Below are 72,089 nucleotides of genomic sequence, written 5' to 3' on the forward strand. Positions count from 1 at the left end.
TGTCAGAAAATTTCCAACCAGCTCTAGTCAGAACCTTTAGATCCACTACACAGCCCTCTGCCATAGTAGGCTGTCATCCTCTGTGTGAACCTGCACTAGCAAGGGATGAGATAGACAATTTGACAGTATGTTTCACACACATACGTTGACAGCAGAGGAATGGTAAGACTCAGAATCATTGGGTTCCATTCCAGGCACTGGTGGAGAGTACTTTAGTGGGAACAAACTCATTGCCTTTTGCTCCATCACCTCCAAACTGTCCTTGTCACTGTATTGTCTCTTCCCACTCCTGGTTCCTTATCTCAGTCCTATTCTCCCTCCCTTCCCAGTCCCAATCTTCATTCCTGAGGCTTCTCTTCCCAATGTTGGTCTCCTTGCCCAGCCAGTCCTAGTCTCCCCTTCCCTGCTTTCTGTTCAAGTCCCAATTTCTCCCACCACATTACCTGTCTCTCCTCATCCACACACACCCAGTCCCAATCTCCCTGCCTGGCCAATTCCAGTTCTCCCCAACAACTCAAGTCCTTCTCAGATCTGTCTCCCCTCTCCCTCAATGTTGTTTATTCCCACACTAGTTTCTAGTTCCAGTCTCTCATCCAATTTCAATGTCTCTCCCCCACGCCTGGTTCCTATTCTCCCACCCCACATTTCACTCACCAGAGCACAATTCCAGTCTCCCTTTGGTTCCAGTCCTAGTCTTCTTGCCCAATCAGTTACAGCTTCCCTTCCCCGCTCTAGCTCACAATGCAAGCTTCCCTGCCCACCAGTCCCCAGCTCCCATCCTCCATACCACAAGGTTTGGCCAGTTTGATAGGACAGAGGTGTGGGATTCTTCCGAGGAAAGCACTGAATCAGAAGGGGTATCAGTGACTGAATATGTGCAAAGGTTCAGACAGGAGTTGAAAGACATGACAGAAGTAACCTCATTGACAGCCAGGCCACTCACAAGGCATATATGATATGATAAAAAGGCTTGTGAATGCTCTTTTGCGGTGGGGGATTTGGTGCTAATGCGGAAAAAGAAGAGTGCAAAATGAGTAGGAGGGACCGTAAGAGGTTGTGGAGAGAGAAAATGAAATCATGGGCAGTGTAAAAAGATCCAACAGTAAAATTGCACCCCACACAGGTGCATATGAATAGACTTAACGCCTATCACAACAGAGAAGCTACTGTGAATATGATGTGTTGTGATGAAGGGGAGTCTGAGACTTCACACCTCATTGATCTGGGGCTGAATGCCAGAATTACTCATCACCTGAAAGCACTGAGATATGCAGAGAGCTACTGCAGACAGAGATGGTCGCTGTGCTGCAAAGCTACAAGCGATACAAGAGGAAGAAATATAGCATATGCTTGTTACAGGAATAACTAAAGAGTCTGACAGTTCTTGGGCCCCACCTGCAGTGCAGGTTCCTAAGGTTAAGACTATAAAATTTTATGTTGATTTTAGAAAACTTAATGCTATCACAGCTCCTGATGCTCATCCCATGCCAGAATTGATGACATGTTAGACACTTTGGTCAATGCAAAATATCTTAAGACAATCAGCCGGGTGAAAGGTTACTGACAGATTCTTTTGGACAATGATGCACAGAAGAAATCTGCTTTTATTACTGATATGAGACTTCATGAGTTCAAACTGTTACCTTTTGGTTTAATTAGTGCAGGAGCCACTTTTCAGAGGCTTGCCAATCAAGTATTAAGCAATTACAAGACTACACACAAGATGGTATAATGATATTCAGCAGCTTTTGGTCAGATCACAAGAGACAAGCCCAGCAGTAGCACTTAGCTGTGGGTATAAGCATTGAGCAGCCACTGGCCACAATCACTCCTGTGCCTGCTTGTTGCCTGCCTTGCTCCCCTGGTCAGTTTCTGATTCCTGGTTCCTGACTTTGGCTGTGATCCTTGACTCCGACCTCTATTCCTCACTCTTAGTTCTAACCATGAGATATGACTGACCTGGCCCTGATCCATGACACGGGAGGATTGGGGTGCACTGACAGAGCTGGGGGTGCAGGGGAGTTATGGTTCACCGGGAGAGTTGTGAGTGCAGCGGGTTTGGGATGCACCGGCAGAACTGGAATTGCATGGTGACTAGGTTGCAGGAAGGTTCAGGTGCACAGGCAGAGCTGGGGCTTGAGGATGCTTGAGGTGCAGGGGTTTGTGAAGGGGCCAAGCTCTGGCATGCAAAGTGGTTGACTGCACTGGCAAAGCCAAAGCTGTGGGATCACTGAAGTGTAGGAGCATTGGGGTGCACTGGCAGCTGGGAGTTAGAGTTGCAGGGGGGTTGGAGCACACTGGCAGATCTCGAGGTGCCATGACTTCCTCTCTGGAGCCCTTAACCTCTCTCACCTCTCCTACCATCCATCACATTTATCTGCCTTCCCATAACCCTCTCCCATCACTATAACCCTAAACCAATCTCCTCCTATTCTCCGACTCTTCCACTCCCCAACAACCCTTCCTTCCCAAGAAGCATTCACATCTAATTTTTTTCCCCAAAAGAATTCCTCTCAAAATGAAAGTGCCATCCATGACTCACAAATGGCAGCCATCTCCAGCCACTCCAACAGTCAAAAATCCTTTTTTCTTAGGTTGGGGGTTAGAGTTGCCAGACATGCAGTTTTCAATCAGAACACCTGGTCAAAAAGGGATCTTGAAGGCTCTAGTCAGCACTGCTCATCAGGCCATTAAAAGTCTGGTCGGCAGCACAGCAGGGCTGGCAAACGCCCTGCCCTAGCTCCATGCAACTCCTGGAAGTAGCCAAGTCTGTGATTCATCCAGTCATTAGTACTTCTCAGTTTAATAGGACAAGGCAGAAGAAGGAAACTGAATTTTTGAAAGAGTCCTGTAACTTGAGAAGCCCTTGGTCAAATGACCCCCACTTTGGATCACTAATGCTGCCCCACACTCTTACGAGCCATACCACATTTCAAAGCAATCCAATTAACCACTCTCATTTTACAGCACTTCCAAGAGTCATGCTTAAAGCATCTAAAGTGGCAGGAATGGGAACGCTCTGGCTGTTTTTCTGTAGTGGTGCATGTGCAGTGTAAAAATGTACATTTTCTTAAATACTGTTCTCAATTTGGGTCCCCCAAAGATTGAGTGGGTGCCATGCACTACTTTGGATAAACCAACAGAGACTATTCTGACCCACAACACATCCAGAGTTTGATTTAGCTCACGGGGAGGGGAGGGAACCACCTAAAAACTGTTTTAAAAAATGGCTATTTTTTCCAGGGTTTTATCTCCAGAACACCTCTCTCTCAACAAACTCTAAATTTGTATTACTAGCACTACCCTGCATCGTCCTGAGACACACCAAATTTCAACAGCAATCCAACTGTGTGTGTCAACTTTAGAGGACTTAGAAAGGCCTTTAAACAGATGTCTTGACACAACCTTAACTATAATGGCCACGGTGCACCCTTCTAATACCAAATATCATTACAAACTTTAGTTCACATTATTTCCTTCAGAAAATCTGGTTTGAGATGTGTTCTTTGAGGCTTTAATTGTCTAAATGGAGTAGAGGAGAATGTATTGACTTTCTCTGGTATAGCTTTCTCTAATCATTAGTTCCTAGAGTAGCACTAACATCAACTTCAGAAAGAAGTGGGGTGATAGATCCTAACCTCGGAGGAGACTCTATTGACAAGATTGCACTGGACACCGGCAGGTCCTGGTTCTACTGCCACTTTAAGATAATATTACACTAATTGGATAGATTCTTAAGGAGCAGCAGTGTCTCTTTAGAAGGACTTCAAGAAATAATCAGACTGTGTAAACTTTATTTGCTCTGAATTTTTTGCACTAATCTAATATAGCCTGCCTCCCTACATGAAGAGCACCACAAGAAACTATACATGTCTGTACTAGTGCATTGTTACATCAATGTAGAATTCTTCAGAGAAATTGTAGCAAGCAGAATGTAGATACTCCATTGGAAGTTAGAAAAGACACTGAGGATAATCATCTTACTCTTGCAAAAAGTATTTTTCATGATTATTACTGATCAGGCCTTTGGATGCCTCCAGAAACAGTGTGTCCACAAAAATCAGGTAGTGGTTCAGTATGGAAAAAGAAGGAAGAATAACTACTGAATCACCACCATTGAAGTTCCCTTGGAAGTGTCCTATCCAAATTCTGAGCAGCCTTAACCCTATTTAGCTTTCTTCTTTAGGTTGTTATGCCATGGTGACCACCAAAGTGTCTGAACATCTTCCAGAAGTGCATTAAGTGACATGACTAACAGCCATGACATGTTGTTTATTCTCTCATCCTCTCCACAGGTGAGAAGCGAGTATAGTGTGTCTTATTTTGGTAGGGTTTATATTTACAAACGCACAAAGTGCTATGTATTTGTGTTAGAGAAGGCAAGGTCAAAGAAAATGCACCTTGGACTTGGAAGGTGGCGAGGTTTATTATGATCCGTAGATCTTAAAGGAATTCTTTCCCCAGTCTTGGACCAGCCCCAGAGAAATTTTTACCCAGAAGTTTACCCATAAGGTAGAAAACTCTGACACGCGACAAACTGAGAGCCAACGTGGTGTGACTACTAAGTGCCACTTAAATTTTGTCCAACATGTACAAAGATTCCTTGACTTTTTAATATAAACAGAAATACTTCAGTTATCAGACTCACTGATGTGGATCTTTCATTAACAGTTGAGCATGTTCCATAAAACAGTAAAATTCTTTGCTAAAACAGAGTAAGGGGATTTTTCTGTTCTGTGGAACATGCTCAACTGTTCATGAAGCATCCATTTCAGTCTGTTTGTATATCTATTGCATCAGAAATCAGTTGCTGAAAAACATCCTGGGTATCCCGGGGACACAATTCTCCAAGTAAAAGGGATATAAACTTCATAAGAATATAAATCAAGGTAATGCTGTTCAATCTGTTTTTTCAAGCAAGTGGACAAACCATTTAATATGTCAAAACACTGAAAAAGAAAACCTAGACTGACCATTTACTGATCGGAGTTGACAGATATCAGAAGGACCTGCTAGGGAATTAAATATTCTCTCATCCCTTGATCATTACTAAGAGCATAGTGAAAACAGCGAACACCTTTGAGATGTACTGAATCAAGAATGAAATAGCATATCAGCACAGATAAGATAACCAGACTATCAATATAAATTTATATAAGTAAGCAGACACTTTCAGTTTCACCAACATCTTTGACAGGTTTGAAACATTTGCAGAAAAGGGAGTTTAGCCCAAGCTTTATCCACATATTAGGTATTTTAAACATATCTACTCATTGCCAGGTCTCCAATAGTTGTTGACTCATACAACCCAAGTATTATGGCAGACTCCTTTACAAAAATGTTTAGCTGTCACTTGACATCAATGTCAAAAGTTGGCCATTTTTTTAAAAATTCACATCGAAGTTATCTAAAGAGTTTCAGTATTTGCCTGTCTCAGATACCATTTTTGGATTTCCTCGGTCTTGTGGGGTGCCCTGATACTGCTCAAGTGTATCTGACTGACAATTAAATGATGTTATCTAGTTGACGGCTGGTCTGTGTTTATAGATTGCACAGTCAATGCTTTCAGGGTGACATCTGATGTAGGGCCATTTTTAATTTGGCTGGTGTGTTTGTTCCAAACTCCCTGCTAGCAGATTCCTGTAATTCAATTGCCTCTCTCAATTATCAAGCTTTCAAAAGCAGTCCGTGGTCCTGTAAGCTTGTGAATTGATTAAAAATCTGAGTTAGGCTATGGTAGTAAATTCATGCCTCTCGTGTAGCCATTACAAATCCTTATTTTGACAGGTAACGCAAAAAGTCCTCTATTTAGCATCACAAACTTTGGAAGACAGAGCTCGGATTAAAAGGCTGATAGTTAATTTGGGGTATGATTTCATAGTAGGTCATATAGCATCCTTTAATATATGGGATCCCTGCATATATAGGTTTCTGTATAAATACACACTATGTAGTGCACACGTGTATATAATTGGGAAAAAAAATACCTATCAAACTAACGCTAAGTGTTGGACATAAAATCCCAAATGCCAGACAAAGTTAAGTATCAGAGGGGCAGCCGTGTTAATCTGGATCTGTAAAAGCAGCAAAGAGTCCTGTGGTACCTTATAGACTGACAGACATATTGGAGCATGAGCTTTCATGGGTGAATACCCACTTCATCAGATGTAAGGTTAAGGCCACCTCATTAATGTTAGTGTATATCACAGCTCAGATTTTTATTCTAATTTCTATAGTGCTGTAGATATACACACATTGCTTTACAGTAAATGAAACACACACATCTCCTTTCTCTCTGTCCACACTGCTAAAACTCTCATCCAGGCCTTCATCATCTTCCATCTTGATTATGGTAACTGCTTCCTCGCTGGCCTTCTTGGCACCCCCATCACTCTTTTTTCTGTCCTACCTTCGCTCCACACATATGCAGCTGGTAAGATCCTCTTCCTTCCCTGTCATTCTAATCACCTCACTTCACTCTTCAAAACTCTCTCCTGACTCCCCCTTCTCCTCAGCATTAAGTTCCATGTCCTGCATACCTCTGCCACTTTCTACTTATCCACTTCTTGTTGTGGACCCTCTGCTCTGCCAAGCATGCTGACATTGATGCCCCATTTGTCACACAACCCTCTTTGCCCATTTTTTGTACCATGCCCATTTGGGGCAGATCTATGGCCCCTTTGCCCTGCCAGAGGGGCATTACTGAGGTATGGTATTTGGCACATCATTTCTAAGGTGCATATTCTGTGGTTCTTATTTGAGCAAGCCTCCCATTAACTTTGATGGGAGTCTTCAGCAACCTTCACTTAGTCCTAACATTCTACACCCATACTAATCTGTAGTTTTAGTGTGCTGCAAGACAAAAAATAACCCAGTGCACATGGCCATTTATGTAACTGTAAAACAAACCAGGCAGATACAATATTGCTGGCTTTCCCTTTTGAATGGAGAAATGTAGGTTAATTCTGAACCCATTCCCACTGGTGTAACTGCAAGGACTTCAGTGAAGTTACTCCTGATTGATATGGTGTAACTGAGATCAGAATCAAGCCCACCAAATGCTTTTGGTTCTTTGTTAGACCCTTATATTTTACTTTATTCAAACTTAATTAATTAATTAGTTTCAAATGTTAATTGAATAGATTCTTCAGCAGTAGCATCTGTTGAATTCAACCTGATGTCGGCAGATTTTTTAATTATAACAATTTTTGTTTCTATCTTGAATCCAAGCTTTATTTTAACACTCTGATGGGAGGTCTGTTTTATTTAAAGCTAGAGACTGCCACCTTGTGGATGAAGAAAAATGATGCCAAATATTCTATACTGCATTCCTAAAATCAGAGAAAAAGGTTACTAAGACTGAACTTATTAGAAGAATGTATTCACTGGTAAATCAGGAATAACTTCATTGAAAAGAACAAAGTTTACAACGGTACAAAACAAACAGTTAAGGGGTGACTTGATCACAGTTTGTAAGTACCTACATAGGGAACACAAATTTAATAGTGGCCTCTTTAGTGAAGCAGACAAATGTAAAACGGAATCCAATGGCTGGAAGTAGAAACTAGACAGTTTCAGACTGAATAGAAGGCACCATTTTTTTTAAAAGGGGCCTTCGTGAATTCTCTGTCACTGACAATTTTTAACTCACAATTGAATATCTTTCTAAAACATATGCTATAGTTAAAACAGAAATTAATTCAAGGAAGTGCTCTGGCCTGTGCTATACAGGAGGTCAGACTAGATGATCGTAATGATCTCTTCTGGCCTTAGATTCTATGAATATTTGTGTAAAGAAAGAAAAGCTTAGGCCGGATATCTGTAACGTCTGCATCATTCTACATGTACCAGTAAAAAAAGGAAGGGACGGACATTCCATAACTAGTCATTAGCTCACCCCGGGCTTTGACAGCTGATGCACCTACAGTAAGCAGGGGAAAAAACAAAGCAGTTGATCAATTAAACTTTCTGCTATTATGCATGAAGGAAAATAATTTCCCATCCACAGTTAGAAATTAGCTCATTCTCTGAAGCACAAGGACTGTTCAGATGTCATTTCTAACATACAGCTTCTTTACATAAGTATTTGATAATGAACAGAAAATGTAAAAGGGGGGCTGCGCATTCCGGTGGATCAAAGCAAGTTTGATATAACGCGGTTTCACCTATAAGTTTTTCTGGCTCCTGAGGACAGCATTATATCGAGGTAAAGGTGTACTACTGATGTGATCGTTTACTAAAGCAATACCCGATACAGCTATAACCCTATCTGAACACGACTCACCACCCCAGAGCAGCCCCTTTGCAGCGAGTTACAGCCTTAGGCACTTCTACCTCATTGGTTTCCCCCAAACTGGTTCTGCCTACGCCTCCCATAGAGATGATTTGATATTCAATCCATTCCAGAGAAACAGAGTGCCTTGGTGTATGTCCAAAACCAACATTAAAACAAAAGAGTCTTCAGCCCCGCTGGGCTCAACCTTCAGACCCCTTCCTTACCAGCAGTGGCAACAGCCTGTTTCACTGTCTAACACTGTTTAACCATCAACTCCAAGCTCCAATCATCCTTCTGGGTCAGAGCTACCCTCCTACAAGGACTCTGGCAGGTGATAACCCTCAGCTAGTTCCTAGCTTGAGTCCAGCTTCTTGCCTCACATCAAAGCAGCCTGTTATCCCCAGCATGCCTGCAACCACTAAATGTTCTGCCTTTAAAGTCCTACCTCCTGCACAGGTGTAGCAGGGTGGGGCTAACTGAACTGGGTTGACAGGCCCTTACCGGGGCAGGACACTGTGCTACACTAGACTTTAAATGATAAATCCCAAATGACAAGCTCTGGCGTGTTTATTAGAGAGGGTTCTCAAAAATGTGCTCAGCTGTATCTCTGCCATGGAGCCCAAAGAGATCTCAGGTTGTATTTAGGCTGGGAAATACATCCACAGAAAGCTCTGTGATCTGCTTTGAGCTTCAGCAGCAGTTGCAGATGCAATAGGTGAAGAGATGCCTAATATTCCTTCTATCTGTGTCCTTTTAAAATAAAATAGTGGCTCCTGCCCTTCTACACAATTTGTGCTGAGTTTTAGGACCACCAGATCTTCATAGTCTTAGATCCTATGGCTCCTCCTATTGCTCACCCTCAAAAACTCCTGGTAGAGACCTCTCCTTGGCTTTCCGGGCAAAGAAGTTCTCACATGGGTTATAAGGCAAGACATCTAGATTCATAGATGTGCTGAAATCCATGCTGCTCTGCCCATTTGCTTCATTGAAATAGAAGAAAGACTCCTTAGTTTAGCTACCTACAATTGGCCATTTATGTGACAGTAGCTGGCTCTACAATACACTATGAAAACTTTTTAAAGAGGAAATCTATAGATTTGAGGCCCATTTACTCATGTCAAGGTATCACACTGACTCCAGCGAGGCACCTCATGAGAGTTGCAAGACTGACCACTTAATCTTAGGAAGCTATATTCTGTGCCATAAAACAGATGACTCAAATGAAATAATTTTAATTGCAGTCACGTTCCAAGATCCCTCAACTAACACTGCTGTCACCTTGTTAAAAGCAATAAAACACGCTGTCCTTATCCTTCAGACCACACCACACACACACCCTAAATTCTGACATTCACATTGAGGTGTCCTAGGAAATATTCACTGTTGCCATTCTTGACCAAGATGATTTGATCTCAAGCAGGGTGAGAAGTAGCTTTGATGCCTAAATGCCATTCACTCATCTCTACCCTAAGCATGAATCTTTCTTTGAAATCAGATGCCTAGGACTCATTTTTAACCTGCCACTGCACAAAAACACAGCACGCCTGTGCCATCAGAGCTGTTACAGAACTCAGCTGCTGCCTTTCAAAAAACCTGCTGAGGACTGATCACATTTCTTGTGCTTTTCAACTGGCTTCAGGGAAATGCATAAGATATCCAGAGTGTGCTGTGCACCACCTAAGCACACTCACTTCAGAAGGATGAATTAATGTAGGGGACAGAAATGCTATGTGAGTAGGAGTCTGCAGTGCCTGGGCAGCAGAGGAAGCAGTGATACAAACATGAAGATGGGTCTTTACAGGAAAATTGAATTTCAGATGAAGAAGTATATTTTCTCTTCCTGGAATAGGAGCATGATGATAGACTCTCTTACTTCCAATTGCTATAATTATATTTATTCTGAATGACAACTTGGAACAGAAAACTGACTTGTGCTATGGATGTGAGAAATTGACATGAGGCGAAGTAATGAGCAGAGAAGCAATCTTCCTGATTCTGGAGAGTTCATAATTAGACACTTTTGCTGAAGTTCTTCAAGTTTGCAGGTTGTGATACCCAGCTGTGAAGTGGGGTGCGTTAATTCCCAGATTGTTGCCTCACTAGGTTAATAGTTTGAATCTGGAAATTTATTATAAAACTAGGAGAAATTACCTTTCTAATGACCTATGGCAAGACCTTCAACTTCTCATAACCTAGGAAGATATCAAGGCTGACTGCTCAGTTCAGATATTCACAGTTCCCAGACTATATTAAAGGATGTAGCCGCATCATATCTTCTGAGCAGCAGATTTTCCATGTTCCTAGAAACATAAATGAAGAGTGAATCAAACCCATCTTATCTGGGGTGAAATTTTCAAAAGCACACAAGTGGCTTAGGAATCTAAATTCCATTTTCAAATGATACTTAGGAGCCCAAGTCTCACTGAAAGTCAGTGGGATTTAGGCGCTCTAGTGATTAAGGGCCAGATTTTTAAAGATATTAAGTGCATAAAGATGCAGATAGGTGCCTAATAAGATTTCCAAAGCACCTAGGCTCTATTTTAATAGTGTTGATCTCATTAAATACAAAAGGGGTCATGATTATCTAGTGAATGTTATCACTCTACAATGGTTTATTATCACACTTCATTGCATACTTATATTTATCACATTCTAAGACCTGTATGAGTTTTCAAAAATAGGAACTTAAACAATTAATACAGAAAATTTCTTCTAATACAAAAAAGTTTATGGGTGAGTGTTTTAGTTAGTTCATTCCTAGGCTGAATTCTGCCCTCACATGTACATCTCCAATTCCACTGAAGACAATGTGGTTGCACATGTGTCAACAAAAGTGAAATCTGGCCTACTGTTGTCAAGACAGGGACATTAACCCGTGTCTCTGACATTCCATATACATTATGTACAATATAGTATATCAAGAAACATTCTATGTTGTCTGACAAAACCAAAATGATATTTCTCTAGCTTCCTGGTAGGTCTTCACATGACATTTTTCACAGGTACCCATGTTGCGTTCTTATAATACTGATCAGGTGCCAGGTTTATTCTCCGAACGTTAAGCTCTGTTGCAAAAGTTCTTGCCCTTTGATAGAAGAAAAGAGACATCTCCCGATCCATAAGAAAATTGTGGTAGATTATTGCGAGTCTTGTGTAAATCTTCAACTGAGCCTTTTTGTTGCCCAAGTCCATGGCAGCTGCAAGTGCCAGGTGATAATATCCTGCTGCATCAAAAGGATCCTGAAATAAAAAGGCATATATATTATATTAAGTAGTACACAAACTAGGCTTCCGAGCCATAGTTTATTAGATATCAAAGCAAGAGATAATTTGGGTCCCAATCCTAAATGCTGTACTCAGGCAAAATTCAGGATGCAGATAGATGTTTTAAAAATCTCACTAGACACCTAAGCATGTTAGGCCCTGAACTCCCACTCTATCCCTTAGTAGCTATCAACCAGTCTCTTCTCTCCATATCTTTATCGAGATATTGCTGTATGGTCCATCCTTCTTTCTAATGCTTTCTCAGATATTTTACCTACCCTATCTATAGGTTATTCTACACAATAGCATTCACTTTTTTCTCTGTCTAATGTATGTAGAATTTTTTTTTTAATCTGTTTTGTGAATGTGAATGTAGTGTTTGTGAAAAGTGCTGGATTGACAGCTGTGAAAACTGCAAACTTTGTTTATCCACAGAACAGACAGCGGAACCACCTTCCCCACACTGCACCATGACTATACTTCAGTTCAGAACAAGGGGGACCACCTCTGGGGAGGAGGATGGCAGTTCAGGTTCCATGTTTATTTGGTCCCTGGTCTCTCTACCAAGAGCACCAATACGTATGAGAGTTCATAAACAGTATTCTAGAAATCTGTCCTTGATGAACTTGTACCAGGTACTAGAAAGCTCTCTAGTCCATTAAAAATGCACTGAGCTATCTAATCCCCACAGCTCTGAGCTATTCCACTCAAAATATATGGCTAGCAGGATTATCCAGGTGAAATGTCTGGGCTGACACACAAGATGATACAAACATATTTTCCACAGTCGTTATTTGAGTACCTCATTCCATTCCTTATTCCATGCTGACCCTCACACTTGGGAGATGCTCCCTGTAAACATCCACAAAACTAATTCAATAACTTCCTTCAGACCTTCCTCAAAACTCTCTTTTTCCATGATGCCTACAAAAAACTTGAAAATAGATCTGATGCTGGCACGCTGAGACCACAGTCTATTGTGCTGACCAATATTATCTCATTGTGTCCTTGTATTTTCCCATCTATCTGTCTGTATTCATTTGTTGCCTTTTCTCTCAAACTCCGATTGTAAGCTCTTTGGGGTAGGGACTTTGTTTTTGTTCTGTGTTTGTATAGGTCCCAACATAATAGGATCCTTGTCCACAACTACAGCTCCTATGTGCTACAGCAAAATCAATCAATAAAAATATTTCTCACCTTTAGGTCATAGAATATAATGTCTCCTAGGATTAGATACACTTTCACATAATACATTGTTTCCTCATCAAATTCCAGAGGCGAGGAGCAAAGGGACAACGCTTTTAAGTAAAAGTGTTCAGCAAGTTCACACTGACCCAGGCGATGATGGATAGTAGCCAGTCTGTGATATGCTATTCGTTCATTTAGCTGATTTCCTAATGAAATAACATGTGAATCAGGATACAATCTAAGAGACAATGAGGAGAAGATACATTCTCTCACACTGGGATATACGAGATGTCTTGCTTTAAATATTATTTCTGTTCTACTTTTCATTTTATTTAGTTCTGGTAATTAAACTTTATTCAATATAAAATCACTTTGTCCGACTAAACCCAAGGCCAAATACAGCAGTTCTGATTTCTAAGTAAGAATTGCTGAATCTAAGTAGTTAGAGGCACCACCACCCACTCACCCTGCCCCCCCCACACATACAAACACTGCAGTATGACTGCCTTTAAAATATTTGAAAATAAAAATGATAGCAATTGCTCTCTTTCTTCTTTTCCAGCCTATGGAAGATACATATTCATTCCTTTTTAGGTTTATGATTAAATATTTGGGTGAGAGAGTGGGTATGTCACATGTCTTTGTGAGGATTCTAGCATCGAACAATGGTTTTCTTAGCACTGGTTGGATTATCTAATATTTTATGGTTGGTGGTACCATGCCCAATATCAAAAGGAGATAATCTCTGTTAGTAAGAATGTAGTCAAGATCTGAGATCCTATCACTAGATGTGACTGAAATAGAAATTGTTATTGAAATTAAGGCTATCAACAATTTTCACCAATCCCCCACCCCACCAAAAAAAAATTCTGATCAAAGATTTTGTCAAAAATTTCTGTTCTTTCAACTGGTTCTAGAGTTGAACAGTGATGTTTAGCAATAGAAAAATGTTACGTTTCAGTAAGTTAGACATTACCAACATTTGGGGGGGAAGTAACAAATTTTGACAAATAAAAAAAATCAATAAAGAATTTGTGTGTATCAGCTCTATTCACCACTGAAGAAAGGAAGGTGTCACAGATAGCGTCCTAGACAGCACTTTATGGCTACTTGTCATTAATTAGTATTAATCACTCCTTATGTGAAAGGAGGAGAGGAAGGATGATCCTGTGGTTGGGGCATTAGCCTGTGACTTGGCAGACCTGGATTCTACCTCTGCTCTACTTCCATTTTTTTGTGCTACCTTAGGCAAGTCATTTAGTCTTTGTGCCTCAGTCCCTCACCTGTAAAATGGGGTAATAGCACTTCCCTACCTCATAGATGTCTTTTGAGTATTGTGATACAGCATGGCCAGAGGGCAGCAGGAGAGGGTTAGAAGGGAGCCCTATTCTCTGTAAGGGGGAAGAAAGTTTGCTATAGATTAACTAGAGCACCTGACGCCAATTAGAGCAGCTGATGCCAGTCACATGATAAAAACCTTTGCTTCAATCAGACAGAGTGGAGTTGGAGCAGAAAGAATTGGTGTTGAAGCAGAGGACAGTTTGGAGAAGTGCTGCGGTGGGCTAAGAAGTCCTAGATGCTAAGTAAGGGGTACCTGGCTTGTGCAGAGGGAGGGCAGGAAGCCCCGCTCAAGCTGAAGGGCAGGAGAGGGAAGTAGCCCAGGGGAAGAAACCGTCAGTTCAAGTGGTTCACCATTATCCTCAGGGCCCCTGGGCTGGGACCTGGAGTAGAGGGTGGGCCCAGGTCCCTCCCTCTCCACTCCCCTCCTCTAGGACACTAGTGGGGTAATTAATATTCCAATTTAGGGGCAAGAAATGGAGCCCTGAAACCTGCCCCCCCCCCAACGAAGAGAAAGCACGAGACCCATCATAATAGTACTGGCAATTTGCCACAGTATAAATACATTAAAGGCTGTGAGGCACTCAGATAATGGGGAACAAGGGACTTGTTAATTTTGCCTTGTGAATTTTCCATAAACACAGGAATCTAGCAGATTCAGGTATACAATAAGGCCTGGTCTACACTACGCGTTTATACCGAATTTAGCAGAGTTAAACCGATTTAACCCTGCACCCGTCCACACAACTAAGCCCTTTATATCGACATAAAGGGCTCTTAAAACCGATTTCTGTACTCCTCCCCGACGAAGGGAGTAGCGCTGAAATCAGTATTGCCATGTCAGATTAGGGTTAGTGTGGCCGCAACTCGATGGTATTGGCCTCCAGGCGGTATCCCACAGTGCACCATTGTGACTGCTCTGGAAAGCCATCTGAACTCAGATGCACTAGCCAGGTAGACAGGAAAAGCCCTGCAAACTTTTGAATTTCATTTCCCGTTTGGCCAGCGTGGAGAGCTCACCAGCACAGGTGACCATGCAGAGCTCATCAGCACAGGTAACAATGCAGTCTCCTGAGAACTGAAAAAGAGCTCCAGCATGGAGCGCACGGGAGGTACTGGATCTGATCGCTGTATGAGGAGAGGATTCCGTGCTAACAGAACTCCATTCCAAAAGATGAAATGAAAAAACATTTGAAAAAATTTCCAAGGCCATGATGCAGAGAGGCCACACCAGGGACTCAGTACAGTGCCGTGTGAAAGTTAAGGAGCTCAGACAAGCCTATTAGAAAACCAAAGAAGCAAACGGAAGGTCCGGGGCAGGGCCGAGAACATGCCGCTTCTACATGCAATTCTCGGGGGGGGGGGCGCTACCACTACCGCACCCCTGTCAGTGGATTCCGAGGTGGGGGTGGTAATCTCAGCCATGGCTGAGGATTCTGCGGACGGGGAAGATGAGGACGAGCTTGCAGAGAGCACACAGCACTCCGTTCTCCTCAACGGCCAGGAGCTTTTTCTCACCCTGACGGAATTACCCTCCCAAGTCACTATCCCAGACAATGAAGCCATGGAAGGGACCTCTGGTGAGTGTACCTTTGTAAATATAAAACATGGTTTAAAAGCAAGTGTTTTTTAATAATTAATTTGCCCTGAGGACTTGGGATGCATTCACGGCCAATACAGTTACTAGAAAAGTCTGTTAACATGTTTGGGGATGGAGCGGAAATCCTCCAGGGACATCTCCATGAAGCTCTCCTGGAGGTACTCCAAAAGCCTTTGCAGAAGGTTTCTGGGCAGGGCAGCCTTATTCCATCCTCCATGGTAGGACACTTGACCATGCCATGCATGTAGCAAGTAATCTGGTATCATTGCATGACAAAGCCTAGCTGCGTATGGCCCCGGTGTTTGCTGGCATTGAAGCAACATCCATTCTTTATCTCGCCGTGTTATCCTCAGGAGAGTGATATCGTTCATGGTAACCTGGTTGAAATTCTGGAATTTAATTAAGGGGACAGAGATGGTCATTCCTACTGGGCTGTTTGCCTGTTGCTTAAAAGAAATCCTTCCTTGCAGGTAGCCAAGCAGGGGGAAGGGGGGCAGGTAATTGGCGCTGAGCTTTTTCCCATTTGGCTAGCAGGGATCTGCCCTGCTACCAGCCACGTGGTCGGGGGGGGAGGGGTAAAGCGATCATCCCAGAGAATTGGATGGGGGGAGTGGTTTCTGCTGCAGCATGTTAACAGGAAAGCAGCAGCACTGAACGGGCTTTGCTTGCTATTTGGTAAAGGAGGGCGCTGGATATATGAAGGCTGCAGAAGACAATGGCTTACCATGGCCGCATGCAAGTCGAATTCTGCTGCCCGGACCTGCGTCTGTGAGATCTCTAACACCAGAGATGCAGGCACTCAATATTAAAGATGCAAAATGCGACCTTGTAGTGAAATCACATGTGCTATGTAAGATGAATAGTGCTGTTCACCGTGAAAGAGTATAAGCATTGTTCTGTAAAATGTATCTTTTTAAATACTTCTCTCCCTTTTTTCCCTCCCTCATGCAGCTGCAAATTTTTCAAGCCTCCCTACTCCATCCCGAAGGCTCTCTCAGACAAGGCGGCAGAAAAAAAAGATGTGAGACAAAACGTTCCATGATTTCCGAGAAGTGACCTACAAGGAAAGAGCTCATCTGAATGAGTGGAAGGACGTGGTATCAAATTACAGGAAAGATGTCAGTGAAGGTGAGGACAGGAGGGATGCTCGAGATGAGAGGTGGCGGCAGGAAGATAGAGGTGTAGGCAGGAGGATCAGCGGTGGTGGGATGCAACTCTGGGGCTGCTGCGTGATCAAACTGACATGCTCTGGTGTCTGGTGGAGCTTCAGGAACAGCAGCAGGATCACAGAGTGCCGCTGTAGCCCCAGTGTAACCACACTCACCCCTCATGTTCCAAATCCTCCTCACCCAGACGTGTAAGAACGCGTGGGGGGAGGCTCCATGCACCCACCCACTCCACCCCCGTAGACAGCCCAACCAAAAGGCTGTCATTACTTTGAAATATTTTTAGCGGCCTTTTCCTTCCCTCCTATCTTCCTCCCAAACCACACCCGGGCTACCTTGTCAGTTCTCTCCCTCTTTTTATAATGAATTAATAAAGAATACATGATTTTTAAACGATAGTGACTTTATTTCCTTAAGCAAGCTGTAATCGAAGGGAGACGGTGGGTTGTTTACAGAGAATGAGTCCATCAAGGGCTGGAGGGGTTCATCAAGGGGAAACAAACACAGCAGTCACATCGTACCCTGGCCCATGATGAAACTCGTTTTCAAAGCTTCTCTAATGCACACCGCTTCCTGGTGTGCTCTTCTAATCGCCCTGGTGTCTGGCTGCACATAATCAGCAGCCAGGTGATTTGCTTCAGCCTCCCACCCTGCCATAAAGGTCTCCCCCTTACTCTCACAGAGATTGTGGAGCACACAGCAAGCAGCAATAACAAAGGGGACATTGGTTTGGCTGAGGTCTGCGCAAGTCAGTAATGTGCGCCAGCACACCTTTAAATGGCCAAATGCACATTTTACCACCATTCTGCACTTGTTCAACTTGTAATTGGACAACTCCTGACTACAGTCCAGGCCGCCTGTGTATGGTTTCATGAGCCACGGCATCAAGGGGTAGGCTGTGTCCCCCAGGATAACTACAGACATTTCAACATCCCCAACTGTTATTTTCTGGTCTGGGAAATAATTCCCTTGCTGCAGCCATTTAAACAGAGTAGTGTTCCTGAAGATGCGAGCGTCACGAACCCTTCCCGGCCATCCCATGTGGATGTTGGTGAAACGTCCCTTGTGATCCACCAGTGCTTGCAGCACCATTGAAAAGTACCCCTTGCGGTTTACGTACTGGGTGCCCTGGTGCTCTGGTGCCAAAATAGGGATATGGGTTCCATCTATCGCCCCACCATAGTTAGGGAATGCCATTGCAGCAAAGCCATCCACTATGACCTGCACATTTCCCAGAGTCACAATCTTTCGTAGCAGCAGCTTAATGATTGCTTTGGCTACTTGCATCACAGCAGCCCCCACAGTAGATTTTCCCACTCCAAATTGATTCCCGACTGACCGGTAGCTGTCTGGCATTGCAAGCTTCCAGAGGGCTATTGCCACTCGCTTCTCAACTGTGAGGACTGCTCTCATCTTGGTATTCTCGCGTTTCAGAGCAGGGGAAAGCAAGTCACAAGTTCCATGAAAGTGCCCTTACGTATGCGAAAGTTTTGCAGCCACTGGGAATTGTCCCAAACCTGCAAAACTATGCGGTCCCACCAGTCTGTGCTTGTTTCCTGGGCCCAAAATCGGCATTCAATGACTAGAACCTGCCCCATTACCAGCAGGATCTCCAAAGCACAAGGGCCCACGGTTTGAGAGAATTCTGTGTCCATGTCCTCATCACTCTTGTCGCTGCGCTGCCGTAGCCGCCTCCTCCTCGCCTAGTTTTGCAGGTTCTGGTTCAGCATAGACTGCACAATAATGCGCGAGGTGTTTACAACGTGCATGATTGCTGTCTTGAGCTCAGCATGGCCCATGCTTGCTATGCTATGGCATTTGCACAGTTCACTCAGAAAAAAAGGTGCGAAATGGTTGTCTGCTGCTTTCATGGAGGGAGGGGTGAGGCTGTACCCAGAACCACCCGCGACAATATTTTTTGCCCCATCAGGCACTGGGATCTCAACTCAGAATTCCAAGGGCAGGGGAGACTGCGGGAACTATGGGATAGCTACCCACAGTGCAACGCTCTGGAAATCGACACCAGCCTCTGTACATGGACACACACCGCCGAATTAATGTGCTTAGTGTGGCCACGTGCACTCGACTTTATACAATCTGTTTCAAAAAACTGGTTTCTGTAAAATCAGTATAATCCCGTAGTGTAGACATACCCTAAGAACCATATCTTGTGTCTCATTATGTTAACCAACTGTTCCATACTCTCTGGTCAGCATGGAAGGTGCAACATGTCAGATCAAGTCTCCATTTCTCATATACAGTGAGAGAGACCTGGAGAGGGTTAATGCTAACAACTGTTAGATTTCAGAAGGACTCATCTGGAAATTGCCACCAAAACATGTAATATCAGATCACTATTTACAGTTCTGTGAGCTAATTAGAAAAATGTTAGGTAGAACATTACTGGACTAAGCTACATTAAGAAATGTAACAAAAAACAGAACTCAAGAACTGACACCTGTTCCAGCTAGAGGGGATCCAAAAAAGGAAGTGAAAATGGTACTGGCTTCCTAGCACACAAAACCTTGGCAGAAGCATCATGAAATTCAAAGGAGGACGTGACAACTCTTTTCTAGAATTCTGTCAATCAATAATCCGTGAATATTAGCGTTACCTAAATTCACACTAAGTGTGAGGGATACTTGTGCATATTCCAGACTGTCCTCATAATCCTGTAGATTTAACAGCAATTGCACTAGTTTGTTGCATAATCGGAGTTCTGCCTTTTTGTTTCCAGTCTTAATGGCAAGTGGAAGAGCTCTGTCCTGAAATAAGCACATGCACAAAGAGATCAGTTTGGTTATTTCTGAAGCCCAGAAAACGTGTGTTCTCATAAGACCTATGGCCCATATTCTTCTCACGATAGCAAATTCTGTACTTTGTTTAATGCACATAGGGGCAAATCTCAGTTTTATCAAAGTCAAAGGTTGCTTTGCAATTTACTTCAGTGAAACCAGGAATTTGAGAGAATTCAGAGTAGCTATACTGAACAGCTTGTAAAGCTTTTGGGGGCAGGAAAAGTCTGTCTGGGCCTAGCACAATGGTGTCCATGACTGGGGCCGCTATGTGCCACCGCAATACAAATAATAAGTAACAATCACTAACCCTGTAGAATGACACTGCTTTTTCCCTCTCCCAGGTACCATTGAAAAATATGTCTCCTGCAGCTTCAAACAATTCCACTCCTAAGTTTGGATCCCCATTACAAAGAGCAACATCTTGAGCAACCTAGCAAGAAAAATGCACATTCTGTTATAAAGTAATTTTCACTCATTCAGAACTAAAATCCCATAATGAAATACCATTGTACATGGGTTTTGGTACTTGTTGTACAGAATTATAAACATTAGAGACACAAGGTCTTCTTACATCATCTTATCTATCTCTTTTTCACTGTAGGGCTGTTCAGTCCAACATACAGTATTCTTTAGTGCTGTAGCATACATACTCAATAGCTACAACATATACACTTCAATAGCTAATATAGATAGAAACAGTAGTTGAAAATTGGATATTTCAAAGAGTGAAAGTTTATAGCTCAGGTTTAAGTCTGTGGCCAAAGGCTCTAATTATGTGTCTGAGTGACAGAGGGGTAGCCGTGTTAATCTGGATCTGTAAAAGCAGCAAAGAATCCTGTGGCACCTTATAGACTAACAGACGTTTTGGAGCATGAGCTCATGCTCCAAAACATCTGTTAGTCTATAAGGTGCCACAGGATTCTTTGCTGTGTCTGAGTGAGGTTCCCTTAAAGTGAACCAAGAATTTGTCCCTCTGTCTTGCTGCTAGGAAATACATTTATGCCATTTCAGACACAGTGAAATGTCAGGACACACCTAATAAAATGAAGAAATGCTTCCATGTACAGGATACTCAGTTATTAATCCCGAAGGATATAATTTACAAGACATAGTGGGAAAAAGCATGCTCATGAAGCAAATTAAGTATTCCTACTGTGTCAATATTACAGCCATGTATATCGCAACAGTACAGCAGAACCTTGTTAATTCATTCAATGGCCACTGCAATGCAATGATTCTTGAAAATGAGTAAATTGTGTGAACAGGCAAACAAGAGAACACACACTAAAAAGAGAATGCAACACCAACTGCACTTTGTTAATTTATTTCACAAGAGTAGTTTCATTGTAATTATGATCATCACAAACCTGTACAGCAAGTCTAAGTAATTTGAGACACTCATTCCAACAGTCTGCTCAGATGAAGTGCAGTATAAAGTGTGTGGATTAGTTTAGCGAAAATGAGTAAGACTGTAGTATATCTTTTCTAAAAGAGGCTAGTATTCTTGGTAAGAGATTGTAAAGCTCTTCGGGGCATTCAAGAGGGGTCACTGAATGACTCACAAAGAACAGTATTCAATAAACACAGTCTCACTTTCTGCACATAGCGTGTCCATAGTCAAATTAGAGTTTCAAAAGAAATCTCAGCCAATACACCTCTACTTGATATAACGTGACCAGATATAACATGAATTTGGATATAACGCAGTAAAGCAGTGCTCTGGGGCGGGGCTGCGCACTCCAGTAGATCAAAGCAAGTTCGATATAACGCAGTTTCATCTATAACGCGGTACGATTTTTTGGCTCCCAAGGACAGCGAGGATATCGAGGTAGAGGTGTACTTTAAAATGAACTCCTTCCCAATGAGCTCGTGCTCCTTTTTGTTCACTTTCTGCAAACATCTTAACAATAGAGTTTTACTACTCCTTTATTTAATTTCTATTTGTATTGTGGTACTTAGGAGACTATTACAAACTCATAGTAAAAGACAATCCCCGCCTCCAAACAGTTTACAATCTAAATAGATAAGAGAAGGGCTACAAAAATGACATGGAAGAGCTTCCATATGAGAAAAGATTAAAAACACTGGGACTGTTCAGATTAGAAAAGAGATGACTGAGGAGGAATATGATAAAGGTTTATAAAATCATGAATCATGTGGAGAAAGTGACTAAGGAAGTGTTCTACCACTTCACATTACACAAGAACCAGAGGTCAACCAATGAAATTAAAAAGCAGCAGATTTAAACCAAAGAAAAGGAAATACTTCTTCACATAATGCTCTGTAAACTGGAGTAATAGTAATAGGATGAAATTTAATAGGGAAAAGTGCAAGGTCACGCATTTAGGGATTAATAAGAATTTTAGTTATAAATTGGGGACACATCAGTTGGAAGCAACAGAGGAGGAGAAGGAACTTGGAGTATTGGTTGATCACAGGATGACTATGAGCCGCCAATGTGATATGGCCATTAAAAAAGCTAATGCGGTTTTAGGATGCATCAGGCAAAGTATTTCCAGCAAAGATAAGGAGGTGTTAGTACCGTTATACAAGGCACTGGTGAGACCTCATCTGGAATACTGTGTGCAGTTCTGGTCTCCCATGTTTAAGAAGGATGAATTCAAACTGGAACAGATTCAGAGACGGGCTACTAGGATGATCCGAGGAATGGAAAACCTGTCTTATGAAAGGAGACTCAAAGAGCTTGGCTTGTTTAGCTTAACCAAAAGAAGGCTGAGGGGGGATATGCTTGCTCTTTATAAATATATCAGAGGGATTAATATTAGGGAGGGAGAGGAATTATTTAAGCTTAGTACCAATGCAGACACAAGAAAAAAATGGGTATAAACTGGACACTAGGAAGTTGAGACTTGAAATTAGACAAAGGTTTCTAACCATTAGAGGAGTGAAGTTCTGGAACAGCCTTCCAAAGGGAGTAGTGGGGGCAAAAGACATATCTGGCTTTAAGACTAAGCTTGATAAGTTTATGGAAGGGATGGTATGATGGGATAGCCTAATTTTGGCAACTGATCTTTGATTATCAGCAGGTAAGTATACCCAGTGGTCTGTGATGGGATGTTGGATGGGATAGGATCCGAGTTACTGCAGAGATTTCTTTCCTGAGAGCTGGCTGGTGAGTCTTGCCCACATGCTCAGGGTTTAGCTGATTGCCATATTTGGGGTCGGGAAGGAATTTTCCTCTGGGGCAGATTGGCAGAGGCCCTGGAGGTTTTTCACCTTCCTCTGCAGCGTGGGGCATGGGTTACTTGCTGTTGAGTTCTCTGCAGCTTGAAGTCTTCAAACCACAATTTGAAGACTTCAATAACTCAGACTTAGGTTAGAGGTTTGTTATAGAAGTGGATGGGTAGGATTCTGTGGCCTGCTTTGTGCGGGAGATCAGACTAGATGATCATATTGGTCCCTTCTGACCCTAAAGTCTATGAGTCAATCAACCCGTAGAACTCGTTGCCAGGGGACGTTGTGAAGGACAAACCTATAACTGGGTTCACAACAGAACTAGATAAGTTTATGGAGGATAGGTCCATCAATGGCTATTAGCAAAGATGGTCAGGGATGCAACCCCATGCTTTGGGTGTTCCTAATCCTTTGAGTGCCAGATGCTGGGACTAGATGACACGGATGGATCACTCAATAATTGCCCTGTTCTGTCCATTCCCTCTGAAGCATCAGTCATTGTCCAGTGTCAGAAGACAGGATACTGGACTAGATGGACCATGGTCTGACCCAGTATGATCATTCTTATGAGTAGAGTAGTCATTCCCCAGATGATGTTTCATAGCCAAACAGCAAATCACTAAAACCAGAATTTTGCATAGACATGCTGATAGACCTTTAACAAAGCAGCCCAAATAATTCAAAACAAGAGCTCTTTTGGCTCATTGTATTATACAGTTTCTCTTTTCCTACATCACCCATAATAATCTCATCTGTATCTCATGCATAATTTTTTCCCCATAGAGGTACAGTTATTTTAAAGCCTAGATAAAATTCAGCATACCTGAATATAAAGATCCACTAGCTCATTCTGCCTCAGAATATAATAGATCTTTCCTGCCTGAAGCCACGCATATGCCTCTCTCTCTTTCTTCTGAAGATCTATAAATATTCCAAGGCTTCTTTTGGTATATTCCAGAGCTGATCTGTAAGCCCTAGGAAAAAGTAGAAAAAGTAAATCCTAATAACTGAGTGCATATGTATAACTTTGCGATGCATATCGTCCTTGTGTAATAAAAAGTGGGTTTACTATTTTCTTCCAGATTTCAAAATTTCTTCGTTTCATGGCATAATATTTCCCAGATGTTATGGGTAAATAACTAGCTTCTCACATTTTTCAACTCTTCAAGTTTGGTTTTGTTTGATTCCTTCATCTCTTTGTTTTGTTAAATTTCCAGTATAATAAAGTACTATTTTAGAACATATCTGGAAGAAACTATCCTTTCTTGTGAACAGTATCAGAGATAGATTGAAATAACCTCTCCTTGGCCCTGAATCTGCTGTCATGATGGTTAGTTCCTACAGTCCTTGTCATAGAGCATTTATGGTGCATAAACAAGTTATTTTCTTTCCAGATTGGTGCATTAAATCACAAAAAATAAACCTGTTTTCACTATATCACCTTGAGCTGTAATCTAAGCAAGGTTAGGTCTGATCAGTACCTGTGTGAGAGACCTCTGAAGAAAATCCAGATGCTTCTTAAGCTGATGTTACTACCTCAGTAGATGGCACTCTTCCCTTGGAGTCAGTGCTAGGGCACTGCTCTTGAAAGAGATGTCTTTCTGATGAGACGTATAACCTAGATACTGATCACTTGTGCTCATAAATATCAACATAACCCTTTTCACTAGATGTGTAAGGCTTACTGATCTCTCTCAGGAATTCACCTGAGAATATGCTCAAATCACAGAAGCAGTCATCCTGATCACATCCATTCCCCTGAATATACAGCATAAGCATATCAAACAACATATTAAGAACGACAATTAATCCTTAACACAAACTATTTCAAATCTCAGATAGGATCCCTAATATTAGCAATGCTTTAACAATGCATACCTTGCTAATTAAATGATTTCTCAAGGAGTATAAAGACGTGCCATAAACTGCATAGGGCTCCAATCCTGCACTCAGACCCACAGGGCAGATCCTCGTCCTGTGAACTCAGTGAGACTCTGCCGAGGTACAAGGATCATCTGGCATGGATTCAATTGCAGGATCGGGGCCAAGCTGGTTTGAGTCCACAGCCATTAGTGCAGAACACTTCCAGGATTTAGACTCCATTTCAAACAAAGTATTTCATACCTGGTATCTCATACCTTAGCAACAAGGATGACTCCACTTCCTTGGTGGCTAAAAAAATACAAGCCTAATTTTCAAAAGGTAGCCATAGGTTGGAAGGGTATTAAAAACAAACAAACAACCACTCACAAGAACTAGTGTGACCCTTCAAAGCTTTATCTTCATAATAGCAAAACGTTTTCTGTATAAGACAAATACACACTTTTTACTACTTCCTAGGGCTCCAATTATCCACAGACCTTCAGAATGCTGTTCCTCATATTGATGACTTTACAATTTAACATCACAGACTAGGGGTTGAGTAAAGGCCAAGAATCATAATTCAGTAATCTGCCAAATTCACATAAGGGACCGTCAAGGCTGAATCCCCACTCTGTCACTCCGAGTGCAGGAAGTGGGGGCCCGCAAGAATTCTAAAAATTAATACTGGCCCCTTCAGGCTTGTATTAAACTCCCATGTTACAGCTTTTCTCTGACCTTGGCTTGGTAAAAGCTGCCACCACCCAAATGCAAAAAAAAAAAAAAAAAAAACACCCAACCCTTTGAACCCAGGAGCACTTGGGAATTCCTCCTTGTTGGGTACCCTCAAGCCCTTTCTCACACACACACACACACACACACACACACCCTCCGGGGAAGAGCTGAGAAAGAAAACAAAGGAAATTAGCTGTGGCCACCAGCTAATTAAACAACACATGCACAAACCTCTTAGGACACAAACGTCAAATCCTGTTGTTAAAAAAAGGTAAGTTTTATTAAAAACAAAAAGAAAGAAAATACATCTGGAACTTAGGCTTTTGCTACATTTTAAAAGACAAATTCAAAAAATTAAGCAATCAAAATAGCTTTCTTGGGGGTTCAGCTTAAAGGTTACAAGCAAACAAAAGCATCTGGGGTTAGCACAGAGATGATCCACAAACCTTAAAAAAACCCAGAAATTAACCTGATCACGTCCAGCTAAACATTCTGATTTACTTACACCTTTGGGTTGTTAAAAGTAGTTCTAGATATGATCTGATGATTTTCATATCTGGTTCAAACTTTACACAGCATTCCTGCTGCCCTGTCTCTTCAGCCCAGAGAGCAAGAGACAAAGGGAAAGTTTTTCCCATTTTAAAAAGTTGTAGCCTTCCCATTGGCTCTTTTGATCAGGTGCCCACTCCTTTTCTTTACCTGTGGGCTTGTTAACCCTTTACTGGTAAAGCAAGTAAAGAACAGCTACCAAGAGGAATTTTACAGTTAACTGACTGGGTGGATGTCTATCAAAGGGAGCTACTCCCCCTGCCCCTTCATTTATCACAGGGCCATTTAGGACTAAGGATCCCATATTAAAACACATGCAAAAGAATCAGCCTCTTCAACTGGTTAAAATCCAACTAATCTATGGATTTTAACTGTCTCCTTATTCTACTCCAACTCCTCCTAAGGGTTTGCCCAGAGTTTACTGTCATTAAGCATCATAAAGCAGTTAATAGTGACATTATCAAAATCAGCCACTTGAACTTCAGCCTCTATAGCTAATTAAAATAGCTCTGCTTGACACTGTGAATCAGACCTGGACTGAGGCTCATCTTCTGGAAAGCAGATCAAGTCCTCACGTGACTGCATTACAGTATTCAATTTATCAATAACAGTCTTAAAAAGTCAAGTATGTATAAGGTTGAGCTGAGTCCAATACAGTGGCTTTGAGAGTATATCCCCAAAACTTGAAAAACCTTCTTGACCAAGCTTGGTTTAAAGCATTCTAGAGTCTCAAATAAATGACCCCCAATTAATCGGAGATAAAATAGCTCTAATCAGAGGAATCAAAATGGAGGGGGAAAAACATCCAAGACAATGCATCCAGCACAGATCTCAAAATCACTGAACAATCGCTCAGTAAGCGACACGTGCACAGCCTCTCTCTTCCCTCCAGCCCCTGGTAAGACATTTTTAATTATTATAGCTGTAGATTGACTCTTGCAGTCGGCTCCTTTGTTTTTTCCTTTAGTTACACCAAATGAATATTACTCCTGGGGGAATTCTGCGCCACTGCCCAGTGCAGAATTTTGCAGAAATTAACATTTCCTTTCTCCCACAAAAATGGACTGCAATGCTGCTAGCTATCACGAGGAGCCACTGGACATAGCAGAGCCCAGCTTGCACATAGAAGACCCTGCTGACGGGAGGGAGAGGGAGCTAGATCAATGATTTTCCAACTGTGGGTCGCAACCCAGTACTGGGTTGCTGAATGCAAGGCATTGGGTTGCGGCAGCTCTGGTCAGCACCACCTACTGGGCCGATAAAAATCCCATCAGTGGTGCTGCCTGGCTAAGGCAGGCTAGTTCCTACCTGTTCTGACACCCCAGCTGTGCCCCAGAAGTGGCCAGCAGCAGGTGACCTAGGTAAGCCCACACCCCAATCCCCTGCCCCCCCAAATCGAGAACCTCTTCCTTCACCTCAAGCCCCTCATCCCAGCCAGAGCCTCCTCCCACACCCTGAATGCCTCATTCCTGGTCCCATCCCAAAGCCTTCACCCCAAACCTCTGCCCCAGACCTGAGCCTCTCCCACACCCCAAACCCCTTATCTCCAGCTCCGTTGGGTGGCAGGTATCAACAATTTTCTTCAACTGGGTCACCAGAAAAAAAAGTTTGAAAACCACTGAGTTAGAGGATTCCTGGCAGCTGCAGTTCCCAGCATGCCCTAAGGGAAGGAGAGGATGGCAATCAGGAAACTCCATGCAAGCCCGGGACCAAGCATCAGGCTGTTTCTCCCTCTGGATTCCTGGGTTCAGGGTGGGGTTGGGGGGGGAAGGAGGATGTGTGTCTGGGCAAGGAGGAACCTTGCAGCTGGTCTCTGTGGGGGGCAGGTATTGGCTGGGGGAGCCCTCGCAAATGAGCTCTGGTGGGGAGAGGGTTGTGGATGTCTGGCCCCCTGGCTGGGCTCTGAGCTAGGGGTGGGGAAGGGGGCAGAGAAACAGGAGCTGGGTTGTCATAGGCGTTTCTTTAACTCTCTGCTCCTGGGGAAACTTTTGTGTGTGTCCATATTGTTACAGACAGACATACTTGCTGATTGGTATTTTGAAATAAATTACCAAAATAATTGACACTGGCATGATTATGTAGTGTTATTTTAACAAATACAATCTGCAGAATTTTAAAATATTGTGCACTGAATTTTTAATATTTTGATGTAGAATTTTTTATTTTTTTTGGCACAGACTGTCCTCAAGAGAAGAATGAGAAGCTCCTGGAAATGAAAGCTAGATGGCAGTGGCCAAAACCTGACACTATGCAAGTGTCCACACATTTTATCTATTCATGTCAGTTCTGACCAGCCATGCCTTCTAGGAGTTGAGGCTTTCCTTGGTACAGACAGCTAATTGCACTATGTTTTGCTGTGGTTTTATGATGTGGACCCTTCAATATACTCAGAACCAAATACAGCTGGCCAGGTGCTGTGGAGATACAGAGATAGGTGGGGAGAGGAATCAGTCTGCAGAAGCCACAGAGCAGCCGTGTAGACACTCTGCAGTGGTTATTTTTTCCCAGTGACTGATGTGGAGCACTTAGATGGCTTCTCTCTCAGGGAGAAAATGGGAGGATCCTCACAGAGACAGATCCTTAGCTCAGCCCTTGGCTTGCCCACACTCACCTCTCTCCTCGCTCCTCTATGGTACTATACAGGGGATACATGTGTAAGAGGACTGTCCTTTGCCAGGGCTGCATGCCTCACTTGGATCCAGCCTCCCACACTTGCACAGTGGAACTATGCTGCTCAAAGGCCATCCACATCCACAGAGAAGGGGACAGGATTTGCCCCTAAATAAAATAGTTTTTTCTATATGTCCTCTTCCAATTAGGCTAGTAACATTACACTCATTTCACTGGGGATGCAGGCCTGATACAAACCCAGGAAGTCTAACAACCCACTCTATTGGTGGCATCTGATTTCAAGTCTCAGGTAACTGGAGCACCAGAATCACTAATGCAGACAATAAAGTGAGGAGTTTGATCCTGATGGCCTGTGGTCAACACCCAGGGTAAGGTACTCTGGGCAAAGAAGCACCAAGCACGGTTGCATCTAAAAACTATTTGAATCACTTCTTACTGGCAGTATGGAATTTTGCTGGTTTCCCCAGTATACAAGTAAAACCACAGACAGGCAGAGTATTATAACAGAAGGATAGATAACTTTTGCTAACATCGGTCACAGCAATGGGACAAATTTTCAGAAGAATTCAGAGCTTGTGAAGGGCTGCTGAGAATGGCCCCAACAGTGAGTGTTGAGCACCAGAAAAATCTGGCCTGGAGGTCATTAGAAAATCTGCACCAATTAAACTCTCAGCTGTGAAGGCAGACTCTACAATTCCAGGCTAAGGCACATTGGCAGAACAGCATGGGAGAAGATTGTACTGCCATTGCCAATACCCTGCCTGCTGACCTTACCCTCCAGAGCTAAATCTTTTCATGAGTACAAAACAAAACAAACAAAAAAATCAGTCGTTTCAGTAGACCTCACCTTTCTGTGCCTAAAGAGAGATACAACTGACTGATGGTTTCCAAAATTTGTCCTTCCAAAACTTTGTCTGACATTTTCCTAGCCAAGGATAGTTGATATTCATTGTAAATGACACACTGAGCTTCATCTGGAACAACTGTAGTGTAGAATTGACACAGCAACTGAACAGCTTGGAGCTGACCTGGGAAAACAGATTAGGAAATAGAAATGAATATTCAACATGAATCTTTATTTTAAACAAAAATGAAATGAGGCTTAAGTGAACTCACTCCTATTGTTGTAATCCAGAATTGCTGGACATCATATCTTTTTCAGACATTGCCCCTCCACTGCCACATCCCCACTCTGCCTTAACTAGTGAAGGCTGGAGATGACCTCATGCTTTGTATCTGGAATAAAAGGTGCTAAAAGCATTCTTCTTTCTGCATCTCCTGCCTGCTGGTCAATGAAGTGTCATTAAGAAAGACAAACAGTGTAGCTGTTCTTGCCACCAGGTGGATCAAGGAAGTGAAAATAAAACTTTCCTTAATTTTTACAATTTAAAATTAAAATTGATGTCCTCCACGTTTACTACACAGTTCGTTTCCACTCCAGATACTGCTGGGCAAACAGGCATTTTTCATTTACTTTTATTTTTGAACTAGTTTCTTTCTGTCAAGATTTTCATTTTCTACATAATTTCCGACAACCCTAAAGAGTATTCAAAGAGCAAGGACTTTGCCTCAGTTACTTCTCTTTGCCAAATAGCATATGATCATATCATTAAAGATGGTCTCATAATGCATACACACAAAGGGACCTGAATTGAAGTAACCTGTGAGACCTTAATTCTGGCATTTCTGAATGCCTGATTTTGCAACCTATTAATTGAAGGTATGATCCTCATTACCATACCATCTGAGCTCCTTGCAATCTTTAATGTTTTTATCCTCACACCACCACTGTGAGGTAGGGTATTATGATCATGGCCTACAAACAGAGAAGTTAGATAAAAACAAATAGTACTTTGTCTGGAAGGTTGCAATATAACATTGTTTTATTTCTTACTCTCCAGAACTTTAACACACAAGAACTAAAAAACAGAGAGACAAAGCATGGTTCCATATGTAGACAGGCACAACTCACCCCACCTTGCTCTAGGCTAGCTCTCTGCAGACTGATAGCTGAAAGACACAGATTACATGCTTTCCTACAGAGACCCCTAGCCTGCAAGCAAGACTAGGAAAAGTCCTGAGATTTAAAGTGATATCTTATCATTTTAATACAATTTTCAATATACCACATAGGGAAATATTATTTCCCACTATTTTTTCCCATTTCACAGTCAGCAAACTGAGACACAGAGAGGCTAAGTGACTTCTCCAGGGTCCCACAGGAAGTCTGTGACAGGGCAGGGAAGCGAAATCATATCTTCTGAGTCAGCCTAGCACCTAACAACTGGACCATCCTCCCTTTCTCCTCTTCTCTCTCACATGCATGCTTGCAGTGTAAACACAAGATTTCTGGGTTTTGAGTCACTCACGTTAACTGTCACATCAACTAAAAATAATATTGCTTAAGGAGGACCTGGAATGTAATAGCTAGCAAACATTCCCAAACTTCCAGGGTACAGTAAAATATATTTGAAAAACAAATGTACTCACTTTCCAAATGATTTGTTTCCATTGCCACCAATAATGCCCATTCATAATAAAATCGTCCTCTTTTCTTATGCGTTCCATTAGCATAACAACATCCCAGTTGGAGGAGGACTTGAGTAAAATTGTGACCGCAGTCCAAGCTTGGAAGTCCAGAGAATAGCTTTACTGCTTTGACATAGTAGTGCTCTGCCAAACAATTGGCTGCTAAATGCAGGCAGAGATTTCCAAAATTAGCCAGAACTACAGCACGGTTGTGTACCATATCAGCCTCTTCTGAAATGTGCAGAGCTTTGTAGTAACTCACAGCAGCTTGTTTTGTGTTGTTGGTTCGTTTCAAAGCAATGGCAGTCATATTATAAATAACACCTAACTGAGGAGGACTACTCAATGAAGAGTCTATTATGGTATTTAAGATCGCCAAAGCTACAGTATTTTGCCTGTGAAGAATATATAACCAAGCAAGTGAAACTAAATGGTTAATAGTTTCTCCAGCATGGGCAGAAGTATTGAAGTGCAGTACTTTCTCCATATAAACAATGGCTTCTCCATACAGCCTGTGATGACTGTACAGTTCCGATAAGCTAAGACAAATTGTGCTGCACAGTTTTTGCTGCTCATTGGTAAACGCTGAGAAAAGTGCTTGTCTGAGATAAGGTGCAATTTGGGATGGGAACATTTGCCCAGCTTTTCTCAGCCTATGGAGTTTGGGAGCATTTTTGGTGACTAAATCAATGCTTCTCAAAGAGTCCATTAGAGTATATGATCCTTGGGAAGAAGCGACCTTTATGCAACTTAGCACAATGTGTGGCAAGCATTTTTGACTGTAGGACTCACCTAGTTTAAAATAGCAGTCGGCTGATAGCGAGCTCTTCTGTAAATCCAAGTCATTATTCAAAAGCTGCAGCCTTTCTAGGAATGGTAGTGCCTCTTCATATTGTTTAAGTTTTGTGTAATGTTTTGCCAATAGGAAGCATGCTCTGGCTTCTGCATGCTTGCTCTGACTCAGTACTGTCCTCTTTAAAGCGTACCTTAGTATGTCTGACTCCATGTCAGTGCTACAGATGTAGTTGGGAATTCCCATGAGCAGAGAAGTAACCTTGTCAAAAATATGAGCACATTTTTCTTTGTTCTTCTGTTTCAAGTAGATGACTGTTAGATTTGTATAAAGAGCAACTACAAGATACAGGTCACTAAAACCTCCTCTTATAGCTCCTAAGGCTTCTTCAAAATAAACACGAGCTTGGGAAAATTTAAGCTTTCTAATACTCAGTCTACCCAAGAGAAAGCATAGCCTTGTTAGGGCCCAAGGCAGATTTGCTTTCTTTGCTGCCTCCCTCACCAGTCCAAAATAGTTAACCAGTTCTTCTTCACCAGTGTAGCCATAAAATGTGGTGTTAAGAAACGGGAAGGAGAAGTCATACAGGTTTTTGAAGTGCACCTCATACTCTTCACTATTTAAAAACAACAACAATGACTCAAAGACCCCAGATCCTTGATCCTCTTCATCTTGTTGCATGCAGAAATGTGGCTCTTCAGCCAAGGCACAGGTCTGCTGATTTGAAGAGCTAGGAAAATCATTTCCTTGATTAGATGTCCCATTCAACTGGAGCTGGAAATCTGTACATTTCATAAGGGATTCTTTTACCATCTCCTTGATTCTATTGGAGTCTGTATTAGATGAGGGGTGTGGCATTTCTGCAATTCAAAAGCAAGTTAGAGATCCAACTAAATACATGAATATAGACAGATTTATGGGGCAGGAAATTCAAGCAAAATTAATCGACAGACAATAGTGTAAAGAAAACACAAATAGAGCTTTCATTTTCCCTTGAGAAGACATTTAACGTTTATACTCTTCAAAGAAACAGAATACCTCTGTGAGGGTTATAAGTAAAGCCAGTGGGGAAATGAGTGTTTTTCCTCATTGAAAATTTTGACTTAAAAAAAAACCAAACAAAAAAAACCCTCTTTTCTCCTCCAAGTTTTGGTTGCTAAAAACTGCCACAAATTGAAATAAATTTGAGGCAAAAACTGCCAAAAACACTCTCTCAAAATAAAATAAACTGAAATCACTTTGGGCTTTTTTTTTTAATTTGTTTTCTGACAAAATATATATAATGTTCAAGAAAAGAAAACACTATCTACAAAAATTTTCATTTAGTTGAAAACCCAATTTTTCAACTAAACAAATTAATAGAAATTTTCCAACCAACCCTAGTCATAAAAAGCCATCCTAATAACTGTAATGACACTGTGTTATCTCTCTGTTTCTCTGAGCATAGGACTATGCTGAGAAGATTAAAGATGTAGCAGGCCTATAGCCTCAGTGATGAACCTTTTCCAATTAATGAAAAATGAGTCAGATCTGCGCTGTGTTTGATGCAATTGCAAATAAGAAGCAAATCCTGCTTCCTTCCACCCTCCAGCAATGGAACTAGCATGGTTCGGGTGGATTGGGACGGGGGGGGAGCAATGTGCAGGATTTGGTAGGCCACTTAGGATATGCAATTCCCCTGGTCAGAGGAGAGCCCAGCTTTGCAAGGACTCTCCAGGACGGTGCACACAGAAGAGTTTGGAAAGGGGCTAAAGGATGCTATGATAAGTCCTTCTGTCACACATCTCACCTCCTGGAAGGTTCTCTAGGCCAGAGAAGCCTATTACTGCCATCATGACCTCCAACCTAGGGGAAAGATTCCTCTCCCACTCTATCAACCAGATCCTCAGCTGGTGTAAATTGACTTTAATGGAGCTACACAATTTACACCAATTGATGACTGGTCCTTCTCAGTCTAGGTTCTCCTACTGCTGCCATCACTGACTTCTGAATGCCTTATACATTTATTAAAGGGAACAGAAGAAGTTATCTGTATCTCTCTCCTTCCCCAATTCTCTGAAGGCTTCTTTCCCCACATTTTGCAGATCTCAGTAGTTCTCAGCCCAGGTAGTTGGGGTTAGCACAGGGGAGAGGAATTGCCCATAGACTTTGTCAATTAGCAAAAGAACATTTGAGTATCAATAAGAGTTTATGGGGGCTGCACATTTAAAAAGTTCTGTGAACTCCCACAGAACTCCATCCCCAAAACTATCCAGCAGGATTCACATTTTATATTTAGAATGTAAGCTTGTAGGAGCAGGGACCATCTCATTGTTTTGTGTGTGTTCAGTGCTTAGCACAACTGAACCCTGATCCAAGACATAGGACCCAGATGCAACAGCAATACAAATAATAATATTGAATTACAACAAAACATCATCAGGAAAAACACTTATGAGATGATCACACCCTAAGAGTATGAAAGTGTTTGTAGCAGATTCTGAATACTTCATGGGTGTCACATAACACATTCTGCCTTCCTAGCCAGAGAAATTCACAGCAGAACTGCATGGCAAGGGAAAATGGAGGTCTGAAAAGGAGTACATAACAATAGGGATTCACAAAACCTTTATGTGAACAGATACAGAACAGGGGGGAAAAATCATACCAAACAAACAACAATTTTAAAATGTGAAAACCTATTAATTTTCCTACAATAAGATCAGAAACAAAGACCTAAGATGATCAAAAATAATATAAAATATATTATACATTTTACCTTGTTCTTGAGGGTTCTGAAATTCTAATTCTTGTAATCTGTCTAAAAGAAAATGAAAATAGCACCAGTAATTATACCCTGTCTTTTCTCCAGCCGGACTATTTAATCTTTTCTACCTACAGTATTTCAGGTGTGTTATGGATGTTGAAAAGAATGGATCATGGATATAAACTTTTAAAAATTAACAAAAAGCTTAGTTCACTGGTGAGCTATTCCTATGTTTATGATTCACTTCTTCTACACTATTACAATCATTCATGTTCATTGCACAACACCTAATATTTAAGAGTAATTGTACCTCTGCCTGAACATATGGCAGTGCACAGCTATAAATGTAAAACTGACCTGGAGTTAATGAAGGTGGCTGCTGCATTATACAAATATCTAAATTAATCTATTGGTAATATTATAATATATTTTTTGTATCTATGACTGGACAGTATAAAAATATAAAGTTCTCCCCTAGAATGCAGTATAACCCCAAAACCACTATGTTATAGCATTAACATTATAACCCATAGATTTTCTAAAAGCCATATTCGTGATCCAGATTTAAATACTATGTGTGTTTAACAAAGCACATCTAAAGAAGAGCTAAGAATGGTCATATTATGTAGAACAGACCATCAAATCTTCCCCAAAGGATTTCTAATCACTTGCAAAGAACCTCCATAACTGGTAGTGGTATCCGGTTCCTTAACAAGCTCTGGCTTATGTCAATTGCTTTGGGATAATTTGCTTGATTGCATATTCTTCTATTCATGTTTCTGATGAAATTCAGTTGCTCACATTTATAATGAACAAGTTCACTGTCTTTCATATGCTAAATGCAACATAAAGCTGCTAAGAGTGAAGGAAATGGCAGAAAGTCCAAAATATAGACTCATGGAGCTGTCATGTTAAAGTAGGTTTGAAACTTTTTTATTTTGGAAGCTATTTAGAATGACATTTGAACTAATTAATGGTTTTATATTGGTACTTGCAGTATTTGCTTTGTTGTATATCCCTTATGATTCTTTTGTGCATAACTGTACGTGTGTGCATATAAATACCAAAATTGTGTGTGTGTGTGTGTGTGTGTGTGTGTGTGTGTGTGTGTGTGTGTGTGTGTGTGTGTGTGTGTGTGTGTGTGTGTGTGTGTGTAAGTAACTATATACCATGGTCATGGACTCTGTAATAACAACCATGTCAGAGAGGTTGCAGAGCTCCACACTATCCAAACCAGGTCCCGCTGCTGAAGGCTCTGTGGAGACCAGGAACAGCAGGCTGCTATTGAAGAAAAGCCTTCAGATCACGGTCAGGGAAAACCTCTCCTTCCGCTCCACCCTATGAGTCCATAAACAGGCCCTGTTTTTACTTTGGAAGGACAGAGGCTGAGGTACGAAATGACCCAGGAAGCAGACTTGGTGGAGTCCACCCCAGGCTGTATAGCCGACCTGCCAGTTCCTGGGCCCCAGTGGAGCAGGGAGAGCCTGGGTTCCCCTACTACCAGCTCCACAGACTCCCAACACTGGATAATACCTGTGGACTCAGATGCAACAAGCCTCCCCGTCCCCCACCACACTATAAGATTTTTCCAATTTATCAACCTTCTTTCAGAACTGGACACAGTATTCAAGCAGTGGTTGCACCAGTGACAAATGCAGAGGTAAAATAACCTCTACTCCTACTTGAGATTCCCCTGTTTATGTATCGGAGGATTGCATTAGCCCTTTTGGCCACCGCATCGCACCGGGAGGTCACGTGCAAACACTTATCCACCACCACCTCTAAATCTTTTCCAAAGTCATTGCTTCCTGGGATAGAGTCCCCCATCTTGTCAGTATGGCCTACAATTTTTGTTCCTAGTCTTGCGTCAGCAGGAGACTTGTGTAGATGATCTAAAAGGACTTTCTATATGAAATTTCCATGGTATAAATGCACCTGCCAATAAAATTCAAAATGCTTATAAATGGGGAAAAGTCTCATTGAGATATAGAAAGAATCAATAAAAATAAACTGAGGAGTAATGGGAACTACACATGCATACGGAGGAGAGAATCCATCCCTCAAAGAACAGAACCTATCCTTACCTATTCTATACACAGTGCAAACTTCTGTGTTTGACGTTTGCTTCACTAAATGCACCAGATCCTCTTCCACAACATTTCTTTCTTTCGCAAAAAAAGTTCTCTCTTCCTCATCGAGAAAATCCAGATTTTGTTGTCTACAAAAGGGAATAGTAAGTTTGAATAACAGCTATTATCACATTTCTTATATCTTATTCCTTTGCATTATTAGTATATTTGGCTTATGCAGCACACAGACATAACACGCACCGTGTCCCCCTTTATTAGCTTGCCCACTAGATGATGTCATCCTACTACTGCTACTAGTTAGACTAACTCTTTTAGTTCAAGTGTCATAGGTCTGAGCTGCAGAGCTGAAGATCCCAGGTTTAAACCCTGCTAACAAATCATCCCAGGTTTATTATAATTTGTGCTTGTTACAGGAAATGATGGAAATCTTTGCATTATCACAGAATCAATTGTTGTGTGTACAGAATTGATAATGGTAACTGTGCATGCAAATGTGTATTGATATTGCCAATTGTGCATGCTGGTAATCCCTTGTCAAGCACATCAAAGGAAGTTTTATCAATATTCCTGTATCATGGTAGCATTTTATTACAACAGTCATTCATTGTGGTAAGATTGCCTGTATCGTGATATTGCTTTTCCAGAAATCTTTAAGGAACATATTTTCAAATGGGCCTCAAAAGTTGCAGCTGCAAGTTTTATAAGCATACCGTTTCCATGTGCAAACCCTCCATACGTTTGAATCAATGAGTTCCACTCAGTTCAAGATGATACAGCCTGCAGTGCTGAAAAAAACTGCACCTCAGAATAGAAGTGTTTGCAATCTATCCTAGGAAAGTTAGGAGTTACTCTCAGGCCACTGCCAGGTTACCAGTGTGGTTCTCGATTGAGGCTTGGATGCCTCTGTCTAACATGGATCACTGGAGGTCATTGAGTGTGGAGACTACTGAAATGGAAAGACCTGTGGCAAGAAAAAAATAGACTGAACCAAGTGGGTACGATGTGCCTTCTGGGACTACATGAACTGCTCACATTTGGATCTGGGTTACTAATGGAAGAGAAGCAGCTTATGCTGAAGTTTTCTTTATTTGTGTTTGTTTATGCGAGTGTATGTCACACAATGGAAATTCTCTCCATAAAGAGATCTAAGAGTTTTTCAAACAAAAAATATATTAAAAGACTTAAAAAAATTTTTACTATGCCCCTTTAAATTCATTGGTTAAAAATATTACGCACATAGAACTTACTCAGTTCCAGAGGTGTCAGGTTTAACGTGGCTCGTCTTTACAAAACCAATTTGACCCGTCAACATATGCCTTCCAACAAACCACTCCAGGCACTCTATGAAGTAGCCAATTATTTCAATTTTGTCTCCACTCTGGAAGCTAATCTCTTCAGGCACCGCACTTGCATAACTAATCATTGCTTGAGAAGATCCCGTAGCTGCATAATAAGGTTTTGCAGATACATTAATTTGATAATATGACTACATAAGCATTTAACATTATGGTGACTCAGCATAATGAGGGAGAATATTATGGCCAAAGACAGTCTTGGCACTGGTGCACTCATGGTGAGGAGAGATTTATTACTTTTTGATGCTTTAAAGCAAGCAATTGCTTTTTAGAGCACTTCACTATTGTATAAAGGCATAAAACCTATTTCACAGTCCTTCAATCCCTATAAAACAGTATTTAAAATGTATTCAAAATTACACCTGGTTTAAAGGTGAACATAAATGTCATTTGCCTTCTTTTGTAACAGACTAGCAAAGAAGAGGTGAATAGATTTTGCAATACCCGCTTGTGAATTTGATAAAAAGAAAATCCCCAGAAGGAGTTACAGTAAACCCTGTTGAAGCAGGAGCTGGTATGGTCCAAACAAGAACGGGGATGGGACTGCAATTTGCAATCTAAATATCCCCACATAGGCAATGCCCAATGTTAGATAGATGCATCTAACATCATAAATGTGTATTATTTAGAGTTAAATACAGCATGGTGGTGGTTTCGAATGCTGTTTTCTTAGGGTTGGAACAGTGATTGGTTTCTCTGGACACTGTCCTAACCACCACATGTCTAACTGGCCCTGGTGGTAATCAATAGATCAAAACATTGAAAATTTCAAAATTAAAAAAAATCTAGAAAGGTGTTAAATTCAATCCCCTCTTTTCTCCATCTTTTGAAAAGCTTGTGAGCTGATTGACATGTTTTTAAGATTTCAAATTTCAAAAACAAACATTAAAATTGAGTCTTTTTTGCTTCCTTCCAATCAATCCAGTAATCACTAGTGCTCTTATTATTCTCATATATTACCTACAATAAAATCCCTCTAGTATTGGTTTCTAGTTTCTTGCCAAAGCTACAGGTCTTTTGGTGACACTGATACTTTGCCTAAGGGCACCAAGATTTGTTCTATAGTAAATAAATGTGAATCCATGCATGGCATACCTGTTAAATAGATCTATGACTATGTCAGTTTAAAATTATAATGATTGGGATAAGTCAAAGAATGGAAAACAAAATAAACCATAGTTAGAATATAATTGATCACATGCTACATGGGCTGCTGTGGCTATTTGAGACAAAAGTGGGGGGGGTTATATGTTTGTTATACATAAATGCTTTCAATTTCCAATATTATATTATATCCAATAAATACTCTCTCTTTTCTTTACAAACTATAAATGTCAGGCCTATGGAATAGTTTATTAATAAATTTCTTTTGACTGTATTATATTATTTATCTGCTTGATATACGTGCTTTAAAATATGAATGAATATTTATGAGAAAAACAATACAATAAAATTGAGAAGTCAAGACGATAGACCTTCAGAGTTTAGACACATGCTAGACATCACTGCTAGACATTAATTAGACACATAACTATTGCTTGTAAAGCACTTCTGGCTGAAAGATGCTCAGTAGTTATGCTATGCTTAAATATAGTTGTAGGCAGAGATTTATGCCAACCCTCCTATATTACAGCACCATAATTGCTATAGCAATTTTGCTATTCTAGTACAGCTAAATGAGAAGGTGCGAACATTACCAAACCCTGTAAAATCTAGCTCTGGGAATTTATATAATGCTGTTTAAATATCTATACAATCAGATGCAAAAGTTTAGATGGAGTTTCTTACCTATTTTCTTGCTGCATTTAGACTCCATTTTGCTAGCAAAATTAACAGGATCAGAGTATACTTTAAGAAACCATCTAGAGGAAGGAAAAAAGGGCAATGGAATAAGTATCAAACACCTCCCTAGAAAGTTTTCATAGTGGCTGGGATATTCTAAACTCCTATTTCTTCAAACTTTTATTCATTTCTGTGCTTCTGCCTATACACTTTAAATACATATATGAAATTTTTTCCTAATTCTTAGTTGAAAATTTGTTTTGATGCATATTTGATTACCAGCTCTACCTCAAAAAAGTATTGATGACCACAGCATTAAATTATTCAATATGGCAAGTTAACAAAGCAGTAATAACTGAATTCAGTCATATAATAGAGCTGTGCTAAGACATTTAATGTGAAATTTAACACTTTATGCATTTCTGTGTTTTAAAGTTTGCAGAGCTTTAGTAAAAATGTACATGTACAACTCTTTAGCTCTTTGGGGCAGGGACTGTTGTTTTGTTCTGTATTTGTACAGTGCCTAGCACAATGCAGCCTAGCCCATGACAAATTAGTAACAGTAGTAATAATAATAATAATCTCTTTTTTGTCAAAGAGAAAGAGAGGCTCAATTATCTGTGAAAGTTTCAGGTATCTTTTACGAATATATTTCATATTGTAAGTATCAGCTGGGATGGGTTACATGAATGAAGTCAAATGTTATTTGTGTTGCTTTGCTGATTGGTTTAACTAACCCATTTGCTCAGGAGGGTCAGCAGAAGACATTTTGATTTGCTTTGACTTGTTTTTCTAGATAGAGCAGCTGTATTTTAGGTGTGCTCCTTCAGCCAGTCATAAAAACAAAACACAGCATTTCTGCTTTTCTTCTAGGGGTCAGACATATTTCCTGGGATTTCTTAGTAACCACTGATGCCAACTTATGGTCCCTGTTTCAGCCTCAGATCTCTATGGGCCAGCAGCACCAATAGAGTGGTTCTCTCCTGATCAGTGCAGAATTTGTAATGAAAGAGGTGCCAGGGCTATAAATTGCCAAGCCTAGAGGTGCTGGGACTCAGCATTGGCACAAATTGAGCACCGATGCTGATCTCACTCACCTGAACTTAGGGATTAGTGACCCTGGGCTGATCCCCAAAGAGACTGCAGAAAGGAGCTTGACTGCCACCTGCCAAAGAAGCTGGAGTGATGTAAAAGGCCAGCAATCCTTCCCGACTAAGATGATGTAAGTGAAAACTTTTTTTTTCCATGTTTTGGCATTTTGAAAGTGAAAAATGTTCATCACTTTAACACCACTCCAGAGCTTTTCAAAATCTATGTCTTTTCCATTGCATCCTTAAACATCTAGGTGGATAGCCACCAGAGTCAGACAGAAAGGATGCTGAATTAATATCTAATACAAAAGATAGTAAACCATCTCCCTAAATACTGCACTATGGCATCAGCATTTATTTATCTGACTTGGTGTAGAACTTAAGAAGGAAATGAGTGAGAGATCTGTGGCACTCCTGAATAAAGAAGGAGGGAACCCTCTAAAGCCAGCTACAAAATGCTGTCATTTAAAAGTGGTCTGTATATAAATACACATATTCTTATACATATTAAATAGGAAACTGAAGTCAGGTGCCTACTGATGAAAAGGGATCAAAGTCTCTGCAGCAGGTTTAGCCAATAAGGTCAGGTCATCACCCAGTGATCCACCAGAGATGTCTTCAGTAACTCTTCTGTTCTCTTGATAAACCTTCATTTCCATGTCTGCAGCCGTTGTCTCTCTTATGAGGTTGTCAGGACATAAGACAAAGAAAGTTCCTTAAAAAGAAATAAATATATTTCATAATTTACAGAGATTGAACTGTTTTAATGTCACACGTGGCTTTTAACACAAGCATCTAGAAGGACCATTTTAATTATTATTCAGAAGACTATTTTTAAATCACAATTTTAACAGATATTTTTAAATTCTAAATGTTTATTAGCCAGAGTGAATTTAATGCAAACTAGAATGAAATTTATACGTGCAAAATGTGAGCAGAGTCAAGAACTACTATTAACTGTAGAATTCTTTTAAATTGTAACATTAGAAGGCATCAAAGGACTTAAGACACACTAAGTGATATAGTGCCCGAGGACCTGATTTTGCAATCCCTGTTAACTCATTGGTGTCAATGATAGTACTCACATGAATAAGGGTTGCAGAGTATGGGTCATATATTTTTAAAATCAGGAAGTTTTTAAACATTCCTAGGTATGTTTATTTACTAGGCTTGTAGAAGACAAAAATGTTTTAAAAAAATGTTCTGCAGCTATTTATGCTATTTACTGCCACTACTCCTAAAAAGATTCAAGATTCTTCTAACTTCGTACAATACTACTGTTTCTGTTCCAACTCCCTTTCTGTGTACATTCTGGTGCAGTTAGTGTCTGATTCAAGCCCAATGAAATCAGTGGAAAGTCTTCCACTGATTTCACTGGAGATGGATTAAACCCCAACTTTTCACTTTTATATTTTCAAAAACAAAATATCTAAGAGGCAATGGGAACCATACTTGTTTGCATATAGTTATCCTTTCACAAGTACAAAACTTCCTTACCTTCCTGTATTAAGAGACCTCTGTACATCAAATTTAGAGACTCTTCATTTATACAGACTTCAATTCCAGCTTCTTCTTGTTTAGCCTCATTCTCTTCTTGGGAACAGAGCCAGAAAGACTGATCTAGCAACAAATTCTCCATGCAGTGATTTATAAAACCTAGTAAAAAATTAAGGTGGTATCTTTAATTAAATTAACACAGAGACATCTCCAAAAGGCAATAGATGGTGATTAGCAGTCCGACAATCCAAATTACTGCTTAAAATACAATGTCCAACTGCTATTGGATTTCAGTGTTGGCAAAAAGCACATGCATAACTCTCACTGATATCAAGAGGAATCTATGACAGGGTCAAGGATATAAACATAAGAGACATGAATGGATCGATGCTGATTTATTCATCGGCGTATCTGGCCCAGTCAGAGTAGTAGTGAATTTAAGATTTTCATTTATTTCTACTGCCAACAAATAGCAATTTGCAAATAGCAGCAAATATGTAAGGGATGCATTTAAGAAAAGGCCATGAAGTCCAAATATTGTTGGAGGAAAATGTCAGAGCTCTAATCGAAGAGTATTTTGCATAGTCAGGTGCTCAGTGCCTCATGATATGTGCTGTTCACAAGGGTCTTGCCAGCCCATTAGCCAGCAGAGCCTAATCCTTTCGCGCAGTATTCAAGACTCAAGAACAAATACATTGGTATCAGGATCATGAATAAACTGAGCAAAACTATATATGTCTACAAATGAAGTTCTCTAGATGGGAAACATCATGGGATTTTCTATCCCTGACATATTTCCCTGCAGGATTCTCTCACCACTTACTTAGTCCCAAACTGTCAAAATTGTCCTCTAATATTGGATGCTCAACTTCAGACACCTATGAGGTGCTGAGCTCCCAAAACTCCAGTTAAAGTCAATGGAAGCTACCTGTGTTCAGCAACTCTCAGAATCTGGCCTAAGACCCAGATTTTAAAGGGTCAAAATTTGAAATATCTAGAACCTAATTCCAGAAGTACTGAACACCTTTCAGCTGGAATTGGTGGTGGTCAACATCTCTTAAAAGTCTAGTTCTAAGTTACTGAACTTAAGCACCGAAAACTGTAGTCAATGAAAATAACATGGACATGTTTGAAAAAATTGCCTTTAATTTCCTATATAAAACTTTCCATTGTGTTGTCAGAGATTAATCTGGCAGACCCGAAGAGCTAATTATTTCTATATTCTGAATCTTGTATGACTTATATCTTAAAACTCTCACTAAATACAATAGGACGTAGAGGTGATATCATTTTACAGAGTTCATTGAATTAAAATCGAGTTCAGAACATGGAAGGAATGCAAGGCCTATATTAGAATTTCTGCTTTGAAGCTAGCTGAATAATGATGCGTTCATGTGAACTAGAATATCATCCCTAGAATCATGCTATCTATGCGACCAGAATGAGATTTTTCTTTAAGATGCCACTGTTAATAGGATAATTAAATCTCCTTGGGAAAGACTGTATTAGGAAGATGGAGGCTTGGTCCAATGGTTAGAGTTCTAGTTTGGGACATGGGAGACCTGGGTTTAATTCCTGGTTCTGCTACAGATATCTTGGGTAAGTCATTTCATTTATCTGTGCCTCATCTGCAAAATGAGGATAATCGTACTTCCCTACCTCAAAGGGTGTTGTGAAGACATAAAAGACTCAGGTGCTCAGATGATATGGGGGGGGTCACTATCAGTATCACAGACAGATAGTATGTCTTTAAAACAATCAAAATTATACATTAAGAACCCGTGCTTTTATCTTGCTAATCCCTTTCAACAATTGTTTCTAGCTAATCAAAAAGTTATGCCTGCAATAAAAATACAACAAAAATACTGAACAGTCCTATGGATGAAATTGCTTTACCAAGGGAATGGTAGGTTAAAAACTTCCATATTTCTTCAAATGTTTTAAATGTCACCACTATTAGGTCTTGGTCACTGTGAATAGACAACAGTCTGGCAGACAGCTCCTAACAAAGCAAGCAAACACATTATTTTATTATAATCTTCCAGGTAATAATAGTCATTAAAAGCAAGAAAAAATGTTTATCTAAACACATACAAAATCAGAAAATTAAAACGCCAAGGTTCTTCATAGTGTCAGTTACTCCTCCACATTACATATACAGAATAGAGGAAAAAAATACAGACTCCACTAACATCAATGGCAAAACTTCCATTGGCTTCACTGGAGCCAGGATTTCACCCAATACCCTTAGCTACCTGTTTGAGTCATAAACATTCACGTAAACATATACTGTGGACAGATTTCTCATCTCATTTATACTCTAAAGCTACATCGGCAACTATAACATTCCATTACAGTAGAATTCAGAATAAGAGTGTTTTAGTTTGTTGTTTTCTTGCAGAAAATTTAGCTAAGCCCCTGTTGCCTACAGAAATGAACAGTTACTCCAATTTACACCAGTAACTGAAACCAGAATCTGATCCCGTGTGTGTGTGCACATTTGAAAGCTTGACTAATAATAATATTACACCTGTGCCTTTTAGGGGTGTTAATGGTACTATGAATGCCCACAATAAAAGGTGCATAATTAAGACAAGGTGTGAACAAGGCCGGGCTCTCTTTCTCATAAGCTGTGTTGGAGCAGTATGTAAACCACATTTGCAGTTATGAAGGTAAGGGCTACACAGCACTGCAGGAGTCCCCCTATAAGCTAATGGAAATACAGTATTCTAGCAATTTCTAGCCAGCAGTCTTATTATAGAGCATGATTACCTTTCAACTACAAGATGTTTTTAAACTGTGGGTTAGAGCATCAGCTGAGGAAGTGACCCTTTATCATAGTGCACACACAAGAATGAGAATTAAAGTTGAGTTTACTACCTATGTTGCTTCCCAACTGTTGGATGCTCATCCTTAATGTTCTAGTAAAGCACAATTTTAATGGAACGTGTCAGAACATGGAGAGCACAGTACATCACCTACTCTACAGAGTAACCTATGGCTTTGTCTGGTTACAAATTTGCAGTAAGTTTTATAAAAAAAATAAGTTTTTTAATTATGTAATTAATTATGAGGGCAGTTTAGCCTGGACATTAGGAAAAACTTCCTAATGTCCAACCTAAATACTTTAAATTTTTATCTAGGGAGGTTGTGGAATCTCCATCACCAGAGGTTTTTATGAACAGGTTAGACAAACACCTGTCAGGAATGGTCTAGTTATTACTTAGTCCTGCCTTGAGTGCAAGGGACTGGACTAGATGAAGTACTGAGATCCCTTCTGGTCCTACACATCTGTGATTCAAAGATTATTAATTCTGTAAAGAAACTGCCACACAAAGGTATGTTTAACACAATCTAAGCCAGATAACATTTCACCCACTGTTCCTTAATAATAAAAAAAAAAAAAAAAAAAAGAGTACTGACCTCCTTTGAAAAGCACTTTGAAGTCTTCCCATGAACAGTGTTATATGAGAACAAGCAGTATTGTACTCATCTAATATCTTGGAAAATATTCCATCAATTTACACACAATTTATGTTATTTGTCATTTACAGAACATAAATGGACTACAAAAAAATACTGCTCTCTTTAAAAAACTGAAGCCTCATATTCCAGGACAATCCCTCTCATCCGCACATAGATCTATGTATTCCAGTCTCTACACCGGATTAAATATTAATACAAGAATAGAATTACAGTCTTCTGTGACCAAAATCTATTAATAAATTGCCTACAAAGATTGAAATATCACAACCTCTAGGCATCCTGCATTACTCAATATCAAAACAAAATTCGTCATTTTATAAGTAAACTTGGCATTGTAAATCTTGCTTTTCTGACAGTCCCTTCCCTAAATCTGTTCTTAAACACTAGCAGTGCCTTAAAATCCAGTCATTTGTGCACAGTAGTTCCCCCGCCCCAGTACCATGCATCAAAGCAGACTAGCAAGAAAACAGCTTATAAAGTCTGCAGAAATAACAATAGCAGACTGGTAATAAGAGATCTTGCATTGGAAAGAGAGAAGACAGCCACAGAAGATCAAATAAATAGTTATCGTTCCACCATTATGAAATGACGAGGATTCAAATAATTTTTTTAACTGATCCTATTCAGTATATATGTTTGAACCCAAATCTATAGCATCCCAATACTTTGGGGTATTCCTATCCAGGGTGGAGCCCATCCGTAATGCAAACCCATATTGCAGGAGAATAATAAAAATGAACCCATGCCACTGATGTGTAATTTAAAACTGCAAATACCCAGCCCTGATAAATCCAATATTTATGCTTCTCTTCTTTACCCCTCCTATTTTGCTTAGGAGCAAACAATCTAGGCAACTTTGATAAAAGAGAATGAATAAAAGAGAATGGTTTCAAATGGGCTTGAGAGTTAAGTATTATAAGCAGAGTGTCATTTTAAGGCAAAATTAACAAAACTGCTTGGAAAAATGTGGGTTTTTTCCTCCTTCCACTTTTTTACAAAAACACAAACAGCTAAAACTAGCTAGTTATGCTTTACATGCAAAGCATTCGGCAGTTTTATTTAAAATGCCTTTTGCTTTGTTCTCCAGTATTTCTAGTTCCAGTGCTATGGTAATTTATTTTATTGTTTTGGGTTTTTTTCTAAATCAAGAACATAATGTCTCATTCCTTTCTTTACAGACATCTGCTATACACTTAATGTAACGTATAGTAACAATCACACTGATACATATTTTATCCTATTCTTTTCCATTTCAGTGTCCCAAACACTGTGGCTTATTTCACTTCCTCCAGTTGGGTTCATTTGTTCTATCCATTGGTATTTGAGTTAAGACAGGAAGGAGTGTATGAAAAGTCTAGTCTTGATTCTCATTGGGATTCAGAAGATACAAAGGTGTCCATATGATTATGTGTACCAATTCTCTGATCATTTATAAGTTTGTCCCTTTTCATGTTCCTTCTTTTTCTGTAGACAGATTCTTCCATAATTGCTGCTTTCATGAAGTCAAGAAACTACTACTTCAAGCATATAGGGTTGTTTTCTGCATCCAGGTCAGAGCCAAAGATACAGAGGATCTTACTTCTAAACATTCTTAATTGAATATTTTCAGTACACACAGTTTTGTGATATGGATGGCATTTGGAACTTACATACGTTATCTTATTAAAAGAGCTGGCACCTCTCAATAGTTAGAATTTTTTTCTCTCTCTTTCTGTTTTTCTCCCATTGTTGTTTGCCAGTTGCACTGGTGGGGTGAGTTCTAGGCACATTATTTTATACCTTCATTATATGCATTAAAAAAGTGTGTCTGAGGAATCTCAAGAGCTGTACCAATTTTCCATTTCTATATCTTGAATTCTATTTGCTTTTCATGGGGATGTAAAACTCTCTACTTGGTTTAACTCGGATTTTATATTATATAATATTATTGTGGCACTGTCTCCAGTGTATTACGCTAATTAGGTCCATTAATGAAGTGAAGTAGCCAGATTATTAAAAGTGCTTAACATGCAGCACAGCCCATTTTCCTTAAATGGAGTTACTGAGCACTAACTTCTTTTTAATACCTGGCTACTCTGAGTGCCTAAACAGGGGCTGAGCCCTTTTGCCTATATTAATATTGTCTATATTAATTATTCACATTAGTCTCTATATTAATATTCATTCATCTTACTATATTTTGGAGTTGTATGTATCTGAATATTTGGTAAACCTGCATGTTTTCTCTCTCATTTTACTTCATCAAATAGATGATGTAATAGTGTGAGCTGTCTGATCCCATAAGTGTTGGAAGTAAATTTCTGATATAAATAAGTGCAAGCTTATCCCAGAGTGCCACTGTCTCCCTTATTATACCTTCTGTTACTAAGTATACAACAGCTTCATGCCATATAATTAATGGGCAAAATTTATCTGGGTTCCTAGTGTTGGAGCAAAGCCCTACACATCACCTAAGCCCAGTACAGGTATCAGGCCAGGTTGCCTACGCAAACCACGTGTGTAATAGGAATAGTTTCCTCATTGGTCCTGCATAAGCCAGTACAAAAGGTCCTCTTGTGAGAGCCTGTGGACCCTTGAAGGGTGGGGAGGGACATGTGTTGCTCCCACCTTCACATTTCCAAACTCAGGAGCACCCATTTTCGCTCCTCTGTACCAGATGAGGTGAAGGAAAATCAATCCCTTAATTTACATTAAATGGAGCAGATTGAAGCCACTGTCATCTCATGTATGCAAGTGTGGCCCACAGAGACACAGAGATCCCATTTTGATCTGAGCAGTTTTGGTCACCTCCAAGTCAAAAATGACAGTGTCTGTGGAATGCATTTGACATAAGTCATGCTTTCAACACCTTCAATTTATACACACACATATACAAATGGGAGAACAGACCCTTGCGTGTTTCAGAAGTTAGTTCGATGATGCTGAAATGTTTCAGTAGACTCTGTTATTGATAACACCCCAAACTGTTCTGTAAATATACCAGAGCTGACTTACACTAAAAACTGCCATGACCTCCCTGCTGTCATTCTCCAGAAGACGGAGTCGTCCTCTCAGTTCTCCCTGCAGTCGGGGGTCAGGAAGTCCACTCTTTCGTTTTACCATGATTAGCTTCAGGGAGATATCTGAGAAGAATATTAGTTTATAGTCACACAAGTTCTTTGGGATTGGACAGCCAGTTCTGTCAAATTTTGGAAACCCCTCAAAATTTGTGGGGTCCATATTTAGAACAGCTCTCCAAACTTCAGAGGTGAATGTGTATTTGGATCTGGCAATACACAAGATTCTGGCCTGCTGCATGTTTTGTTTAATTTCATTACCTAGTAGATGTAGTAGCACAGCAAGAAATACTTTGAAACAAATTCTTCATTGGTTTCACAGAAGGGGTTTCAGAAAAACAATATCTGACTATGAATGTCTGTGGAGATATTATGGGGAACAATCGTCTTGAAACCTTTCAAAAAATCTGAAATTTGTATAAATCAGAGGAGATGGCTTGGCAAACGTTGAAGTCTGTGCTCCGATCACTTTAAGTGCAGATGTTAACGCCTTAAAACGCTAACACCCACAGGTGCAGATTGTCAGCTGTTTTCCCTAAATTTAGATTGCTGGGCAGAATACAGCACATCTAAATTCTAATCTGAAATTCCCTGTTACTTGACATAACATCATGCCACCCAGCTGTTTCAGGGGGCTTCATATAAGTTATCTTCAGCTATGTAAAAACTTCTGGCCAGTTTTCCTAAAGCTGGCTGGAAAAGTCCAGGACATGACCATGTTTCAGAGAACATGGGGGGAGAGTGGGTGTTGTATAAAGCAGTTTCTCTGCTAAGCGTTTATTAATAAAATAATTAAATAATAATAATAAATAAATTGATCTTGAAAAACTAGGGGGGTGTCAGACTTGAAACTTATATTTGCGAAAGCCAAAACATCACCGAGGTTCTCCTCTCCCCTAAAATCTAGCACTTACTGTCACACAAGTCTATCAATCAATATAAAAAAATTGTAAGATTGTCACTCTGTGTATTAGTTTGAAGCCTAGCATATCTGTTGAGTCAGTGTGAAGCCATGGAAATAGCTACAGGTATTGCAGAGAGCTCTTAAAAAACAAACAAAACAAACCAACAAAAAAACCCCAACAGAAACAGATTCAACCATCACTAGGATTGGTTCCTGTTATCATGCAATTTTAAAATTCTCAACTGTTTTGACTTTACAAATTATACTGATGCAAGAGCAGGGATTTTCGGCTACAGTAAGGCATGTATCTATGCCATGCCAAGAGTCCCAGAGCATTGTGATTTCAGAGGTAACTCAGCCAATCATTACCCTTACTCTACATCTAATTTACATGCAAAAATATCATTCATTGTATGTGGGAGACTGCAAAGATAGTGGATTCCTTGCTGGATCTTCAAAAACACCCAAACACCACAGCCAGAACACACAACCCCAAACACACATAGCCCCAAACCTCAACACACACCCCTAATTGACCACCCACACAAATCTCCCAGCACAATACAACTCACACACAAATATCCTGCCACAACACATACATTTGCCCATCCTCACTCATACTTAACATAAAACCATAACTTGAGCAGCACAGGTCATTGCTTGTTAGTAATATAGTTCAATGTTTTCCCCAAGGAAAAAAAAAAAAATCACAGATTCCCCAAAATACTAGCTCACAAAGAGGAGAATGGTGTAAGTTATTTTGTACTAATTCATCTGTGGCTCTTCCCAATGTCTGAAGAATAACAGGTCAACAATTTCAAACGTGTGTAAAATTAGACTCCTAAATCCATAATTATCATATTGCATCAAGTTCAAAGTCTTGGTCTTTATACTCAAGGCACTCAGTGGCCTAGGCCCAGCACACCTGGAAGATCATCTAAAGCTTAGAGATAAGGATTGTGGTCAACAATTCCACTTTTCGAGCACAATGGAACTTTCTACTACCAGGGTGCGCAGGAGATAGAGCTTCCTTAGTGGCTGACCCAAGGCCATGGAATGAACTCCCACAAAGACCAAAAACCATCAAAAACCACCCCATCTTCCAGTCCAAAGGTAAAGGCACCTTTTTTTTCCTGACTTCCTTGATATAAATACAGATCAGCATGTGCATTTAAAAAAAAAAACAACTAAAATCTACCAAAACATGACACTCCCCCTGTGGAAAGTATGAGAGAGAAAATTAACTATACATGACAGGTGTTAGTCACATCATTTAACACACTACTAAAAAGCACTAAGATACTAATTTCTAAGGGCAGTAAAAAAAACTACATATAGAATAGTATATTTAGGCACTTAAATAAATTTGGTTTTCAGAAGTGGTGAGCATTCAGAACTCTCAGTGAAGTAAATGGCTGTATTCATTAGGGAGCCTAAATATTCATTTAGGTGCCTACTCTTTAGGGTTCCCAAGTTTGTAAACTTTGACTACAGCACTTTCAAGAAACCCTGAGCTGCACATGTGCCTTCCTATAGGATACTTATATCTCCTTCTCAAGTGCTGGAAATGGGTCATTTTCATTACCACTACAAACAGTTATTTTTCTCTCCTGCTGACAACAGCTCACCTTAACTGATCACTCCTCCTATAATGTGTATGGTAACACCCATTGTTTCATGTTCCCTCTGTGTCTGTGTGTGTATATATATCTTCCTTCGGTATTTTCCACTACATGCATCTGATGAAGTGAGCTGTAGCCCACGAAAGCTTAGGCTACAATAAATTTGTTAGTCTCTAAGGTGCCACAAGTTCTCCTATTCTTTTTGTGGATATAGACTAACACAGCTACTACTTTGAAACCTGTCCATAAAAATAGTGAAACTCACCAGAATACAATGAATAATATTCTGCACTTTAACCCATTCCTAGAAGAAGCAATTTTAATAGGAATGACAATGAACTTTCACTTGTATGGGCCCCAAAGCACTTTACGAACCAATATGCTATAGAAACAGTACAGGGGGATCACTTCACCTACCATTCACATGCTGACATCTGTGGTGAGATGTGGCTGCTATTTAATAGCAGCTGGCAACATCACAAAAGAGTTTGAAAGAAGTGAAAATTGATGGTTTTCAGCAGACGCGTGGGTGGAAGAAGGAAATTAGGGTAGATAGAATGTAGGTAGTTACCCTGCCCAGGTTAGAATAGAGCCAGGATACAAATTATTACTAGAGCTGGTCATGTTTCCTCCGACCCCCCATTGAACCCCCATGGAAAAAAGTTTGATATTTTTGTTGAAAAATCCACAACCAAAAATGTTTTGCTGAAACCCAGACATTTTCAGTTTTCACATGAAAAGTTTTTAACAAAATCTCAATTTTTTCAATATAAAGCAGACATTTTTTGTGAAAAAAATTTGTTTAGCTGAAAAATCAACTCTGTTAAAAAAGGTTTTGACAAATTTTTTTTTAAAAAACCAGTCCTACTTATTATTCCCACTCATATAGAATCTTTAGGAGGCCAAAATGAGCAAGACCTTGATTTTACATGTCTTTAGAAGTAGGGCACTAATAAAACACAATGCCCCCCTAACAACAGGCAGAGGAACCATTTCATTCCTGACACAGAGGGAAGAGAGCCACCTATTGAAAAATGTATTCTCGCTAAGCCTTACCTAAGTGTGTCATAAACAGATGGTTAAGGGTTAATGTCTCTTTTTACCTGTAAAGGGTTAAAAAGCTCAGTAAACCTGGCTGACACCCGAACACAGGACCAATAGGAGGACAAGATACTTTCAAATCTTGGTGGAGGGAAGTCTTTGTTTGTGCTTTTTGTTTTGTTCGTTGTTCGCTCTCGGGACTGAGAGGGATGAGACGTACACCCAGGCTTTCCCAATCTTTCTGAATCAGTCTTTCATGTTTCAAAATAGTAAGTAATAGCCAGACAAGGCGGATTAGTCTTATGTTTGTTTTCTTAACTTGTAAATGTGTCTTTTTGCTGGAAGGATTTTTACCTCTGTTTGCTGTAACTTTGAAACTCAGGCTGGGGGGCAGAGGGGAAGTCCTTCTGGTCTACATGAATCTGAGTACCCTGTAATTTTCCATCTTGATTTTACAGAGATAAATTTTACCTTTTCTTTCTTTAATTAAAAGCTTTCTTTTTAAGAACCTGATTGATTCTTCCTTGTTTTAAGACCCAAGGGGGTTGGGTCTTGGGTTCCGCAAGGAAGGTTTTGGGGGAACAGAAGTGTGCCAGACACAGACTTCTGGCTGGTGGCAGCGTACCAAATTTAAGCTAGGAATTAAGCTTAGAAGGGTCCATGCAGGTCCCCCACATTTTTACTCTAAAGTTCAAAGCGGGGGAAAAAACCTTGACAAAGTGATTGTAACATCTTCCCCAAAACTGTATCTTCACATATTGTCCTAAACTGTTGTGCACTGTTAATAGTCCTCAGAGACGTGACTCCTAACATTCTGACAGGCTCAGTTAATATTAAAGCTAACGTAACACCTTGTAAAATCTCTTTAAACGTTGGGTTGAAGGATGCTATGGAAGGGCAAAGCATTATTAAGGAAATTGTTATTTAGCTGAGGACCAATAAACTTAGAGTCAGTCACAAACATGATAAACTGCAAATGCTGTAAATACCATTGCTGAGATAAGTATTAATTTGTATCACTGACCCATTCACTTCCTTTGCAGCTATTAAACAATACTTCCATCACAATAAATCCTAAAAACCATTATCAAATTTTCAACCAAATACACACGCACACACACACACCCCTAATAAATAAGCAATTTCTACACTTAAATACTTAATTCTTTATGTTTTTTCTTCAAATTATTCAAAGAAACTAACCTGATAAATCACCTCCTTAATTAGCTAAAGAGTTAATATTGACTGATATGAAACACTTCTTTCTCTTCAGAGGTTGAGCATGTTGATCCCTTGGCCAATTTAGAACATACTTCAGGACTCAATGTCAGTTGGAGTCTATTTATTTTACTAGGCTCTGAATCAGATCTTTAAGAAGTAAGGCTCCGTTCTGCAAGGCACTGAGTACTCCAGCCTTATTCAGTGAAAGACTTAAGCAGTTGTTATTCATTAAGTTATTCCCTTAAAAATTAATTACTTAGGGGTTTTGCTGAATCATGCTACAGTGCTCAGCATATGCGACTCTCTCCATTAAATTCAATAGGCTTTGGATCAGGCTCTGATCAATAGGGACCAATTGCAATTCCCAGAGTTGCATTTGCTTACAGTTTGGTCCAGAACTTGAACACAGACCAATGTCTAATTCACCAGAGTACAGCACTGTCTTTAGGACACCAAACTATCTCGAGGTATCATGCAAGTCACTTACCTGTGCATATATGTAGTTACCCTATTTGCTTGAAAACAGGGAAAAATCAGTGTGAACTACAGTGGTTGCCTCTGAAATTTTTACCCAATGGACTATTTATTTTCCCCAGAGGTGTGGGGGAGGGAGGGGAGGATCTAAACAAACAGAAAGGAAACATGACATTTTCAAATCATTGAGCAGAACATGAGCTCTCAACATCCATAAGTACTAGGGCTCAACACCCATAAATACTAGGATGGCAACTCTACTGCACCTCCGTACCCAGAAAGTATTCCCACATCTTTGCTAACAGATTCAGCTCTGCCGAACCTAAGGGTTCACAAAATATTAGAGGCCACTAAAGATCATGAGATCAACTTAAAAATCATGATATACAATAAATGTTACATTCTTTTTATGTGCCTTCTGGCTTGAGATCATTTAAGGTATAATCTGTACACATTTTCAGGCTTTTATCCAAGAAGACTTCAAATTTTGTTTTTTAAATGAAAGCTGAGATTCTCAATATATCACCAGGAGCTACAGCTTAAAAAAAATTTAACATTGTGAGACTTGCGATAAAATTGCAAGAGTTGGCAAATATCACTCATCCAGTAGCTCAGCTGAAGAGCAAAGGTTGATCGAAAAAAGCTTATACTCAAATGACGTTTAACAGAGAAAAAGGTCCTTCCTACCTGTTGGAAAACTCTCTGCTGGACTGGGAGGTATCCTTGAACTGGCCTTCAAGCAGTTATTCTGAGAAAAGTCTATAACAAATAAAATGGCTGGTAAGAGGCATTTTGATAATCAGACTGAGTTAACAAAGCATAAATATATTTTTAAAGTTCTGATCCTTTACAGTGAACAGTAAAGGAAAAAGGTTGTATATGCACAAAGAAAGTCCCGAAGACTTCTTAAGGGAATTTAAGAGTTTTTCTAATCACCTCGCTTCAGAAGGAGAGATGGCAGCTCGGTAATCTGAGGGGGCCAGGCTGCAAGGCACTGGCAAAATCTCCTCATACTGCCTCTTTCACTTCTGGGCCTGCTCTGGAAGAAGAGATGGAGGCTCAGTAACCCCCCACTCTCTCTTTTCGGAGTGAGGAGCTGGTTTTAGTCGTTCCCTGTGAGCGATGGGGAACCCCTCCCTCTGGATCCAGACCCAGCTCAACTGCCATCTTTCCTTCCACTCACATCAGGCACCTTCCACCCAAGCTGAGCCCGCCACACTGGGATCTACAGCTCCAGGGACAGGAAACTTTGAATGGCAAAGGCTGTGCCACAGAGCCCATCCCAGAGACACGACCTGCAACCGAGATCTCCAGGGCCGGTGGACAGGCATCGCCCAGCATGGTCTTCCCTGCAATGGAGTGGGAACTCTCCAGCTACGCCCCTCTCCAAACCCCTTCCACTCCCTCTCCTCTGGCTGACCATGATTCCCTTAATCCTCTCCTTACCAGTCACAGAGCCACCTATTCTCCCCTGATAAACAATATCCTTCTGCCTTCAGTCCCAATACACCCATGCTCCCAGTCCCAATATCTCCCCTTTCTTGCCTTCTGCTCTCGGCCTGTCCTGCCTCTAGCTCCCAACATCTCCCCTGCCCTAACCCTGCTTAACCCCAGGCCCCTTGACATATTCAGTGCTACCTTAGTTATCCCAATTCCTGCCCCCTTAGATCTCACGTCTGTCTTCTGATCAGTGTAACCAACTGTATGATTCTATCTCTAGATCTAACAAAAGTCACCAGAATGCCACTAAAAGTTGTAGTTCAGTGACTGGTCACAGCAAAGCTTGAAAAAAATCTGCAGCAGACCTAAAAAGCAAACAAAAAAAATCAGCAGATCTAGTGACAAACTTGATTAATTGGCAATTCTGTGGAGGATGCAGTATGAAGAGATGGCACCCCTGCCTCACAGTATGCATGCCTCTGCGAGTTCCAGCTCTACTTTTTTCCCCACCCCTAGGACACCAGCACCATCTTCAGCTAGTGTAAACTGGCATATTCTGTGATTCTGTTTCCACTCAGTGTTTTCAACACAGTCCCACAGCATTGTGCGAATACACCTTATGTTGAGGGGAGCCAGTAACGTTTGCCTCCTTGCAGAGTAGGCTGGGGTGCAGTCTCAAAGGCCATTGCAGAGGCAGCAGCAGTGTAGCACTTGCTCACTGCCAACCACCAGTTTTAACTCACGCTCTGGATATAGACAAATTCATGTACCTGGCAGGTTGGGTGGAGGTGAGAAAGGGAGAACGTCTGCCTCAAAAGCCTCCACAACTCCCACTGCAGCAGGATTCTAGGGAACTAGGTAGCCCGGGAACCCCCTGCAGCAGTCCAGCACACGCCAAGGGTTCATGTTATGAATTGTGACTCTGCACAAGGTAACACTGACCATGTGAGTATTATCTAGCACAAGAGTTCTCAACCTTTTCCTTTCTCAGGCCCACCCAACGTGCTATAAAAACCTCCACAACCCACCTGTGCCCCAACAAATGTTTTTCTGCATATCCAGTAGATTAAAAGTCAGGGCCAGCATTAGGGGGTAGCAAGCAGGGCACTGCCTATGGCCCCACTCTCAGCTTTGGCTTCAGGCTTTGGCTTCAGCCCTGTGCAGCTCAGGCTTTGGCTTTCTGCCCTGAGCACCAGTTAGTCTAACGCCAGCCCTGCCCTCTAGTTTATTTTGGCGGACCCCCTGAAACCTGCTTGAAGCCCCCTGGAGGGCCCTAGACCTCTGGTTGAAAACTGCTGATCTAACACAAGAAAACCTCATTAGGATGAGAAGCAGATGATAGAAGGCACTTGTCACCATTGTAAGTATTATAGATTATATAAGTGATGCCCATGAGTAGATCTCTTCTGGCCTCTCTTAGTCCCTTGAGATGGTTTCCATGAGTTTCAGAGGGATGGGACTAGACGACCTCCTCAGGTCCCTTCCAACCCTGATATTCTATGATCTCCCTCCTTCCAGGTACACCAGCAACTTTGGCCAGTGTTTGATTGGGTTCCCATGGCTGCATCCTTATGGAATGGTTTGACATTGAGTAAATACTCAGTAAGTTTGTCCCCTCAATATGGATTTCTTATCTAGTCAACTAATTCAAATGTACAATTTAAAAAAACCCTCCAATTAATCTCTATCAGTCTTTGAATAACAAAGATTCCATGTAAAAGGACTGAAAGGCTTCATCCTTCTCTCTGTATTGCTGAGCTGGATGGGAGAGAAGAGAAAATAGATGCAAAACATTTAACGTACCTTTCAGGTTGAGTTAAATCTGGCAATATGGATTTAATGAGTATTGTTATCATAAGTATAATCATTTCCCATCCAGACTGTCAGCTCTGATTCTGTGCTTAGTCAGAAGCCCAAAACAAGACACTTTTTGGAACTACAATGACATGCTACTGCTTAGAGCATGAATAGAAGTCTAGAGGGCCACTTAATTAGAAACTGTTTTTGATGGGGGGAGGGATTGCTCAGGGGTTTGAGCTTTGGCCTGCTAAATACAGGGTTGTGAGCTCAATCCTTGAGGGGGCCACTTAGGGATCTGGGGCAAAAAAATAAATAAATCAGTATTTGGTCCTGCTAGTGAAGGCAGGGGGCTGGACTCAATGAGCTTTCAGGGTCCCTTCCAGTTCTTTGATATATATGTGGACCTGTCACTATTAATACAGCACCAGGGACTCTCTTTTTCAAAAGCTTATTTATGACTCACTAAGTGCTTTAATGGATAATACCCATTTTCACACATATCAGTTTCAGGGGGGAAAAAACAAGTTTTTCTGTAACCTTAGGTGAGTACCGGGACCATGAGCAATCATTTGTGTGAATTAAATAGAAACAAGTTCTGATTCTGATCTTATTTTCACTAGAGTAGCCCAGGTGTAAATCCACTCTGATTTACTGGAGTTACATCTGTATCAAACCAATGTAACTGATACCATAATCAAACCCAGGGACCTAATGTTAAGGCTAAGGCCTCAATTCAAGGTATACCTAACTTTAAGCATGTGAGTAGTCCCACTGAAGTCAATGGCTCTCTTTACATGCTTAAAAGATAGTCACATGCTTAATTACCTTGCTAAACTGGAGATTCAATTCTGCCCTTGGAGATCGCACTTGGCTCCTGGACTCCAATGGAAGTTGCATTTGCGCATCGGAGGATACAATTTCCTCCTAAGTCACTTGAGATACAATTTGTAAAAAGTAGCAGTTCTTGATGACTGGGAGGAATAGTCCACAGAAACAGTACACAAGTTTAGGGGAGGATTTGAAAAAGTTTCCCCTGGCAGTTTTAGCTGCTTGAGTAATTTCCATAAGGATAATACAATTATCTGAGTTGGTATTTGGGTCAGGACATTTGGATTAACAACCCTCCTCCCATGAAATGTGGGGTCCATGCAATATTTAATGACCACAAATGATCAGTAATTCTAAAGGCAGAGGCCCTAGATGTGTAGTGCCTTCTACAACTATAGCTGGATATTAGTTCAATCCTGAGTCAGAGGGAAGAATGCCACTTACTGAATCTCCAACACCAGCCCTAAAGCAACTAGGCATTCGAACCAATCAACTCTGCTTGTGAAGACTGATGGATATTTGTGAAAAGTGAATCTGTCACAAAGTACTTATATTCCACTATCCCCTTGGCCCTGGAATCTTGATACAACATAATCCTAAACCTTATTTTACCTCTGATTTAAGGTATTCTGAAAAAAAAACTGAAAAGGAACCATTAGCCAAGATTCTTTTAATATGGTCATTTAGCCCTTTTGGGAAGGAAAGATATAGTTGTTTGTATTGTTCAGTTTAACAGCTGTAGAGGGAAAACAGCTTTAGGAGGGAAAAAAGTGCACAACTGAAAACGCACCTGACAGTTCTCAGCTCCATGCAACACAAACAAGTGAAGAGCAAAAATGACCAGATAATATAACAATGAAAGATTTACCCATGGCCATTTGTCCTTGAGAAGAGACCTCCTCTTTCATGTTAATCGATGTGGAAATGGCAGTATTAGCTGCCACATGCATAAAGTCAGACACACTCCTCCCCAGCTGCTGTTTACTTCCTTCCCAAGAGCTACGTTGTTTCTCTTTCAGATAGGGAGCAGAGCTGCAGAATCCTTCTTCCTCCATCAGGGTGTGGAGCCCGAAAACAGAAACATTGCATTCCACTGCTGCTGCTGGGAGCTCCATAACTTGCAATTCCAACCACTATAGTATTTGCATCATCCAAATTCTAAAGAGAATCAACATATTATATAAAAACTCACTATTACGACTCTACTTTTAATATGTATTCAACAGCTGTCAGCACTGTGTGTGCAAGCAAAACATTTCAATCACATTCAGCCCAGTAGAGAAATCTTGTACAGACTGAATTTTCTTTGATCGAGTACTGAAAAAATAAAAAATAAAACATGTCAACCACTTAAGGATTCTTTGTAGCAAGAAAAACTACACTGTGCTCATCAGTAAGTTGAATTCTGTTCTTCTTCCTTCAAATCTTCCACCATCAGATTTTTTTTCCCCAACAAGATCTCTCTCTCCCAATACTCTGGAGGTGCAAAGTAAAGAAGCCGTCTTGTCAAGTGGACTGAGAAAGAGGCTGGGGACCAAGAACATGTGAATTCTAGTCCCAGCTCTGCCACTGATTCACTGCACAGCTTTTGTAATGGGAGGTATTAGAGTAGTCCCTTTCCATTCGATGATATTATTATTATTATTATTACTAATAATAATAATAATGTTTATTACCACAGTGCCTAGGGACCGACCCAGATCAGGGCCCCTTTGTGCTAGGCATTGTTCACAGAGAGTAATAGATGACCCCTGCTCCAAAGAGCTAATCAATCAAAAAGAGACACAGGGTAGGGGAAAGAGTTATAACACTCAAGCAGAGCAACTAACGTGATGGCGGCAAATATCAAGTTAGTTCCATGTTTGGGGTTTTGGGGGGAAGGAGGTTTGGAAAAGCTTTCGGGGGGGCGTTAATTAAGAAGAAATTAGAGTGAAAGACGGGAAGACAGAGGGATGAAAGGGGACACAAGCGGTTCAGAAGAGGGAGAGGTAGAAGATATGAGGGCAGGGTGGAGTGAGGCTGAGGCAAAGATACTGTGGGGAGGGGCCAGAGACGGTTGAAGCGAACAGCCGATCAGCACAGGGCAGAAAAAGTCCAATTAAAAGTATCCCTCAGCCCCTATTTAGGCTGATTCTGCCGACACTGTGTGGGCTTCAGACTCTGGCTTGCGCCTCTCCATAGTTTCTTTCCCAAATTCCACATGGCAGAGGGGGGGATGCTGCACAGTAGAAAATACCGTTCTGTAATCCAGATGAGGAATATGTAATAGGGACCAGAAATTGAAAAGCAGCCTCTTTTCAGCATTTGTATGTCACACCTTTATTAAAGCCCAGGCACTTAACTTCTCTGGCTCAGTTTTCCCCAACTGTAAAATGAGGAATGTACCTATCTTATTGGCATGTTGCGAGGATTCATAATTAATGGTTTGTAAATGCTTTGAAAATGCTAATTGCTATTACACTTTAGTTCTGATTGCTTCCTTCCTCCATGGCACTTTGAGCTTAATTCACCCCAGGAAAAGGCTTTGGCAAATCTGGAATTATAAATGTCTGGATAAGCAGGGAAAGGGCTAGGTAGAACTAATAATGAAAGACAAAGTGAAATGTACTTATGCCCATTGCGGATTGTTCACTCTCTGCTAGCTTTAATATACAGCCTCCCAGGAATAGCATATTCATCCACATCACAGTGTCAGTGTAGTGAAAAATGTCAGTAACGTTTTGAAGAGGACAAGATTGGTGGTACAGGTGCTGCTTTCTTAAAGAACGCAAGAAAGAGGACTCTAATGATTTTTTGTGGATTCAGTTAATGATCCACCCTCAGTGCTGACATCTTCAGGATAGAAGGGCTAAGTCAGAGGTGGATAATTAGTTATTAGTTCCCTGCAGCACTCTAGGAGAGGTATGTGGTGCAAGAAAATTACGAGCTGAGTCTGGAAGCAAGCATCAAGGAGGATTGATCTCCAAGGGCACCTGTGCCAACTGACTTGGGCTCATGGGACTCGGACTGCGGGGCTGTTTCACAGTGCTACCCCACTGAGGGCTCTAAACAGGAATATTTGGGGGCCCTCCACACAACACATAATAAAAAAGCAAATAGAGGGCCCCAACCAATTGTTTACTCTGCTTATGCCTAGCACCAACTGCTGTTTTATTGCTGTGTAGACTTCTGGTGTCATGCTGGAGCCTGGGCTTCAGGGCCTTTCAGGGTTCGAAGATCCCAGAGCTCAGGCTCTAACCCAAGCCTGGAAGCCTGCACAGCAATGAAGCAACCCCACAGCCTGCATCACGCAAGCCCAAGATGGCTGGCACGGGACAGCTGCATGTTTTTCTTTGCTGTATAGACATACCCAAAGAAAAGGGATAGAGCTGAAAGGAAATTATCAGGAGCAAAAGCAGAGGCAGGCCTCATCCTCTCTCTACAGAAAAAGGCTTAAGTGAACCATACTTTAACTAATGCTTTTGACCATCGCTTGACTTTGGTTTCAGGAAGCCTGTTGCATTTGTGTATACTCCACTTAGGCATGTGGAATCCTTTCCTGCTTTGACAAGCCTTTCACAGTAAAAGATTATTAAGTAAAATTATACCAGGTTTTGAACCCGTTGGTATCATTTGTCTCTCTAAACATGGTTAAAACTTGGTTAGTAACCATGGCAGCTGATAGTTTACTTTTGCCCTGAATTGGACGGGTAACTAATCACCTTCACCACCCTGGTTGCGCTATGGACAAGCCCCCTTAACCATGCCTGCATAATCAGTCTGCTCATTTCTCTGTCCTCCGAGCTCTCTGTCTGCAAGGATATCCCATAGTGCATTGGCTTCCATGTTGCTTGCATTCCAATAAGTATGTGCCTTCTGTATAGAGCTGGGCAGGAAATGGTGTTCCTGTTCCAGGTGAATTTTCAAGATTTTGAAAAAATTTCCCATCCTGAATTGGGACAAAAAGTCAAAATCTTGAAAGTTTCCAAAAACTCACAATCTGACAAAGCATTCAGTTCAGGTCAATCCAAACCTTTTGTTTCCATAATTCCAAAATGTTTTGTTTTGAATTGAATTTTTATTGATTTTTTAAATTATAATAAGTTTACATTTTGAAAGGAAATGTGTTGAACCAAAATATTGAATTAAAAAGGTCAAAACATCCTGTTTTGATAATTTCAAAACTTTTCTCAAATTTGTTTCAAAACAAGAAATGTATAGAAACCTCATATATATATATATATATATATCCCACAAAAAGAGTTTCAGTTTTGACAAATCAGAATTTTCCAGTGAAAAAACATTGTTCAACAGAACATCCTGATGTAATTTTTCATGGGAAAGCATCATTTTTGAAGAATTTCTCAACTAAGGAAGTTTTGAAATTGTCAAAACTAGAAATATAAAATTCCAGTTTTCTAGTTCAAAACAATTGTTTAGAAATGTATGCTAAATACAGGAGGATTTTTTTTTTAAATGGTCAAAATGAAAATTAAATGTTTAAAAATTATTGAAATGAAATGTTTTGACTGACCCAAACAGATTTTTTTTGCGGGGGCGGGAGAAAGAGGGTTCATAAAAATGTACAAGATTGACTTTTTGTCCCAAGGGAAATTTTTTCAAAATCTTAGTTTTCCCATCCTGTGAAATTTCATTTCCAACCCAGCTCTAAATCTATCTCCACTTCGAACCTATATGTCATCAATAAAACTGGATTAAGCTGTTTCTTTCTTTCTGACTATCTCTATATCTGTCTATCTTCGGCCTTGTCTACACTACAGGGGAAAACTGATTTATGCTATTCACATAATTCAAATTGTGTAGCTTAGTTCAAATTGCCGTAGCTTAGATCTACTTACTGTAAGGTCCACATTATGCGATGTTGCTGGGAGACGCTCTCCTATCAACTCCTCCTACTCTTCTCAATCTGGTGGAGTACAGGAGTGGACGGGAGAGCAATCTGCGGTCAATTTAGCGGGTCTTCAGTAGACCCACTAAATCGACTGTCGATGCATCGATCACCACTCGTGGATCCCCCAGGGTAGACAAGCCCTTATGGACCACAGTGACAGGTGCTATATCAAAACCTAAGCGCAGAACTTAAAATGCACAAAAATGCAGAACAAGAAGTTCCGTAAGTAATTGCACATCTGGAACCATTTGCACAGCTGCTAGTACAATGGGATTCTGGTCTATGACATCTAGGTACTACCACAATATAAACAAATAAAATGAATAATATTGTACCTTTTTGATCCATTTAAATCAATGCAACTGCTCACATGAGTGAAGAATCATACAGGCAATAAAGGTTTACGTGCTAAGAACCAACTTTTGGAAGTAGAATATATAAATAAAAACCTGAATGATAGAACCCATGCACATCAATTCGGATTGGCAATTGTTGGGCCATTATTCCAGAATTAAACTCCAGAAGTAGTATTTCAGATTCTATTACTCAGGGCACCTCGAAAGTCCTTTACATTTGCAGATGTTAAGGATAATCTTGGTCTAAAAGTAGAGCTGAATGTATAGCAAAATATATCATACACATTCAGCAATGCTCAGAATATCTGTATACACACACACACACACACACACACACACACAATCACTTTATCTGTGAATTGAAACAAATTCTCACTAGAATTTAGCAAATGCATCTAACATGAAGGGAGCAGCCTGTACAAAGGACTAGAATCCCAGGAATTCAGGTAATAAGTGAAGGAAAAGATACTAATTAACTTTTGCTATCTCCTTCGTGTGTATGTGTGTGTATGTCTTTAGAGTTACACAGATAATGGGCTTGTGCACTAGCCTGAAGGAATGCATGGAGAAGAATGCTGAAAGGCATCAGAACAGGGTCTGAATTCTCAGAATGTTAAGATAAATATCAGCACTTTAAGGAGAATGAGACAATGTCTCAGAGGCCAAGCCAAGGGACAAATCAAAGGGGGGGGGGGGGACAGGAGAAGCTATGTCTGTACCAATGACATTTTTCTCCCTTTGCTCTTCTGAGGGTAACAGAGCAAGAGCAAATGCCTCATTCAAGCACCTGACAACCGGATTCTCCTCTCTGCAGTATCCCTTCCCACCTTTAACGTTTATGGGTGAGATACAGTAGCTTTATCTTGTTATAAACCATGGAGTTACAGATAAGCACCGGTGACCAGACTTTCAATTATTTCAATAGATATTAGGCACCTAACCTAAAAAAAAATCCTGCTAGGCAGCTAAGTGCATCTGTACACACTTGAATACCTTTGACAAGCTGGCCCAAGCACCTGTCCCACAGGACTGTGTAAACATTACTGTAGTCTCCCTGTTTCTCTCCTTCTCACTGAAAGTTCAGGTGCCCAGTTAAATAACCCAACAAAGATCAAAACCCATACCAAACAATCCATACTTCGGTACATCACCTTGTCTATTGTGCGAATGCCAATTATTTTTTGCTTACAAGTTGTTTTCTTTTGATACTGAAGTCAGCACAATTCAAAGACGGAAGGGACCTTGATAAGGGGAACAAGACTATCCAGAGCGATGGTAATTAATGCTAAGACAACTTTGGAAGGGACATCAAACCTCATAATTCAGGGTTTAATCACTCTCTCACTACTAGAGATTAGGATGAGGCTTGCATGTGGGATACAACTGCTTACTGTGGGATACTATTTACACCTTCATCTGAAACAGCCGTTCTGGCCTCTGTCAAACATGGGATGCTGCATTGGAAGGACCATGGGTCTGGTGCTGAATGGCAATTCCCACGCTGAATGAATTTGTTTCTTTATAATCAGCTATTGTCAGTGCATTTTTTTTAATTAAGTTATTAGACAGATTTTTTTGGAATAAACCAACAGTTGCTATAGCAGGATTCCATATTCTTTGAACCTTGATCTAGAAGCCAATAGGTGTCACAGAACGCTGGCCCATGGAAGCTGCATGGGCTTTCTGTCTCTCTCAGAATAGAAGCCTATTCCTCATTCAGTGAGTTCCTGTGGGGAAAACAGGAGATATTCTTCCTTAAAAGCTGTGGCACCCTGGCCTGGGGATGCTCTTTGGGGCAAGAACTTGTTATTCTGTTTGTACAGTGCCTAGCATACCAGAATGCTGATCTGACCGGGGCTCCTATGCACAACAATAATACAAATAAATAAGAACAACAATGCTCATTTCCTAGCTGCAAAGCCTATCATGAGCATCAGTACTAACAGAGCAGAGAGAGCAGCTGGACACTTAACACATCCTCATGTAGAGCTAGAGGCTGGGTTTTGTTATCAGCTTTCTCAGCAAGATCCATCAGTCCTTCATCTGAACAGGTTGACCTGCCAGAGAGACACTATCAACAGCCTATTTTGGCGTGTGTGGCTCAGAATGCCATAGATATTCTCCTGCACATTAAGTACAGCTTGTTAACATGGCTCTCGGCCATGTTGATTTGAGAGCCGTTCAGTGTAGACAGGCAGGGGAAGGAAGGCATTATTTTTCCTGCGGGAAGGAAGATAAATGGAACAATTCTGTTTTCCCACAATTTTTTTTCCCCCTTAACAGATACTTCTAAAAGGAAATGTTTTTAAGCAACTTTAAAACACCACAGAGTGGAACAAAACAGATGGGGAATGGAAAATATCAGGCTAACTCGGTCTGCAACTTTTTTTTAAAAAAAAAGCTTAAGAAAATATTAAAGAGTTACAGCGTAGACTTACTGTTTTTCATCACCACCATTTTGATTTAGTGAATTTACTCCTTAGGTAAAGAGGTGGATGGAGGAACAAGAAAACTAAAACCTTCTGACTGTACCCACAACACAGGTACAGCATAGAGAATGGCAATGCAAGATGCTGTCTATTGCCCTGTGCATCAAATGTGACTGGCAAGGTACACCTCAGAGGTGAGAAAGGTGAGAAGCCTAATGTTTTTAGGGTTAAAAAGGTGGCCATTACTGGCCCCTTCGCTGAGGCTAACATTATTGCCTACTGCCTAGTGGTGTGTCTTCCAATGTGCAACTAGAACGACTCCCATTTATTTTGCATAGGACACCAGGAAGCCATTTCTAATCTAGGCCAGGCTTGAGCTAGTGGCCTAGAAAGCTCCACCTGAGGAGTCCAACACACTTAAACATTCATTTATTTAGCTTCAACATCCCTGTGAGGTGATAACAATTATAATTTATTATCCCAGTTTTACACAGGAGGAGACCAACACAGAGAGAAGTGAGTTTCCTAGACTCACACAGGAAATCAGTACCAGAACCAAGAACATAACCCAAGCCACCTGACACCAAGAACCAGTTCCTCAGCCCCACTTCAGCGGCCCTGTGCCACTCAGTGGTTCAAAGCAGCCCTAAGGCTGGCGTAACTTGCCCCTGAAGGATTCTTCACACCTAGGGGAATGCTTGGATAGTGCAGAATCACCTTTGTTGCTCCTATGCACACCGCTTTGCAGCCACATCCCCACACACAGGGGGCATGGTCTGAGGGAAAGGCATTGTAGCTAGAGTTTCTCTATGACCAGCTATCTCAGAGGAGCTTCTTGGGGCCCATGGGCAGCTCTTGTAAATTACAAGTCTTTAGACTGGTCTAACTGGTGGCAGGAATAGGACGGCACAGCTAATCCACACTATAGATTCTGATCCACAGACAGCAAGGCTATGCTTCCTTCCCATTATCCCATTCTAAAGCCCCGGAGCCATTCAGTTCCTGCTATCTGTCCTGCTAAGTGAACAGTAATAGTAACATAGTCCTACATAGGAACTGCTCTCCTGGATCAGACCCACAGTCCATCTAGTCCTGTATCCTGTTTCCAACAGTGGCCAGCAAAAGGTGCTTCAGAACAAGGTGCAAGAAACTCCACAGTAGATGACGAGGTATAATCTGCCCTTCATCCTAATACAGTGTCTCTCCCCTCGAATACTTTTTGTTGGCATTAACTGTTTTTTTATCCATATAAGTATTCACCCTTCCTTCTCACCCACTTCTCTCTGAATTCGTTTGTTTCATTACCGTTTCATCTTGTCTTTTAGACTGCAAACTCCTTATAGCAGAGACTCTCAGGGCAGAGACTGTTACTAATTAGGCGCTTGTACAGTCTCAAGCACAATAGGGTCCTGATCTGCTTGAGTCCTCCAGGTGCTACAACTGTAAATCAAAATAATAATATTCCATCCCACATATTATGCTCTCAGTACTTAGATATAGTAAACATGTAACATAATTTCAATGTATTACCCTACTACACAGAAACAGCACCTTGTGAAACTCAGTGCTCGAGTTAAGAGGAGGTGGCATGGAAATCCTTAATTTAATTTCATTAAAATATGTGTTTTAAACTTGCTATCCTTCAGAAAACTCATTAGGGCTTTTATTGATTGACAGATTAAACACAAACAATGCTACTGTTTGCAGTATAGTTAACATTTTCAAAAGCACCTAATTGCCTCATTTAGGCATCTAATTTAAAGTGACCATTTGTGCACTGCAGGTCTTCTGAAAACCAGGTCATTTTAAGTGTCTAAATATGGATCGAAGTCCCTCCTTTTGGGTGCTCAGGTTTGAAAAAGTTTGGCCTATTCTGAATATACTGTAGAAGAGAAGAGAAAACAAAAAGCAAAGAACAGAAACATCTTGCTTCTTAACAAAAGCAACAAAACCACATCACATAAAAAGGTCACTGCTGAAATTCATTACTACAACCTATTACCATTACACTTATTTTTAAATCTATCCCTGTAACCATGCACTAAATTACTCTGCTACTAAAATTATTCCTCTCAGTTGCTCATATTTTTTTTCCAGACATAGTAGAGACCAACAATCAAATATTGCAGCACAAACAGCCTAAATACAGCTAGATACTCAGGTAGGAAGCATAATATTTCTCCTACCTTTTCCGAATCTGATTTGTTCTAGTCTAACATTCTGCCTTCCACAGCTCTGGTCGGAACTGACTCCCGATCCATCCCTTCCTGTCTGGCCTTTTTACTTTCCTGTTGGTTGAACAGCCCAGCTTGGATATATGAACTAACAGAAAGTTGACCATTAACTGATACCGTCCATCCAAGAATCTCCTTTGCAAAAATGCTCACGACTGCAAGCTCGGTGCATTGAGCTACTAAAAATCTGCCATGCAGGAAAATATGTCAGAAATATACTGAAAGCCTCAGTCAGATACATTTGCTCTTAAGAGCTGAAATTTATTATTACCTGTACCTGGAAGCTCCAACCCATTGCGCTAGGCACTATACAAACATATAGTAATAAGTAGTCCTTAAGGCAGAGATTACATGACTTTGTTTAATTTGTTTGGTTTTGGGCAAAGTACTAGTAGACCTGTTGATTAATTACAGTTAACTCACGCAATTAACTCAAAAAAATTAATTGCCATTAAAAAATGAATTGCGATTCATCACAGTTTTAATCTCACTGTTAAACAACAGAATAGCAATTTAAATTTATTAAATACTTCGGATGTTTTTCTACATTTTCAAATATATTGATTTCAATTACAATACAGAATACAAAGTGTATAGTTCTCACTTTATATTATTTTTAGTACAAATATTTGCACTGCAAAATGATAAACAAAAGAAACAGTATTTTTCAATTCACTTCATACAAGTACCGTAATGCAATCTCTTTATAGTAAAAGTGCAACTTACAAAAGTAGATTTTTTTTGCATAACTGCACTCAAAAACAAAACAATGTAACTTCAGCACCTACAAGTTCACTCAGTCCTACTTCTTGTTCAGCCAATCGCTAAGAGGAACAAATTTGTTTACATTTATGGGAGATAATGCTGCTCATTTCTTATTTACGACGTTACTTGATAGTGAGAACAGATGTTCACTTGGCACTTTTGTAGCCAGTATTGCAAGGTATTAATATGCCAGCCAGATATGCTAAACATTAATATGCCTCTTCATGCTTTGACCACCGTTCCAGAGGACATGCTTCCATACTGATGATGCTTGTTAAAAAAAATGCATTAATTAAATTTGTGACGGAACTCCTTAGGGGAGAATTGTATGTCTCCTGCTCTGCTTTTCACCTGCATTATGCCATATATTTCATGTTATAGAAGTCTCAGGTGATGACCCAACACATGTTGTTCGTTTTAAGAACACTTTCACTGCAGATGTGACAAAACGCAAAGAAGGTACCAATGTGAGATTTCTAAAGATAGCTACAGCACTCAACCCAAGGTTTAAGAATCTGAAGTGCCTTTCAAAATCTGAGAGAGATGAGGTATGGAGCATGCTTTCAGAAGTCTTAAAGGAGCAACACTCCCATGCAGAAAGTATAGAACCTGAAACACCCAAAAAGAAAATAAACCTTCTGCTGGTGACATGATGAAAGTGAACATATATTGGTCAGCATTACTTTGGATTGTAATCGAGCAGAACACATCATCATCACGCCCTCTGGAATTGTGGTTGAAGCATGAAGGGACATATGAATCTTTAGCTCATCTGGCACATAAATATCTTGCAATGCTGGCTACAGCTGTGCCATGTGAATGCCTGTCTTCCCTTTCAGGTGACGTTGTAAACAAGAAGTGGGCAGCATTATCTCCTGCAAATGAAAACAAATTTGTTTGTCTGAGCGATTGGCTGAACAAGAAGTAAGACTGAGTGGACTTGTAGGCTCTAAAGTTTTAGATTTAAAAATATAACAATGCAGTTATTTTTTGTATATAATTCTATATTTGTGCATTCAACTTTCATGATAATGAGATTGACTACACTACTTGTATTAAGTGAATTGAAATATACTATTTCTTTTATTTTTATAGTGCAAATATTCATAACAAAAATATAAAGTGAGCACTGTACACTTTGTATCGTGTTGGAATTGAAATCAACATATTTGAAAATGTGAAAAACATCCAAAAATATGTATATAAATAGTATTCTATTATTGTTTAACAGTGCAATTAATCATACAATTGTGAGAGCTTATAATATTGCTAATTCCTAACAGATATTAGTAAGTATCACAACTAAGATAATTTATTAAGAAGCTAATATTTCCTTCAGAATTTTATAAGCCAGCTACAGCAGCAACATATAAATGAGAGTTATTTTGATTGTTGTATGCTGTGATAGTGTGCATTATAAACATTGTTATAATACGATACCAACAGGCATCTATATTCTGATCCTGCAATATGCTGAATATCTTCCATTCCCAGTGAAATCAGTGGAACTGGAAGCTACTTAAATCCTTGCACAGTCAAGAGTACCATTCACCGGATAGTCTTTTCCGTCAATAACTTCATTAACTGTATGATATTGCATAATAATATCATATGAGATTGCATAACACACATTGTGCTAAAGTCATTACATTTTAAATTAACTTGTAGCACTGTTGTGCTTTTTAGCAGGAAATAATATATTTTAAACTAACCATTTTCTCTTCAATTTTGCAAATATTTAAGCCTTGTTGGCACATTTTTGTTTTCTTTGAAGATTTGGGGGCAGTTTCTCCCTTCATTTCAAGCCACATTATTGGGGATTCTAGGAAAGGACCAAGGAGGTAATTGGTTCCTTTATTTTGATTAAATGTATCGTTTTCTTTTGTAACTGTGCAAATCTATTCCAAATTCAAATTTGTCACTGTTCTGTGAGTAACAGCAAAGTTTCTTTTAGGTTTCTTTTATGGCTCCAATCTCTGTAGTATCTGAGCACCTCATAAATGTTAATTTATCCTCACAACACCATTGTGAAGTAGGCAACTATTATTGATCCTATTTCACAGACAGGGAAACTAAGGCAGGGATTAAATTACTTGCCAGATTTCACATAGAAAATCGATGACAGAGCCAGGAATTGAACCCAAATCTCCTTAATCCCAGTACAGCATCAGAATCACCATTTCTTCAGCCTTTCTTGCAGTTTATATCTCAGAAGATTGTACCGTTATTGTTCATCCTGCTGTACAGGCCTGTAATTGTTCTTAGACTCCTTTGGGTGGACACACTACATTGTGGTATTCTCAGTGGAATTTAAACTGCCTTTTGACTCAAGATGTGCATCTGGAAGGAAGTGGGGAAAGGGAATGAACACATCTAAAACTGGCCCCAGCCCTTGACCTTCTGTAGCCTTTTTAAAACACCACTACACAGAGACAATTCAGTACCTCTACCCTGTGGACACCTGCCCTCATTAAATAACCCAAGAGACTAATGCACTGTAATAAACAGGAAAAAGCACAAACCGGGTACATAGCGGATCCCACATTAGGAATTGCATACATCCCTTATGCTTCAGCTTGAAAGTCGTAGGAATTTGATGCTGCATGACTTGCAGAAACTATTCAGATTCCTTCACATTAGAGCACAGGTTCTGTTGGTGCTTTGATCTCTCTCATATGAAAATATGAAAATAATTAGATGCAAATGAGATGCCCCTGTTTTTGTCTAGCTGTCCTGGATCTTTTCAGGATGACTGAAAGAAGCTGCCAGAAAGTTGAAAGACGTCTCATATGGAAACAAGATATTTCCTCTAATTTCCATTGTCTCTCTCTGGCATTGCTATTCAGCATCCTGTTTGCTTGCTTCACAGCAGCTGCACGTTTGGCTGAAGGCTTTAGGGTTTTCTTCAGCAGTGCCTCTTAAATATAATACAATGTGTTAATATTTAAAGACCAAGTTCTACCCCCAATTACACCCAGGCAGTCCCACTAAAGTTGGTGAGATATATATAGGAGGGCAGGTTTTGGCCTTAAGAGTCTAATTTAAACCATGAGAAAGAAG

At 40.4% G+C, this 72,089-nt stretch overlaps 1 protein-coding gene across 1 annotated transcript; it reads right to left on the reverse strand.

The window, feature by feature from the left end:
* Positions 1-10,816: 10,816 nt before the first annotated feature.
* On the reverse strand, positions 10,817-59,472 carry SH3TC1 (SH3 domain and tetratricopeptide repeats 1). The gene is made up of 17 exons (XM_030563712.1): positions 59,223-59,472; positions 54,974-55,045; positions 48,963-49,090; positions 44,379-44,484; positions 42,483-42,641; positions 41,523-41,700; positions 39,901-39,974; positions 38,005-38,200; positions 36,752-36,885; positions 34,680-34,721; positions 31,090-32,781; positions 29,447-29,627; positions 23,648-23,798; positions 19,937-20,059; positions 19,446-19,596; positions 12,737-12,933; positions 10,817-11,515 (listed from the first exon to the last, which is right to left on the reverse strand). The coding sequence occupies exons 1-17, from the start codon at positions 59,467-59,469 to the stop codon at positions 11,258-11,260; spliced, it is 4,089 nt and encodes a 1,362-aa protein (XP_030419572.1). The 5' UTR covers positions 59,470-59,472; the 3' UTR covers positions 10,817-11,257.
* Between the last annotated feature and the right edge of the window lie 12,617 nt (positions 59,473-72,089).

This window comes from Gopherus evgoodei, chromosome 5 (assembly GCF_007399415.2).
Source record: "Gopherus evgoodei ecotype Sinaloan lineage chromosome 5, rGopEvg1_v1.p, whole genome shotgun sequence".
NCBI classification, from domain to species: domain Eukaryota; kingdom Metazoa; phylum Chordata; order Testudines; family Testudinidae; genus Gopherus; species Gopherus evgoodei.

Coding starts and splice junctions, on each gene's coding strand:
- SH3TC1 (XM_030563712.1), bottom strand. CDS start 59,469: ATGGAGCTCCCAGCAGCAGCAGTGGAATGCAATGTTTCTGTTTTCGGG. Junction 34,722..36,751: donor TTGCACTGTGTATAGAATAG/GTAAGGATAGGT, acceptor ATTTTCTTTTAG/ACAGATTACAAGAATTAGAA. Junction 12,934..19,445: donor CACACTTAGTGTGAATTTAG/GTAACGCTAATA, acceptor TTATTTCATTAG/GAAATCAGCTAAATGAACGA.